Here is a 72089-nt window from a genome sequence, read left to right on the forward strand (position 1 = left end):
CTTCGTAACTTGAATGGATCAAAACTTCTGGCTATGGAGTCAACATTAAATAAATCGATTACAAAGGATTACTAATATCCATTTGTACGAATGCCGTATCCTCTTCGGATTCACGCTTGCACAGGTATTGAGAATTACGTAATTCCCAAAATGCAGCTCAACTCCACATAATGTCGGTTATTTATTCGATTGTCGCAATATAGACAACAATTAAAGCCTGTTGATTCTTGACTACAGCTCATTGATATGGAAAGCTTTCTCCGCCATGACTTAGACTAATGTCAATTAATATCCTCTCACAACGCGGCTATCCCTCACCACGATTTAATTCCTATATTATAAGACTTCTTAAATAATTTTGAATTCTAATTTTGAAGTACACACGTACTAAGCTATGAGCTTTAAAAATATATAATTCTATGCAAAACCTCCTGGTGTCAGTGTCCTTCGGCGGCAGCGACACCGACCGCAGCACTTGGTGTTGCGCAATCGTGCAAGCAGATGTTATCGATGACAGCACCAGCAAACAGCCTAAACAACAGTAACCACTATGCGAACAGCAGTAGTAGGTAACAACAACTCAGCAACAACAATAGCAACAACAGCAATAATGCAGTAATGGATAGCGGCTACAGCAATGGCAATTGCAATGGCAGGGCTGATACAGTAAAGAACGCAATGTCCCTGCTGCATTACAAATACTCCAATTTGTAGTTTGTGAAATTATGGCCAACACACGAACTTTTATTGCAATTGTTGCTGGAGCACTTATTTTAGTTGCAAATGCTGTTACTGCTGTTACTGCTGCTGCTATTGGTATAGCAAGCAACTGTTGCTTTAGCTGTTGCTGCCATTTATTTCACTTAATAAATAAAAACAAAATAAAAATGAAGTGCATGTAGAAGTAGAAGTGGAAGGAGAATTTGTTAGAAAATCTATTTAATTTCATTTTATTTGTTTTACTTGACTGAGCCCAGGTTGCATTAACTTCGTTGGGCTTGATTTGGTTTGGCGTGGCTTTATGCTTCAGGAAAATCAATTGTTTCCCATTATTTTTATTACAGTACAGTATTACAGATTGAGGAGGAGAAACAAATTTCAGCATTCGTTAGACAACAGGATTACTGCTCTGCAATTAGGTACTCTTTGCTTTGGCTTAAGTAATTCGTTTCTCATTGTTGGACTTGGGATTTCGCAAGTGTCAGCAAAACATTTGCTAGATTTGTATTTTGATTTGATAACAAATGATCTACAAAATGTTTCCTTCCATCAAATCCTCTACGAATATCTGTGTTGTATCTGTTTAGTTTAATGATTTTAATAAGCTCTTGAAATATTTTGCATTCGTTCCAGTACTGCGAATAAGTATTGCACTGAAAATGTACTATTATGCGAGTACTAATACTAGTAGAGTAAAGACTTTAAGTCTCGAAGTTGTTAGGAAAAATAAGTTTCTTATTTAAGTGCAACAAGTTTTACGTCATGTTACGATTACAGCATTTTTACTCGACTTAAGAGCTGCTGTTGTGAAAAGGACTGTCGCACGCACACGTTCTTCAGCGCTTCCGCAATTAAGCGAAATGTTTCCCAATCAAATTGAATTGCAGACAACTAAACCAGCGGTGTACGCAACAACAGCAACAACAACAATAGCAGCAGCAACAGCAACAGCAACAGAAATCAGCAACTAAACAATGTTACTGCACGTAATTAAATTGAAATAACTAACTCTGTATGGCAACAAGCGCGCACAGCCGAACAACATGCAACATTTCCATGTCACATAATATTTAAGAATTCCAGAATATTTTTTAAACGCTTTTAAGAATTTGCTTAAAGTGTAAATTAAAGCAATAAAATTAATATAAGTTGTGGTTGGTGCCACTCCATTTAAGATTTGCACACTATTTACACTTTTACATACTGCACCAAATATCCAGAACGATGTTGAATGTGTAATTGTTGCTAAGCACAGCTAGCAACATGTTGCTAACGTCTCCGACTAATTCTTACTTAAAGTGTATATATGTATATCAGATTCCATTTGAATGCAAATACAAATAAAAAAAAATGTGATGAAAACGAAAAAGGAATATATATATATATATATGCAGATATATGTATATATATATATATAGTATGTGTGTGTGTATGCATAAATCATAAAGAATGCAGTGCATAACTTTTCGTACGGAACATTTGTTTTTCTTCACTTTTGGCCACTGTCTGAAAAAGTGCACCTTGGAACACAATTGAAATATAGGTATGTGCTACAACAACGGCCGGCGCTGACAAAGGCGACGGCGAACGCGGCAACAACTTGTAATCGATATAGTCGTGACCGTAACCAACATGAAATGAAAGCAAATCTATTGAACGCTGAACATTGAGCGCTGAATAAAGAAAATTTTCATGCAAATTTTAATTTTCAAAACAATTTCGAAACGTACGTAAACAAAAAATTACTACAAAATCGAAGCGAAATTGGCATTCGTCGAGGTTATCGACACGCATTCCAGTGTGCGCGTCCAGTGCTCGCCATCAACGAACGTCGATATTTCTAGGGTTCATCTCAATGGAGGTGTCCTACATTGGCACTTGTTGTTAGAAAGTATTTTTCGCTCGCTGTCAGACGAAGTCGGTTTTTTCTGGCATGCTAATGCCTTGAATCGAATTAACATCAAAACCAATAAATAAATTGAACGAGAAAAAATAGAGGCGTGGAATTGCAACAAATAATGCAGACTCTGAATGGGACTCTGAAGACATCGAAAATACCTTACCGGTCAAAAATAGGCAGACATTACAAAAAAAAAAAATTAATGAAATCGTTCGAAAAATTTATTCATTAGACTTTTTATGTAAATTTTTGTGTGACAATTGAATTTTATTTGAGAAATGTTTCAAAGAAATGTTTTCGTACACAGAAATCATTTTAATTCACTTATTGATTAGATATTCAGGCTAAAACTTTCATTTCGTTGAAGTCTTTCATCTACTTCATTTGAATTAATGAAGCATTTAAATTTATAAGAGATATATTCTCATATACCAAATTTAATTCATAACATAACAAAATTCATAACTGCAGTTCTGTTTGTTCATTGGAGTATAGGAATCCACACAGAGAACTATACATTACTCATAATTCTCACTGCAGAAGTTGTGGGAAACCCATTAAACACTTTCTACATTGAGGTATTACTTTAACAGCTTATCAGCCTGTTCATCGGTAAAGACGAAAGACCTATTAAAAATCTTAATTTGACAGTATGGATTTAATGAATTTTCCATTTTTAGTGAATACAACTAATAAACTTCTTCCAAAATGTTGTCTTGGCAATTATCTTCCTCCAACGATCAACGAATATCACACGAATATTATTCACTCTTCAAAATCAGAGATTGTTCACTTCAACGAAGCCCACCGTGCGTGTCTGAAGTTTGCTGAATTCATTTTACGGATTGTTAACGGGAATGATTTATAAATTAGGTGTTAATTTAATTAATTTTGCGAACAAGATAGACAACAACCGCACCAATTACCGACTACTAACTGCTGACTGCAGATACTTTAACGCTTCAGTTACGCATGTCAATTCGTTTAGCAAAAAACGGAGAATGAAATATGAAATTAATATAAGATTGTTTATGACAACACAACAGCAACAACAGCAACAACAACAACAACAACAACTGCAATATTTACGTCAATTAATCAAAGTCATAAGGCGCTCACGCCGCTCAAAAGATAAATCAACAACAAAAAGATACATAACTGAACCGCACACGGAGCGCCGGCATAAGTGCGAAATTCGTCTTAAAAAAAAAAAGCGAACTCGAAAAAAACGCTAATGAAGACATTAACGCCTTTTAAGCACGCTTTAGGCAAGTTTTCTGTGCAAAAAGATATGCGTGCGTGTGTAGCAGCCCACCGGTGTGTGTAAATCGAGCATTTTATTGCGCATGCGTAACATGAGCCGCTCAATCATTCCAAGCATTTTTGTTTCCACTTTTTTTTTACTCTGTGTTGTCATTGTGGTATGCGTTCTTTGAGCGCCGCTGTGTCTTCTTCCATGCGTGAATCGCACCGGTATCACAAGTCGTCGCCTGAAGTTGGTCCGGTTATGCAAAGTACGCGTATCCATAACAGACAATTTTTTAAAAAATTATGCAAAAAGGTTCATATTTCATCGCTGCTGCAATTTTGTGATCAGAAAAGGAATATTTTAAGCTATTTTAATTTATGTTAACTGCAATTTAAACGTTCCTTAATAGTTTCGCCTCGAATTTGCACTTATAAATATTCAGCTAAGACGACTGGAGCGTACAAGCACTCATAATAATTCATAATTTTAATTGGCCTTTGCAAGGCTATTGAAAGGCTTTTATGTTAAGAAATGACAGCACTGCGCATTGTCGATATCCTGCTGGGTTTAATTGCTCATGATGTTAATATGCTACCAGTGGGAATCTATTAAAATTTATACTACATGTAACTTGCAATGCTCACCCAAAGCGATTTCTGGTCTCCAAAAGGAAGTAATAAATTTTTATATATGATAAATTTATTTGAAATCCTTCTGAGACAGAATTTTCGATCCCACATACTTTGTTTAACATTTTATTAACAATTCGGACTAGCACTAGCACTAAATACACTATCGATGCTCTTAAATGATAATTGACTAGACTATCGTAAAACAAAATGATTACCCAAACCCTATTATTATATATTATTATTACGCTATTATTTTATAAGATGACAGTTTGTAATGCAACTACGCATTTTTGCCCAAACGCAGATAGCGTCGGGTATCAGACATATTGACTCTGGCAGCATCTATTAAACTGTCACATACTCAATTGACAAAGCAACCAGACTAACACAAATAAGTACAACTCACCCTTCCAACAGCATTATCATTGGCGATAGTCAGTCAGCAAAGAAAGCCATCATGTGAAAGCGGTGATATTGAGGAATGTAAGATATATCGAGCCTCGCGGAAGAACATCACACTTCACAAAGTATCTCTTTGCTAGATGCACAGATATAGGAGCATTAAAAGAAACGAAATAGCAAAGACTTGAATTTATTTGGAGCATTGAAGAACTTACATTATGTTCCCAAATGACTTTTACGAACAATGTAAGGTACCTATAATCTACAAATTGCATTTACCATTGAGCTTCACCAAAATGCAGTTCATGTACTTATTAGAGTAAAAAACATATTAAATCTATCAATCAATTTCTATATCCTTCAATATGCTGAAGATTGTTATACACTCTCGTGACAGAGAGTATGAAAGTGGTGTTGTTGCATCTTCTCTAAAGATCAAATACATTAACAAGAAAAACACAGTGAAATCAATAGATTGTGTAATCATTGTGAAACAATGGGCAATATGTCAAGTATTGATTACAAGTGCCATCTCTTCCTAACCTAACCAAACTTGTTCTGCTTCCAGATCTATGTCCCCCAATAACTTATCATTGATGATCAAATTTTTGTAACATTCTTTTGGAGTGTTTACATTCGAAGGAAGGGAAACCGGGAAGAAAGAACTTTCAATACTATAAAAACTGATTGAATTAATTTATTATCCATGGATCGAATACCCACCATTCAGTAGATACATTTGATATAAACATAGCAGCAGGTTATGTTAAATTGATATTTTCTAGAAAAATTATAATGATGAATTAAAAAGATGCAAATAATGAATGATTTTTATGGTAATGAAAATATATTAAGCTCTGACTTGTGCTTAGTATAGGTAAGAATGAAGTATAAGTTATTTTAATTAGGATACACTTATTTGTGATGTGCACCAAAAAAGAAATAATATACAAGAGATTTAGTATTTATAATTAGTTTATATAATTCATCTCTTAAGTTTTAGTTTTTTACTGTAGAAACCCGTGAATCAGTTTTTTTTTCATTCACAGCAAATATTATATAACCGTATCTTCAGATATATGCTCTGAATTTCTTACATACTTCAATTTCACAATGTATTCAAGCTACTATAATATAAAGGACTATATGTTATTTATACATAATTGTGAGTAACATAACAAAAGCGCTATAAAACACATAATTACATGATTATAAAAACATTATTAAGTTTAGGATAAATTGATATTTGAGTAAAATGGCTTGTTAGTTAGTTAATTGTGGTGAAGGGAAGAAAGAGTCCTCCTCCATTAGCTAAAAAAAGCCGTTTTGAATCCATAAAAAATCGTAATACTGGGTGGTACAAAGAAGGTCAAGCTAGAACCAACCAGAGACATTTAGAAAGGCATGAATCTGGCTAAGGCTAATGCTAGAGATATCACCGAGTGTGTTGAAGAAGGTGGCTCCCAGAAAATTAAGCCTAATTCTGGCCAAACCTGGATATAGACACATCAGGTGTTCTGGTGTCCTTTCTTCGAAAGCTGGTAGACACGCATTATGGGAGATACTATAGGGTAGGCCAAGACTAGCTCCAAGCCGTCTTATAGATCCAATTTTTCCTCTACTTTTTTTTGTGCCTCTACATATACTAATATCTTAAAGAAGGTACCTATATTGAGAAAACCTATATTGAAGCTAGTTGAGCCAGTGCACTTGAGCACTTTTACTTTTTATTAACTCAAGGTATCTTCAAAACTCCTCTTTACACCTTGACTGGATTAATGTTTATCACTTCATCAGACTAAGTAATAATTGACCTTAGATCTGCATACCTTATTAGTGAGTTAGTTAGTTCCGTACAAATGTGATGTAATTGTACTTTAGCTGAAGTTGTCAAACTTATATAAAATATGTATATAATGTACTCTTCAATACAAAACCATATTGGCTTTGTGATCGATATTTATCGATATTTAATCGATACTTATAGCGCATATTAGAACTTAGGCTTTATAATTATTTTAAGTTTACTACAAATTTTTTCCATACAGCTCCACTTTCACTAGCTATTCACTCTAACAATGCACTTATTTTAATTAGAGCTTTCTAGTTTATAAAAATAAATTTACTAATAATCTATTCGTTGCTTTCTTACCTTTTAATGAGTGTAACTCATTGTGTCAGCACAATATATCGTGACAAATATTTCATCAATAGCGTAGAATTTGGGTAAATGGTAAATGGGTAAGTGTTCATCAATGTGTTGTTTCTGTTATTTCTTCTGCATACTAGCATAGTATTTTGAAATTTAACTTTAGTTATTATAATGTGACTAACTTCCTTTGAAATAAAACTTTCATATTTATTTAACATACTTCTTATTAATATCCAGAATGAAATGGCCACAAATTCAAGTATATAGTGTCTTTAAAATTGATTTTACTTAAGTTATTTTTATAATAAATAAAACATCGGGAACTTCTATAAAGAAACTTCCAAATATGTATTATTATTTATTTGTTTACATTATATATTATATAATAAATGTATTTTAGTTTAATACATTGGATAGTAAATGTTTGGAAAACATTTATTTACATCTCCAAAATAAACAAAAATATTATTTTTATCAATTATGCCATATCTGGTGAACTCATTTACTAATCTCAAAGCATATTTCCAATAATATTTGATAACTGTAAGAGAGTGGTTTCAACCGGTGCCCAAGAGATCGTTAAATGAGATGGGGTAAAAATAATCCGTAAATCAAATTTAACAGGTATGGATACATAGTTCATAGTTTGTCCACTGACACCTCACAAATTAGAAGATTTTTTTTTGTGGTCCACAAAAAAAATCCACATCTTTCAACTCCTTCACATTTATGTTTTTTAATAGATAAATTACTCTACGAAGTCAATTGATAAATAAAAATCACATGTAATTTATTTTACGTTAATTTTATTTACTTTATTTACTTAATCAGTACATTTCGGTATAAAAAGATTTAATTATTTTAATTATTATTATTTTATCATATATTATTATTAACTAAAGCTAATATAGTTTCGCATACATTTGAATATTAAATTACTTAACTAACTTAGAAGCACCCTACATTCGTCCGTTATTGCATTAGAGTATTCATTAATAAATTGCATTAGAACTAAGATATAATAGAGTAAGTAGGAGACTTGCAGTTTAAATAGCACAAATTAAGGTTTATATTATTAAATAAATAAGATATTTTAAATAAAATATAAATAAAAATAAAGTGTAGTTAATACCAAAAATTTATAAAAAATTTCTAAAATATTTTGATACAAAATTATTTAAGAAATTTGTTTGCTTATTTTTTAGCAATAAAATGAAATAAATGCATTTTAGATTAAATATTAAAATTAAATAAAATTGTTAATAAATAAGAAAAACTAAAGGACTTAGATTTGCACAGAGTGGCTTAAAAGATATTTATATCCTATTTTCAATTTATCGGATATATATATATTTTTCAAAAGCAATTTCTTTCATAATTAATTTTAAATTGATTTTTACTATATTGCTTATATAAATTTTTATTTTTATTTTTATTTTTATTATAAATTTATTAATTATAAATTTTTGAATTTGTCTTTAATTTTGATTAGCTTCTTTTTTGTGTATAGTTTAATGCTGCATTTTAATAAGTAATTTATTCACTTCTAAAATTATAACAATTTTTAGTTTATATGAATTATATTAAATTTTGGTGAAAATCACTTTTAAAAAGCAGCATTATAGAAAGATAATTTCTAAAATTTTTCGAAAATTATTTTCAAAAGTTCTGCTAAAATTTCATCAAAAAATTGAAGCATTTTAATTAAACTAAATTTTACTTATCTAAACTTAATTAAATTTCGTTTGCATATAAAAAGTAGTTAGTTGAAGTCTCTCATTAAAGGTTTTGTTATATGAAAATAGTTTTGTTTTGTTTTATTTTAATACAAATTTTGTATAAAAAATGTATTTACTAACTAAGCCTGCTTAATTGCTCTATTGTCTTCAATTTAGTTTCATTTTTTCCTTCGATTAAAAGTGTGTGTTTGCTTTCGATATTGAAATTCTAATTTTAGTATTGCTAACACCTAAGCTTTAAGCTTAACAGTTACGTTTTCAATTAAAAAAAATTCAATTTTACCATATAAAATCATATCAACCAAATGCTTTTTTTCTGCTACCACCGTGTATCTCTTTAAAACTGTTGTCCATAACGTCCTGTCATGCCGCTTTCGTACAGTTTTCCAAGTGTATCACTGGCAGTACCCACATGCGCCTGTCCATAGACCATTGCAGTTGGTGCGCCATAACTAACTGATGGAGCTGGTTCATGCTGATACAGATAACGTTCCTTCTTGTTGCGTTTTTGCACTGTCTTCCAAATAGCGATGACAGTCAGTTGTGCCAGCAAAAAGAGTGCACCCGCGATGACAAGTCCTACAAAGAAAAGTGTACAAGAGATGACAACATTTGTTTATTACGATCTACATTTTTTTCCTAACCCATTTGCTGCTCTAAAAAATCCACAGCACTGGAATATTTCTCATAATCATGGAAAAATGAGGTTATAAAGTTAAAATTGATCTTATCTCTAACGTATTTATAGTGTTTAATTTAATTGCAATTCAACAAAAAAATATTATTTGGGCATGTAAAAGTGGGACGCCCTTGAAGTATATCACTAAACAAACAGAAGACAATGAGAACAAAAGACTTAAGACACAAACAAACCTGTTCACTGAGAAAACACAATGAGGCGATGTTCTGCTACCAACCGAACAATGAAATTGCTGTAAAATTTGTAAGGTGAATGAATTGCATATTTGTGGCGCTACAATTGCTTTAGACATATAAAGTTAATGAAATGTTAGAAATCTTTACTGGTTAATTGCACTAACAAAAGGAAATAAATACCATCAATATGTAAACATAATAGACCGTCCTGACAACAGTGAGCCTATGTGCTGAGACTACAACACGCAAAGTCTAGATTCAAATCCTATCGAAGTTTGGTCTAAAAGGTTACTTAAAAATATTTTTTTAAAAAATAATGATATGCCATGTCTAACAGATCAAACAAGCACAAGTTGGAGTCCTATATATCGTTTACAGGAACGCCTGACTCCAATTGTTATCACTACAGACCAATAGGACTTGATATAGTTTTGCGCCACTGAGACTAACCAAACCTAAACTGAACATTATAATGATTTTTATGTATTGATAAAGCAGTTAGCAGCATTTTTACTATTTATTCAAATCTATTCTAGTACGCGCTCATCACATTTTCAAGTTGATTGAAATTTATATATAAGAAAATTGCAATTTTTATTGAATTTCCAGAATTCATGAAAATCATACTTTTCCAAATTATTAAAATTATATTTTTTACAAGAAGTAGCCTATATGCAACTGAAAACGGTATTCAATTACTTTCGCTACAAATAGTACTAAAATCCTTTACACATTTTCTGCCTTTGCATGACTTAATACAATATTTTTCTAATAAAAATAAGAAATAGAGAAGACATACCATTATTATTGCAATTTTCTTATTCCAAGGTATTCTACTAACAATTTATTTGTAAAAACTCTTATATATTTTATAGAACAAAACATATCTTACTACCATCATATATCATCATATATTGATTTTAAATCATGAAAGCGATTTCAGAACATTAAAAACAAAAACAAGCTTCATAAGTCAACACTTTACATATGTAACTGTCACGAAGACCGACTGAAATGCGCCGGCCTTAAGATTAACCTGCAACAAAACTGCATTTAACGCACTCCAAAAGCATTCATTGTTCGTTCAGTTTGGAATAATTGTGGTATGTCATTGATGACACGGTAACATGCGCCACAAACCATAACACCCAATTTTGTTAAAGTTTTGACTTGAAAAAAATATTTTGGAACATTCGAAAAAATCGAAAAAAAGCGAAAAAACTAGACGACAGAAGTGGAGAAAGTAGTTATGCTGCACTTGAAGCACTAAATTTTACTTTACTGATTATTTCTTGTAGGAAAGCTTATTGTGCGTGGCCTCGGCAGTGGAGCGACCAACAAGAATGTGTGTGTCCATTTGGGTGCCTTTACCAAATAGTAGAAAACACAGTTTTTGGTTTCATTTAAGTTGAAAGACCACAATATGTGGTCTATTGCAACGATGCAATGGTGCTTTGGTACTTTGGTGCTTTAGTGCTTTAGTGCTTTTGTGCACACATGCAGTGCATGTTGGACGCAATGAAATTGGACAAGTAAAAAACTGTTACAAATTTAATTTTCCTTGGCCCGCAGCCAGCAGCCATCAGATTGATAGATAATTCGAACGATCATGGAAAATGCAATAATTTGGATGTCTTCGCTTAGGTATGTTGAAACTATATTTAATGTTTCCTGCTGCACTTCCTAACGAAGTTTCGATTTCGTTACTGCTGCGGTTGCTATCCGAAGCAGTTGTGGTTGATTTTTGGTTTTAATTTTCCCTCCATTTCAATTAAATGCTTTTCTTTGTTTAGGAAAGTAAATATTTATATACTTTAATCTTCTCGTTAATATATTATTATTTCTCTAAGGCATTTAAAATATATTTTGGGCGCCTAACTGATTTCTGGGGCAAGTAATTAGTAAGCAATACTCTGTGTGCTAACAGAAAGTCTGTGTACTGCATTACTTCTGCTAGCAAGATTGTTTCTTTTATTGACTACTACAAATCTAATAACTTTCAACGGCACTTTATGCAAGTACGAGGATCAAATTATATAAATCCAATTAAAATAATTTGCCAACTTGCCACCTCATTTCTTTTAAGGTGTGTTTGCTGTGTTGTTGCATGCAAATTGCTCTAGAAATATTGTTTTACATTAAATCGCAACTGTAACAATTGACATGCAACAGGTGCTGCCAGTGTCATGCCTGATGTTGATTCTTGATGTTGATTCTGGATTTTGATGTTTATGTTGATGCTCATGTTGATGAAAGTGACGGCACTGGTGTTGAAAATGTTGGAACAAAATTAATTCGCATGACATTAACAATTCAAATTTTAGAATAGAACAGGAGGAAGGGAGCAGCAAACGTCAGCAACATTTGTTTTGTTCACGTTTGCACGACAAGAAAGCGTGCACACTTTACATATAAGCCATTAAATGCACTGTGGCATAGAACCGTACTGAACTACTGACCTGGTCGTGATCCGCTGCTGCCAGACTGTGCCGCTAAGAATAATTCGATTTGTACACAGTTCCACTACATGGCAAGAACAAATCAAATTTCAGGTACTTAATAATAGCAAATATTGTTTACGAGTTGATGAAACTTATAGTTGATAATGTTTCTGTTTGTGCCACATTTGGCAATATAATTGATACTTCGGTAGTAGTCAAGACTAGTGACATAAGGTCAGTTGCACAATGCTTATTAGTTAGATAATGAACCAAGTATAGCATACTGGCAACTAACTTCAATTAAGCACTTGCCAATTATATAATTGACTTTATCGGCAAAGATACCAGCCATCAAAAATCTAATAATTATGTTAGAAATTAGTCTCACGTGATCTTTGTGCTGTAACTAAGTATTTTAAGACCTGGAAACCTTAATTACACTGAAATTATTCAAGTTTGGTTATGCAAACAATATCATAACAAGATGTTATTCATTTACTAATCTATATAAATTAGAAAACAAAAGTTATTTCCTTCAACTAATCACACAATAATACATTAGAAAATAGGCTAACTTCTAGTTCCTTCATCGTTATTCAGTGTCCGATGTACTGACTCACTAGTTTGTGTCATTTTGGAATTAACTCCTTTAACTTTCAAGAACCAATTATATTATAAAATTTTCTAATATTTGCATAGCAATTAAATTTATTCGCCACTATCATTCACACCATAAGAATTATGATTTCTATGACCCTGTATTCATTTCTCAATTATTTATTATAATATTTATTTTATATATGCTACCAAATACTTCAAACTTACCATAACCATTCAGACAAGTAAGCGTTTCCTCATTGATTCCAGTGAATACCTTCTCGTGTCCATCAGCACCCAATGCATTAGCATCTTCCTGATTGAAACCAAATTTATCGGTTATTTGAATAGATTGCACCAATAAAATATTATCATCAGCCGCTTTGTGACTAACATCTCTCTTCTGACGCTTATCAGTGAAAGAACTAACCAAGAATTCAGCTGAAATTCAAAAAGAGTGTCAAAATAAAATAAACTTTAGAATCATTCATCACAGTAAGCAAATATAGCAAAACTTACCACCGTCACTGCCATTCAATATGGAACGTTTTCTACGTCCGAACGATTCCAATGACTTAAGCTCACCACTAACACCATCATCATTATCACAAATAACTGGTTCACAGTGTGGTATGCAAGGCGTGACCAGCGCGCGGAATTGCACCACTTCCGATGAGGGGAATTTGAAAGCATCGAATTGGGACAAAAGCACTTTAGGATTGTGCGACAATTTCTTAATAGCACCCATAATATATTGATCTGTGGGACAACCATTTGCATCTATCAAAGTAATTTCAGCGTTATCAGTACCATCCATAGCGACCAATTCACGTACGAAGATTTCATATGGACTATTTTGTTCGATGATTTCGAAACGTAAAGCCAGTGGATCACCAACTTCAGCAATGCGTTTCATGTCACTGCCATCGCGTGAGGTGATCTTCATAACCACATTTGGTGAATCAATGATGATTTCTTCGCTAAGTGAGGATTCAATTTCGCCAGTGACACCCAAATCGACGTCATTCGAAACAGTCTTGTTGGTTAGATCGTATTGGCAAGAAACGGCAAGACCCAAATCTGATGAAGTAACAATCATGTCGTGATGTTGTATGACAATGTCATTCATATAGCGGCCATAAGCACTTTGTCGAACATTGCATTCAAGATCATTGTAGCCCATGCGAAAATCAAATTCCAGCGAATTGTTGACATTTACGGAGCAAGATTTTGGCGCACCCTTGGCATAAACTTTACCGTCAAATAACTTAGATGTGCGTATTTTCGTAATCATTTCACCAGAGCGACATTCAATTGAAACATTATAGCAAGAAGAAAGTTCATAAGTGGCAGCTTCTGGTACATCCAAATAAGGGTCCAAAACATCGGTCAATGTAGCGCGACTATGATGTGAAAGACGGCAGACCATGTCACCAGTATCATTATAGTCATAAGAGTGACATCTGTAGATATATGTGGAAGAAAATAAGCATAATTTGTTTAGATGTGATGCTCCAAAAAAGTTCTGTGAAAGCTTTTGCTTTAATTAAAGAGTAATCCTACCTGTAAGGTGAGTTTAAGCACAAATCGCGACATTCATCAATGCTGTTAATATCCTGGTAAACAGAATCAACTGTCTTCAAAATTTTACCAGAAATGCGTTTGAATTCACACAGTTTACTAGGCTCTTCAGCACAATTGTTTTCCAAATAATCAGCACCGTCATATGGTTCCACATTGTTAGCACCAGTTAGTGTTATACGATCCATATCGGATAGCTCACAAAGACCCGAATGACGATAGAAGTTAGCAGATCTAAAGGTATAAGAGTCAGTAAAGTGAAGAGAAGAGTAGCAGCAAAGTAAAAGAGTAAGAAGTGTATGTGGAAAAATCCCAGGATAGCAATAGGAAGAAAGGAAGTTTTTGCAGAAGAAGAGAGTTAGAAGAGAGTTAGTTGTTCATATAAAAATGAGAGCAACCAATTGGCGAGAGGATTTAATATTTATTTGTAATAAGTCAATGTGTGCATAATTTTATTTTAATTTTTACTGTTGGCAACTCTATTACTCTGCATATTTCATCTTTTACCTTTTTGTAATTTTTTTAGTATTTCCTTGTTCGGAATTTTTGTACTTACCTGCATGTAAATTCCGTTTCACCTAGACACAGTTCCAAGCAATCACGACGTGAGTACACAGTTTGACTGGATTTGATGTGATCCACCAAACGATAACCTTGAACGCGATCAATACACCAAGCCTTTGAGCAAGGACGTACGCCCAAACAAGATTTCTGTGCGTAAATGGTAAAAACTGGAAATTGTGAACGCGAAAGTGAACCTGCGAATAAAAGTGAATAAAAAGATAATTAACACAAGGTTAAAAACTGCGTGAGATGCGCCAACTAACGCCTATTTGCGCTCACAAAATGTGTGACACTTGTTAACGGTATGTGGCGTAATCCGAAACCGGGTAGAAATGCGTCTACGCACACGCCCATTTCGTAAAAATTAACAGGCGTAAAGAAATTCATGCGCGCAAAATCGAATCACTTTTGCAATGATTCGAAAATTATGCGTTCGTTTACAGGCTGGTTTCAGTGTTTACAGAAGGAACCTGTTTCCCTACGCTGCTTAATAAAAAATAAATAATAATATTTCAACGTACAGAAGATAAAAAATAACAACAAATTTTCATACTAGGCCGCTGCAGACATATCTAGTTTAGCCTTAAGATTTTAACGGGCAACGACAAAGACTGCAAGCGCTTCAAGTGCTTCGAGAGCTTCGAGAGCTGCCTTGCAATATGTCGCTGGCATTAAAATATTATGCGTAAACGAGTAAGGTGTGTCTTCAATCTTTAACAGATTATACAATCGCTCCATTGCGGACTAACTCTTTTGCAAATCTTCGCTGCAGTTATATATTGCTCCAAGATATTTGGAGCAATCATATTTGATTGCTTTTGACGGTTTTGCATGTGTGCATTATTCGATGAGCTACATTAAGATGCTGAATGGCATTGCATTGCCAAGAATGGGGTCAAGTTTGCAGCTGGAATTTGATTAAGACAACGCATGTAATAAATTATTGAACTGATTAAACTTATTATGTCTAAACTTATTTAAATTTTGAATTTTTAAACTGATTTTAATTAAAATCTAATCAATTTTATTAGATTAAAAACAATTTTTAAAATGTTTAAAAAATCTATTAAAATAATTTGTTTAGATATAATTTATACAAATGGAACTGGAATATTAGATGGAAACTCCTTTTTATATAAAATGTATGAAAGTACAGGTGCCTATATCAACTACATTTTGTATATAGTATATCGAGAACACCTACACGTACACGTATAGTAAAGGTTGACTTGTTCTTTTCTACTTTAAATATATATACCTGCAATATATATAAAGTAGGGTACACTGCGCTGTTGTTTCTCTGAGTTTGTTTATAAAATTTCTAATATCTAATATTATTCCTAAAACAACTCTGTCAGCTTTACTGTAAATAATACTCGTATGTATCATAGCTGACTATACCGCCACTAACCGCTTTTAATAACCCCAATTCATTTTGAATTTATAGAAAGAATATTTGTTAACGTTATATTGAGCTTACCTGGCAATTCATCAGCTGTAGTTTTGAATAAGACACATAATCCAGTTTCATAATTAACTGCACTGCATGATTCGTTAATCTGACAAGCCTCCAGGCAATCGGTCAACATAAGCGTACCGGCTAATGTGTCAAGCAATTTTGATGGAGCTGATAGTACGTAACTGCAATTGCAAAGATGAAAAGATGAAAAGATTGGACATTAGAGAACATTAATAAAATTTTATAACGAAACTCATTATAAATTCAGAAAATTAATTTATTAAATAAAATATAAAAAAACACTGCAGTTGTTTTTATGCATTCCTCGCCATCGTAGGATGTCTCCCCAGTGATTGCCTGCTGGTTGCTAACTGATATGAATTGTTGTTGTCCGAATGAATAATTGCAAAAATAATATTCAGTGCGATTATCCGTATAGGATAGAAGTCAAACTAAGGCCCATGGAAAGAATTTTGTGCTGGTTGAGTTCCGTGTGTGCTTGCAGATGCATTTTAGTTTGTTATTTGTTTATTTATATTTTATCAATTTTTTAGTGGTTTGTAATTTTTTATTTACTTTTACTTGCATTGAGTAATGATGCGGGCTAAAGTCATGGCTTTCTAACAAATTTGGTTAGTGAATGTTAGGTAAATGCATACAAAATTTTTTTTTATTATTTCGAAGTGTACGAGTTTGATAAGCTAAAAAATTGAAAACGTTAATGAACAATGTTTGGCAGCAAACAAATATACTTTCGAACCAACATGTGTATAATATGAAAGCGATTTAAAGTTACACAGGAAAGTGAATATGGTATCTGCTGCCTGAATGCGGGAGAAATGCAAAGATAGAAGTTCAACAGCTTGTTGGAGAACCTTGAGCTTTGAACAAAAAATATAAAGTAAGTATTAATAATATACCAATGCAATGCTATTCCAATGCTAAGCATAATCAAAAACTTTAATGAAACATTTAGACCTGGTCCAGTATCAAAATTTAAGGACTTTAAAATATAAAATACCGCTATAGTATTTAAATTCACAACAGGACAAAAAAGTCCTAGTAGAAGAAAAAAAAAATTCTCCTAGTCCTAGTAACCAGACAGAAATGACACAGAAGTGATGTTTAAAAGAAGAGTATTACAGGATTATGCAAAATACTGAATATACTGTAAATAAAAGGAAGACCTCAAAGGACTTTTAAGCTGAAAAATACTGAAATACAAAAAGAAACTGCTTAGAACGTTTAGAAAAATAAACAAGCTGAATTAGTATATCTCATATATCTATACAACAACATCGCCCCGTTTTATAGAGTATCCCGAGTACCTCTTTCTGGCACTTCTGTTTTAGTACGTGTCTGAAGAATACATAAAGTAATATAAATGACTCACCACATTCTAATATATTATTATATACATTATATGATTATTATATTGTATGTAAAATATATTAAATAATTATCAGAATCTAATCGAGCATATAATTTATAGGTCACAAGTGTTTATTTTTTTATAGGCTAATTGGTCAAAACTTTTTTATTATTGTTGTTAAAAAGTTTTGACCAATTAGCCTATAAAGAAATAAACACTTATTAAAATTATTTGGTCACAAAATTATTAACATTTATAGGTCATTTCATAATCAGAATATATCAAGAAGTTATTTTGTGCGATACCACAAAGAGATTGAATTTCAAATATCTTCAGCAAATCTCAAACTATCTTGTGACGTGTTTATTCATAGTTCTATTATAGTACGACTTAAATGAGACTTATTTTTTATGATTTTTGATTCTTTACTTATAAATATTTGTTTTTCAAAATGAGTTATGGAGTTGCAGATAAAATAAGTTGCAATATTATATTTAAATAAAATGCTAAGAAGTTTAAATTTCAAATAAGCCTTACTTTCTTCTTAATGATAAAAATGGCAGTTCTCGTAGGTGTTCATTTGAATATTAAAAAATATATATTATCTGTCCTCTCTTTGTTTGCTAACAAAACAATAAGTAGAAAAAACTCTCTGTTGAAATCCTCTATATAAATATTCGCAATCTTGAAATTTCTTCAGAAAACCTCTGTGTAAACACTTTCAATGTTAACAGCATAAAATCATTGTATTTATCAAGAGAGAAGTATCAATAAAAGATAAAAACTTAATTAGTAAAATCTTGTCTATGAAATCGAAAACTGCTCATATATACCTAACATATGAGTCATAAAGTTTTATTTTTAGTGATTCGCTTTTATAACAGTAAACCGAAAGTGAAATATTTAACATATTTTTCGAATTTTTTTTACTATTTATCATTAGAATTCAGCAAATTCACTAATGGTCAAAAATAAAAACCATAAAATCGGAATTTAACGTTTCAAAACAAAGTTTAATGCTTTGGAACACCAAAGAAAGAAACTGACAAACGCTCAGAGCTGACAGAGCTGACAGAGCTGACAGAGATCTGCTGTAGTAGCAATATAATTTCGAATAATAAAAAGCAACAACTTCAGATACTTGATGTCTCTGCGTCAACAATACAAACGGTCGGTCCGCACAAAATGAATTAAAATGAGTTAAGATTTTTGCCGTTAGATACTTCTTTCATATGTGGAACTGTACAGTTAACAAATTAACATTTTTAATATTATTTAAATTATACTTCAAAAAAAAGCATAATATTTTAGGTTTTATGTGAGACATTAACGCAATTGAGATGGTAGTTTAATAGTTAAGCACAGTTTAGTCTTCGGACTTATCGCTTTTATATTTTAATAAAATATTCATACTTTATGATAGTCAAGTAATGTTGTTGATTAATAAATTTTAATACTTTAAAATTTCATTAAACATGTAAGATACACAACTACAAGACTTTCACATGAAGTCCGTTTATAGTTATTATGCAAGATAAAATGTTTGTGGTTTCAAATTCTACTGACTTCGAGACTTAACATCAATTAAATGATCTTTACTGTTTATAAAAGTGTAGATAGAGCTTTTTTCAAAGTTTGCAATTGCTTTATTCAAAAATTATTACCATTACAAACCATGCAGCCATCGACAAGTAATATCTGTCATCTATGTAGAATTGCCTACTTTTAAACTGAAGGAAACTTTTGCTTCTTCACTCAATAATAAACTAAATAAAATCTTAATTCTTTATTCAAATTATTGGTTCAATTTTGCTGACAATTATCATAACTCAAAAAACTTGTTTGTTTCAAAAATTATACTCTTGTTAATGCTTATCAATTTACAGTTTTGAAAAACTCCACTTACCCAGTAATAATTTCGAAACCAATCATATCGGGATCACAATCCTCCTCCACGACATTACCGGCAGTAGCTGCTTCGCTACCAGCTGCAACATTACTTGTGGAAGCAGGTTTCTCAGTTTTTGGTTCCATAGGCATTGAGGCAACTTGTGCTGGTGCTGGCGCTGGTGGTGGTGCTGCAGCTTCAACAGTTCCTGTACTTGTACCGGTTGCAGCTGAGCTCGTGTCGGAAAACGTGTGCATAGGTTTTGGCAATTCAGCATCATTTGTAGCTGTACCAGTTGGCAGAGGTGCCTCTTCAATGCTGACATCCTGATTGGCCGTGCTCGATGCTGGGGCTGCGGATGTAGTGCTGCTAACGCTACTCGCTTGCGGTGTTGGTGTTACATTTGTACGTGGAAAAGTTTTCGCTGGCTTAACTGGACGTTTTGTTTTACGTGCGGCAGTAGCGCTGCTCAGTAGCAAAAAGAGAACGAGATATAAAACGCATCGACGCAGAAACATTTTGTTGAAGTTAATAAACTCAATAGAGAGGATTCTGAAAAAAAGAAAACATTAAATTTAAAATGAATCGTGAAAAAATAAATATTGAGGTTAATATTATTATGTTGTAAAATATTTCGTCACTATTTATTTAAAAAAAATCTAAATTAAGTAGCAATAAAGTTTTATACATTGATACTTTTAATTAGGCTGCTTATGCTAATTCGAATATGCCAAATGCAATTTCGCTCCGGGCTGTTTAAAACTACACGAAATTATTAAGTTTTAGTTATATACTTGAAAGTTTTTATAATAAATTGTACGTCTCAATAGTAATAATGAAATGCGCTTATATTTGACCATTCATTCGCATTAACTGTATAACAGTATTAACGATGAAGTACTTAAACTAGCCGAACTCACCTAAACTTATTGCATTAGTTCGAAAACTAATGCATAAGTTCAGTTGCCAAGTAACTAAGCAACAAATGGCATTTGAAATTCAGGAAGTCTCTCAATATTCCAAAACTAGTCACAACATTTGACAGAGTCCATGCATTGTTTTCATGAAAATGTGAAAGAAGTGGTTTATAGTTGGGAGGTTAAGTACTAATTTTTAATTTCATAGAGATCCTCTATTCTTTTCATACCACATATATAGTGTTTGACAGCTTCGAACTTTACCATTGTAGTTGCATTACAATTCTCTTAAGACACTAAGTTCTACATAAAGATTTATTTATGTTGTGTTAAATAACAGAAAAATGTGTTAAAGCCCTCCCAGTCACAAATTTATTCTAAACTGCTTTGTGTTATATCTTTCTACAGATTTAATTACTAATTTAATAGGATTTTAATTGTTTTCTAACAATTAAATACCGCAATTGAAGCATTTGTCAGTACACATTCTACAATGCTGTAAGTGTTAAAGTCAATGCCAAGTGCGTGGCCCCACGAAAGATTTGCTCAGTACGATTATCTCACAGTTCGGTAGTCCAATGGTGTTGTAATCTTAAATCGATTGTTAGGTAAGGCAGATTTTAAACACAACAATAGATAAAATGCTATTTTAACCTTTACCTGAGAAAATTCACAACAATTTATTACAGTTACAGAGCTCGGCACTGCTGGTTTGCATTATGTTATTTCTTTTCTGGCTCTGTTTGCAACATTTTTGCTCTTCACATTAATTACAGCACTGCCCTGTGCAAATAATAACTTTACTTCCATATTTGCTTTTATTTGTTATTATTTAAATTTTATTGAAGTCTTAATTAACGAACAATAACATTTCCCACAAGTTATTACATCGGTTTTTGAAAATTATACTTAGTATTTTTAATAACAACTTAACATACGCACAGTTAGATAAAAGTAATTAACTCTTGCTGGATTTTAAATATAGACTGACTAGAATTAATTAAATTTTACTGTTGTTTAAACAGATGAAGTGCTGCTATTAATAGTTTTGATAGACTCCTTGAGCAACTTGCCTGCCCATAGATAACAAGATTACGATGACATGACTTATATAGATCAGTCGGCGAAAAACTGTTAATAAGCCACTTTAAATAATAACCAAATGTTAAAAAAAAACTTGTTGCTAAAGTACGAATTTCAGCTAACGAATATGCTTTCTTCAACTAAAAGAGCTTAAAAAATCGGTTCGTAAGGAAAACACCATTCAATCATTGATGGACACATGGGAAGGCGACTTAATTGCATGTTGTACATTCAGGCTTTAAGGCTTATTGTGATTTTCATGATAAGAAATACATAATATTGAAGTTTTTATTTATACCTGCTTATTATAAACATTTGCTTGAAGCTCTCAATGCATCATTATTAAAATTAAAAAAAAAATTAATTCTTCTTCATAAATACTAATAAATACAAATATTGTAAATGCTATGTATTAAACAAATTTCAATTTAAAATTCCTGAAGGACATTAGAAATTAGCAACCTCCTCAAAAAATAAATGACTTGAATTTATGTGGTCATGAGTATCGTGGGTTTTTGAAATAGTAGAACTGGTCATAGCAGCCTATATGAGAGTGCTTAATACATCATTTCCCCTTTCTTATAGTATTACATCAGAAAGTTAATTGGAATGGATAATCCTAACTCAATTAATTCAAAACAAAAATTGTGGTTTCTGAAGTAATGAAATCTTTAATTCATTTAAATCATATTCTTAATAATTTTAACTATATTCAATACAGCTATATTCAATGCAAGTATATTCAATACAGTCATAAAAAACAATGTTCATTTACTCTTGTATTTTTCTCATAAACCAACAGTTCACAACAGCTGTACTTATTTTCACAATAACTTTCATTGCTGATTGTTAATTTAAATAAATTTTTTTCAATTTAGTAAAAAATAATTATTATATTTGAAAAGAAAATCATATAATAATGTACATATTAGAAAAACATATGTTAACATTTACTAAACCAACAAATCTTAACCAATGCCGCCGTTGCCGCCGCTAACGTTGCTGCTCCACAGAGTCGCCAACTACCAGCAGCAGCTGCTGGCCAAGAGCTAATCCACTTAACATTTCCTTCGTTGCAAGTAATTAATTTGAATAAAAAACACATTTTTTATAGTTAATAAGCCTTTTAATAATATGCCTCCACGCTATTTCAAGGTAAGACTACAAATAGCCGCAAACGTTAGTTGCTAACTGTTTTGTGGTAAATGGTAAATAGTAAAGAGTAAATAGTAAATGGTAAGTAGTAAGTGGTAAGTGATGAGTGGTAAGTTGGTCGGTCGGTGGTTAAACCATTTTCCACGAATCGAACGAAGCAACTGTTGCACTGCAAATGCTTACCTGTTAACCCATAAAAGTAATGAAGCAATTATTGCTGTTGGAAATGCTACAATTTCGTTCAGCAATGCAAGTGCAGTTGGTGCAACAGTTTTAAGCTGAAATTAGTTTGCAGGGAAATGTTTGTACGAGTTTGTTGTGTCTATTTGCAGTCAATGAGAGCAGAGTAGAATTTTTATACTTTGTTTAGTTTGTTTAATTAGCGTGTAATTTTATAAACACAAACTTGTGAAATCTATTTGCATACAAAGATAAAGTAAAATTTATGGTTTCATTGTGTTGAGGTGCAAACAGGCAAACAGGCAGTTGCTTTCAAAATCTAATTAAAATGGGGTAAATAAGAATTTTTATGTAAATGTCTGTGTCATTTTATTTTAATGTTTATTAACCAATTTCATTCATATATACGCTCGTTTTAAAAATCATTAGAATTTTATTTATCTTTTTGTGAGATTTTGTGTATTGTGTGATTTTAATGTTAATGTAAGCATAAACATTTAATTGCCTACACGTGATGCTTATCAGCATCTGCTCTATCAGCACTATATATTAGTATGTTATATATAATATATTATTTTGGCTCATAATTGGCTTATAGGGACCTGTGATAACGTGTAATTAACTGCAACATTTAATTAAAATATTCTTTTCACATATATAATTGACGGCTTTGTACTGTAGTGCATTCAACTTTTGCTTGTTCTAAGGAAATAACCAAATGCTGCAAGCCATTTTGTTGCTTAAGTCTTTTGTTGCGCTGGGTGCTGCGTACTGGGCACTGGGTCTTGCAACTGAAGAATCACTTTATTATAATTACTTTAGTTTCTGTTCTTATAAAACAGTTTTGATTTGTGGTTAGTTTTGAGTTAATTCTCTTACAAGTCACACGCATGTTAGGTCATCCATGTATGCAATATCTTAGCTGTTTTATAATAAAATATAATTAATGCGTCAAAAGCTATGCAAGCGAGCACGCACGTTTTCAATTACGACTGCGTTACGCACAATTAACATGCAAGACTGTAAAAATATGCCTAGAAGTGCTTTTTTCATCTCCTCAAGAAGAATCAAGAACAAAACAGTGAGGAGCTGTAAGCATATCTGCGTTATGCTTTATATGTTAATTCAAGATTACCGCATGAAATATTAAATTGTTATGCGTCAGTTATTCAGTTGTGACCTAATACCGACAACAAACACTGCAAGCGGCAATTGCAATTTATGCAATTTAAATATTGCACATGCGCATGCGCATTCAGTTCCGATAGTTCAGCGTTTTTAATCAACATTTTATTGATTTGTATCTTTTAGTCTCTTTAGTATATGTTTGCACCAATTTATGTCAGTTTTCATTGCGCTTATGCAACTGATTGCACGGCTCAATAAAATTGCCTTGTGTTGCAGCGCCAATTTCAATTGTGCCAATTTCAGTGCCATGGTCAATGACATCAACTGACGCATACAAACCGAAATATATTAACACATACCGCGCTGAGCCATTGAGCCATTGAGCCACTGAGAGCGGTAAGACAGTCCGACGACGCTGACACAATGGCCATATGCGGCGATCTCATATCATAATTGCTTTTTTCATTGCCAACTAAACAATGACAAGTTATGCCTGCTTTTAAGGCTTATCGAGCATTTATTGCATTGATTTTATTTTATTACTGTTACTCGAAGGCAGGTTTTATGAGCCGCTATTGCTCTACGAATATCCACTTAAGTATCTCAGTTGGCTGGAAGTTGGAAGAAATAAAAATTGGTGCTGCTCTATTGAAGCTCGCAATTTATAAATTTAATTGTATTCCGTGCTATTATTTTGCTGCATTTTTTCCATTTTTGCATTTTTGCATTCCAGTATTTTTGTTGTTTTATTGTTATTTTATTTCGTGTTAAGAATGCGACTTTTTTTATTATTTTTCCTACTAAAAACTGTGTCGCAAATGATTAGTTATGGCAAAACGAGTTGCAGTGCAGTGCACCACAAACCGGTAAACAAATTATAATGGATGTTGCATTAAAGCATTTCTGCTGGAAGTTATTTAGGCTTTTATTTATCAGATGCAATGAGGTGTGCTAAAATAAAATTGAATTAAATTTAGCTTCAATGGGTAGAAGTTGAAAGTACGCTTCTAATATACTAGATAGAAAGATTTCTCAAGTATGTAGATGAACCAATAAATGTCAGTTAATGTCAGTTCATATTTGAAATAACATTGCTTAAGACAATGTTTGAGAGATATATGTTCCTTTTTCATCTACATGACAATGAAATCAAAGGAAACCTATTTCGATATTTATGAAGAATAACTAATAGTTTTGATAAGAAAAATGTACATGTATATTTTTTCCCCTCCTTTTTAATAAAACACTTTTTGTCTCTCTCCTACTAAATACCTTATATTCCAATCTTATGCATATTCCAGATGCAGGTTCATGTTATTGCTAAATCTTACAATAGCACTTAGTTTAACCCTGCATACCCTTTAGTGCAATACGACCCAGTTAAAAATGAAAAACTTTGCGTCATGAAAAAGAATTGTTTATTGGGTTTGCTTTTATAACATTATAAACGAGCAGAAAGTATATTTTTTCAATTCTTGCCTCGTTTTATCTGTCCAAACCAACAGATACGAGATATAACTTGCACAAAAGTTAAAAACATAATAATATATCGCATTTGAAATCAATAATTTTGATATAAAAATGCATAACTTTCACTTGAATGCACCAGTTCAGTAGTTTTAATTATTCCTTCGTAATAATTTATGTGATTTAAGTAATCATCAGTATCCTTTTATGATATGCATTCAAACTCAATAAAGGCTTAAAAGTTACTTTAATAATATAGTATTAGCAATCTGTTACGCTTTTCAGAGCAGGTGATTAACCCCTCTCTTCGCAAACATAAAACGGAATTGCAACTATTTGAGCTGCTTGAACATTAGCAACTGGCTCACTAGCTCCACTAGCCTCATATAAGCAGAGCACCTCAAATGACCACAATATGAGGCCTAATTTATCACTAATAGACATGCACTACATTTGTATCTACTTAAGTCGAACCGCTTAAAAAAACAAAAGAGCTAAACATAAACGAAGCGAAAAACATAAATTTGTGCAACTCTGAACTCAACGGTATCTGAACAAAATCTTTACTTTGATTTTCTGTTTGAGTTGTTGTTGTTGATTTGTTGTTCGTTGGTGATTTGTGGCACGAGATTTCAATTCGTAAACGGCGTAACGAAAGGCGGCTGATAGACGGATAAACACCAAACTGATGGCAGGTCTTTAAGGACACATTCATACACAACTACAAGCACTCATTATACTAAAATTGAAGACTTGCTATGCGGCATTTTGATATCAAGCCAAAGTGTTTAACACATTAACTGCAAACGCCTCCAAGCCCACCCAGCCAGTCAAGAAAATGCTTGACTAATACATATGAGCATCGATTTCTGATATAAACCAACATCTTATCAAATTTATTAAATAAAAATATATGTGAACGTGAACGTGAACGTTGATTCATAGCTTTATTAATATTATATTGAATGAGTTGATATTAATTGCTTAAGTTATTTGGAAAGTTGAGGATATATCTTCATATTTTTATGCAAATCTCACAAAGATATTATTTGCAAATCCAAATTCCAACTGTCTACCCGTGTGATTTTAATAAAAATTAAAATGGCTTGACATGTTTCACTAATATTTCCTGTCTTAATAGTTACTAACCCAGCTATGGAATTTAAGTGAAATTTTGACAATAAAATTGCGTGAAATTGACGCAACATCTGAATCTAAATTGAAGGTGTCAATATTGCCACCTTAGTTGCGATGAAGCAAAATATTATATACGGAAATTTGCAAGAAAGATGCCATCCATTTTTATCTTAATTACGGTCTAATATATTTTATTATTTGTAAATTTATATATTTTGCAGTCATTAAGACTATCATTACTCATAAGAAAAGATACTCGTGAAATCAGTGGCAAAAGAAAGTGGTCAGATTGGCAGCACAAACGTTGTTTCTACATTTTTGTGTGATACTTAACGTATTTCTAAAACTCAAAAGAAAATAATTTATAAATGAAAATTATATAAAATTTACACTTTTTGTTTAATTGTGCTGTTGTGGTATAATGATGATGACGTTTTATTCATCACACCATCTCAAAACATCATTTTCACAACAACAAAAACACCACATGATAGGCAAATTATCAAAGAAAATCTAGAAATAAACGAATTAGATACAAAAATGCCAGTTTTAAGCCAAAGTGCGAAAATGAAAGTCTATACTTTTCTCATCTTCATTAAAATTGTCTAAAATGTATGCGCAGTACGGCCCGAGTTTGTTTTTTGATACGCATATTCGTCTATTAGTATCTTGTGTTTTCTAAATGTAAGCCATTTATCATTAATCTCGCTTTAATTATGATTATTGTTTAAGTTAAGCCACACATACTGTCAGGCTTGGCTAAGGAAAAGTGTTTGCTTTACATTTCCTAGAAAACGAAACTATTTTCAATTTATCAATTCGAAGTTGAACTTGGAATTGGAAATGGAAATGGAGTTTGAGTCGGAGTCGGAGTCGGATTCGAAGTCGATATTGTTGTTGAAGTATGGCACAATATGTTTTTACAAATCACTTCATTCATTGATATTTCAACTGATAAATGTTTCTGTTTTTAGCTGCTTTAGGTTCACAGCTCCTGAGCTGGTACTATTTGTCTAATGTGGGAACTCTTGTTTCTCTATGATGAATTTGTAATGCGGGCATGTGAAAGTGAATTGGTGTTAAGACATGTGTTAGACTTTTCCAAACAAATCATAAATCATCTTATTGATTTCAATCACATGTTTCTCTTTCTATTTCAGGCTAGATTTGAACAAACTATTTTTCTAATGTCTTCGATTGTTTATACTAAAATAATGTGAATATATTCATTTATGCATATAATTAATGTTATAAAAGAGCTTTAAATCACAAGAAAAATAAATATTTTAACAATTATTGCCAAAGCGAATTTTAAAATTTAAACTATTTATCTTATATACTCTAAATTGGGTTGATTGATAAGACAGCTATTTTAGATAGCACGAAATAATTATTAATAATCGTCTTAGGAAATATATCAAGTTTTGTGATTAGTGTAGACACACTTGATATGTGAAAGGAAACAGGATAAGTTTCATTAAATATGATTAATTTATGATAGTTTAAAATCTATTGAGGCTATTTAACAACAAACAATAATACATTTTTATAAAAGTGAAAAAAATTTAAAAAAATTCTATTATAAATAACTTATAGTGACCCTATTTCTTATTTAAATTTCTAGTTCAAGAATTTTTGTTTTGTTTTTAATTTTCAAAGCAATGTACTTAAGTAACTTCAAATATATTAGTTTTATTTGCAATAATAAGCCATTAATATTAGTTGACTTTATGATTGAAGGCTCTTCAAAGTGCCATGGTACATCCGCACGGTCAAAAAATACATAAGGGACAGAGCTCTGAAGCTACATGCGAAAATCGATAGACTGGCCAACTTAGCACTATCTAATCTCAGAGTAATCACTAACTGCATGGGGCGGCACGCAGATCTTAGATCAATCATTGAATAATCACGAAGATTATCAGGAATATTCAAATTAGTCAGTGAGATGGGTGGGACTCTGCAGAATTCCCCCAGCTATCATAGAGTAAAAGTGCCCAGATGCACTAACTCGGAAAAGGCTTAACATAACATAACTTTTCTGTAACATATACGTTTCTAACTGACATGTGTGATTAAGCACTAATATTTTTTCGAACAATTCAAAACGACCCAATTGACATACTTCAATTTAAATTTATTAGACATATAGGATTCATATTATGAAACAATTCTGAAGCTCGTATAAGCAACATTTAGCCCGAAGAATCACTTAAAATTAACAATAATAACTATATTAGTTACCATCTCAATAACATAAGTCTGTCTCAAACGACGAAATGTTATGCCTGCCTAAAGTGAGGTGAGACTTCTAGTTCATTCTTTATGATTTTTCAGTTCGGATCTTTGGCAAAAGAAAATAACTGGGCCAAAAGTTCATTACTCTACCTGATACCTGAAAATCCGCAACCAATAATACAGTACCTTTCATGTGAGAGGCTGATTGGCACCTCTTCAGTTAAGGGTTAGTATATTAGCATTAATTATTAACTGTTATCAATAGGGTCGGTATTAATAGTGTTTATTTTTAAGAAGATATAATGTGTAAATGTATAATAGTAACCAAAACTTCCTCGCTCAGTTTGTAAGCTTTTTATCATATTTAAGTATGAGTCTAAACTCAATTCGGAACAAAAATATATACTTTAAGTGTCTCCCAAACTAATCGTGAAAACAAATTAAAGGTACGTAAGTTGGAAAAGTAAAAATAATATGTTTTTAATTAAATGTCACATTTCTCAAAACTCATGTCAAGAATTCTAATTTTCTAGAATTGCATTCCACTTTCTGTCTAGCAAATAAATTTCACTTTCAAGTTCTATATTTTTTAATTATTCAAGTTCTCTAAGTCAAATGTCGAAGAACATTAAATAAATTTTCACTTTTAATGCCCATCACGTTTAAATGACATTTCAAAAAAAAAGTATACACTTCCAAAAGTTAACGATACTTTTTTTTGGATTTTATTGCTAACGTTTTAAGAACATTTATGGCGAATAAAAACACTATCAGTGGTTTTTATGGCTTCAATCAGCCAGTACAGCTTTCCACTGAAAGTCACATACTAAGCTGGTTTCATTTTTACGGCAATTAGAAGTGGAAGCCGCACTTCGACTCGCGAAGAACCTTTGAGTGGTTGACAACGACAGAAGTGTGTTTGAGATACTAAAAACTGTGAAAAAAAGTATAGAACTTAGCATATAAACGCAGATAATTGTATGTTAAAAACATATTAAAGAGTGGAAAATGAGGTTTTTATAACATTGCGAATGAAGCCAATAAACAGATGGAATAAAAGAAATTATGTGCTAAGGAAAGTTATTGACGCTGACATTTTTTCTCCAGTCGTACTTTTATTTTTATGCTCAACGATTGACAAATTCTTTAATGATTTGACACTTTCCTTCACGTCTTCTTACCTGAAGGCATTTGAAGTGCTAATAACACAAAAATCTAATGAACCAAAAATCATTTGTCATTGGCAACATTATACGGATTAAGATGCTGTTAAAAGTGACAAATGCGTATAAAGTGATTCTAAGATACTTTTCAGTATATTATTTGGCTCTAAAATTTTTGAAATTAGTTCTTTATTAGAGAATCTGTATATTTAACAATTTGCTGAAGTTTGACCAAAATTAGCACGTGCCAATTGCTTGCAAAAAGTAACAATCAATAAGTTAGAACCTAAGCGTAATTTCCACAATCCTTTCACCAGATATCAGGTATCACAAATGTAGCATGAACACGTAATGTAAATAACATAAGTAACTGCATATATTGTCAGCTCTCCATGCTGATTTATGTATTATTTAAATGCACTTGACGTTGCTGTTAGTATATGATTAATCGAGCTCTGACTTCGCTGCACTGCCAACAACACACTAAGTGAAAAGCTATATCTTATACACTCGCGTTGCTGACACTGTAGCTGCAATCGTTGTTACTACCTTTACTGTTGTTGACCTTATCTATGAATATGACCGCTTTTTTATTTATTTTTCACATGCCTGTACAAGTAAGTAAACTTGAGCTAAGTTGGCTTGTTTGCTAAGTTAAATACACTTCAAAGTGAGCCAAACTAATGATGTGGGCAAAATTGGCACTACGATGTAAGAAGTTGTTGCAATTGCAAGAACAACAACATGGTAAAGCAAAATCTACCACATTAGATTACAATAATGTGTAAGATATAGGTTAATAGTGCTTGAAAAATCTTATTGCAGGCAGTCGTATGTTGCTCCTCTTCTACCACAAAGACGCTACAACTGCAAACTGCCTGTAACAGTCAACAGCCAACAGCCAACGCCTACTGTGTTTGTTGCCTAGGCTAGCAATTGTTGCAGTTTTTGCTGTTTTTGCTGTTACAATTCTAAACACTCTAAAATGACACTACATCATATCTTCAACAAGCAAAATCCATAAAAAGCAACTGTTCAAAACAAAATTGCACTGATATGAGCCAATGAATAATTATGCACACTTAAGTGGCATGCAACGAAGTCACTTGCTATAATTTCATATGAATGCTGAATTCTGAATTCTGAATGCTGATATGTTGCCTGCTGTTACTTAGTCGCTAGCAATATTTTCTTATACACTATCACCGAGAAGCTAGCAAACGTTGCTGCTTTTGCTGTAAACAAAAATTACAGTTAATTCTCAAGAGATATAAGCAGGTCGTCTGCCAACTCCTACGTATCTGCAGCGTGTAAATGTTGGCTTCGTTATATGATTTTTTGTGTCAGATTACGTAGTTGCATGGACTCCATCCACGGGTTTTCTATCTTTCTTTTACTGCACTTTAATACCTATTATTCAGTCATTTAAGCCTTTGTTATAATATGAGACTTGCGTAATTTTTTGCGACTACTAATGAAAAAGTTACTTATGTATTTTCAGCCAGTTTGAATGACTCTGTCAAGCTGGATGTGCTAATAAAAAATTTATGTAACACATATCTCAATCTAAACCATTTTAAAGGAATTTAAAATTTTTACAGTAATTCAAGCAGTCAGTCTATTTTATCTAAAGTTACTTCAACTGTTACTTTAATTCCTCAACTCAAGTAGTTATGGGATTCGCTACGTATTTAATATCAAGAATAAAAGAATATTTATAACCGCATTAAAATTATTGCAGAAAACTAAAGAACTAATTTATGAGTTATATTTGGGTCAGTTTTCTATTTGTTATAATAGCAGGAACTAATAGAAGTCATTCTAGAAGAGAAATCTAAAAAAACTTAGTCATCTAAAGCTTTTATTTGTGTTCGCTATAACTATAACTTTAATGAAATAGTAAACACATATATTGTTTAATTTTTTATAAATAAGCCATTTGCCAAGTATATCTTTGCAGTGCATATAAAAAACATTCTATACCTTTAATATAAATATTCTATAGGTCACATTCTACATGACAGCTTAACTGAAATATGTGTATTCGATATCAAATATCAATGTTTATATCAAATGAATTATGTACATAATATTATATTAAATATGATTTAAATTAAGAGATTAAAGTTTTGAAATCTTATTACTCTAATATTTTAATCCAGGCTTCAGCAAAATCTTCACTTAATTTTCTTCGAATTAAGAATTATACAAATTTCTTATATAGAGTATTTATATAAATGATTCCATAGTGCAAGAAATTAAAAAAATCGTTTGGGAAGAAATGTATTTTTAATATTTATCGAGTTACAGAGTATTTAAGAAATATTTTATAAGCACCTTATCTAAAACAGCTTACATTATGCACCTTTATATATCCTTTACATTAATACCTTAGATATTTTTGTCCTTAAATTTGTTCAAAGATCATTCAGAAAATTTATTAATAAAAGTTTCACAGTAAAATAACAAAAACTCCATAAAAATGTGCGTACATAAAATTCAAGTACGGCTTTGGGTCAGTTGGTTAAGGTGCGCTGACTCTGAGCTGTAAATTTGGCAGGGCCCGAGTTCAATTTCTGGTACTTGCTGTCTCAAAAGAATTATTTACAAATAAATTAATACAAGAACTATTTCCAAGACCACTGATGATGGGTATTTGGCAATACTCGAAACAACTGTATGGTCAGCCAAAAATTCAATTAATTAAAATAATATAAAGTGAATTTTTGTTGTTATAGTTCACTATTGTTCTAAAAACCTATTTATGAAAATTTGTTTGTTAAGTTTTATTAACAAATTAACAAATTGTTTATTGTAATTTTATGCACAAAATTAATAAACTTAATAAAAATATATTTTTCAATCGTTGATTAATATTTCTTACATAAAAAACCAAATATAAGGAACTGATTCGCATAAATTTAAAGTAGTTAAATATAATATATCCTTTCAATTACGCCAATTGACAATTATTACTAAAGCAGTCACTAAAATTTTAACTTGCAGACAGATATATCAGGCTCAACAACGAGCCCAACGCTACCTGTTGCTTTTGGTGTTTACTTCGACGGAAACAACAAATTTTTTGTTAAATTATTCAAACATAAATCCACAGGTTGCCAGCCACCAAATGCAGCATTCAAATTACTTCAAAAAGTGCTCACACCCACTGCTTTCAGTAATAAACGCTCGTAAATATAATGGTGCACTTGCCCATTCTGCCACTACCATGGGTAGTGGTATTGGCATAGGCATAGGCATTGGCATTGGCGGTGGCAATGGCAGTGGCTCTTCAGCGCAAACACAATGCTTGCAAAAGGTCGTAAATCAATGAAATATGCTGTAATCATACACTCGCCAACAGTTATGATTATGTAATAAATTTAAATGGTATCAGCGCTCCCATGTATGCGATTATTATAACTACTTAGATTCCAAATGCTATAAATATTTGCCAGTGATGATCGTAGAAGTATATGGTATAGTCCCACAAAACTATCACAAAAAGAGGAATGTGCCAACATAATCAGCATTGATTTGCGCAATCATTTGAGGAACCTACGAATTACTCTACGCCAAAGTAAATAATAATTCTTTTATATAATATTAGGAGGCGGAGAATATCCATCATAGCCATGTAAGGAAATTTGTGTGAGCATTACTATATTGATGATTACAGAACTTTCGATTCTTAGTTATTACTAACAACTTCTATAATTTTAGAAGCAGAAACTACCGTTTCTTAATAGTTGCAACAAGCATAACTTTAACATTTGAGACAGGGTTGTTATTTTATAATAAATATTAGAAATTAAGTTAAAGGGAAAAATGAGCTATAAACTGTAACAAGTAGAGACTTTGAGAAATTATGAAAAATCTTTCAGTTGGTTTGTATTATATAAAAATTCATATTAATTAAAAAACAAATATTGTTAAAACTTTGCTTAAAACAATAATTTTATACATTATTAGCTAAATTAAGTTTTAGCACTTAAACATCTTTTCTGAAGTTGAACTCAGTTGAAGCGATATAAGTGGATTTTTAGAATCACCATGAGAACTGATAGAAATCAAATCACAAAGTTACAACTTATTAAAGTTTTCGAAGAAAATGACATTTCTTATAATATAGTCTAAAATTTTCTAATATAAAAACTAGCGGAAGACAATTTTATCTATAATAAATAGTTTCGTGTTACAATAGTTATATCTAATAATGATAATTCGATTATGATTATGATAAGAGTTTGAAGGTCAGTTTAATGCTTCAGTCCTGTTGTAAAGTATTAGATAAAATATATTAAATATATTTAATATGGTATATTAAATGGATTAATGTTTTAGATAGATTAGATAGATAGTCATTTGATAATGGCTTGCAATTGTTGTTTCATTCGGAAACACTAACAGAAATATTTTTTTAGAAATATAACATATTTACTGAACACATTATTTGTTTACTTTAATACTTTACCATTAGATAAGAATAGGATAGATTTACAATGAAGATTTCGGGTCTTAGTAGAACAGAATTATGTGACATTAAAATATGTACTTTTGTGGCGTAAACTATGCGACGTCTTGTGTACTTTTGAGTATTAAGTGATAATCAAAATGTGTTTTATTAAGTAATTTTTAATTACAGATGAGGTCAAAAAATGTAAACAGATCATCCTTTCACTAATTCGAAAATCCGATAGATATCACAAAGAATATGACTAAAAGTCTTAGTCAATATATTTTTTGTTGAGACTTTCCATTATCCGACTACTGATCCTGATAATCAAAAGAACTGTTTTAGATAGTATTATTTTCTTCCGGACAGAGGTCTTCTTTTTTTTTTAATTCGATTACGTCATTTAAGATGCTCAATACTGCAACATATTAAGTGCATAATTGCACAAAAAATAATAGAAATTATTCTATTGAAGTGAATTGTCTTCTAATTAATTTTCAATTCAATTTTCAAGACTTTTCTTCTAATTGCTAATTAATGTTATTATATTTATTTAAATAAGTTGCGCTTTCATATTAGAAAACAATATATTCTCCATGTCAAATAAATTGCATGCAATAGAAGTAATTTTTTTACAAACATCTTGATGTGTACAAGGAAGTAAAAATGTTATTAATTTGCAGTAAATACTTAAAATGAAGACAGTATTTGCTAATTTAATTACCATCATTTATGTTGAAAATATATGAATATAAACGAAACCAGATATTTTCTCCGTTGGTGTTTGGATCAATGAAAGACTTGAACGTTTCTCTACACTCAAGAGTTATTAAATCGTAAATGTTTTTATACTCGAACGTTGCAATAATTATTAATTTAATAATTACTACATTTAGTATGTCACGGAACAAATATGGAAGAACATAAAATAATGGATATATGGATATTAAATACATTATAACTGATTTTATTTATTTTTTTTTTTCAAGCACAAACACATTAATGGTAGATTTAAATGTATATGGTTGACGAAGAGGATAAAAAATGATCAGCTAATAAATTGTGTTTCTATGAACTTTTAAGGTTTATATAATAAAAGACTATATTTGTTTGTTTGTTAAATGCAACATTTAATAACATTTTAGTTACTTTCAAAATTTAAAATTTACAGAATTTACAGAATTTAAGTAATACAAAGCAACTATACAGACAAGTTTACTACAGACAATAATATTTATATATGCAAAAGCAACAAATGTTAATAGTTAAGTTCATTTATATACTCGTATCAATAGTTTATGTGTTGAATTATGTCCTAAATTTAAGAATGACACTAGTAGTTCAAAAAGTATATACCGACAACTAAGCCAATAGATGACTTCAACCTCACTAATAACAGATATTTAGATGGATACAAAAAAGCTTTATGGGCAGCCTAAGAACTCACTTGACATAAAATTATATTTCTGCATTTGAAAACTTCCTTACTACCGCCTAGAATTCTTGATGTGAGACATAAAAATTTTACGTATTAATAAACAAAGCAAAGATTATTATTAGCTTAAATAATTAATCTTCGAAGAAGTAATATATTAAAGAATAAATAAGAACATTTCTCGCTTTCATAAATTTTAATCTCAACTATTTCATTGATATATTAACCTGTTTTCATTAATTGTTACTAAAATAAAGCTATTATATTTGCAAAATTTAACTTAATGTGATTTTAATATCTTTATATATTACAACTAACATAACATAATTTGTTTTTAACTACCTATAAATAATAATAATTTATTGACAATGAATTGTTGGAAAAATTATTTTATTGGTTTTTGAAATATATTTTAAAAACTAAAAGAAAATTTAAATATTGTGAAATGTACTACAGGGAAAGCAAAGTATTGTAGTAATAATATTTTATTCCTTTTACTGTTATATATTGAATTTATTTATTATTTAAAGTTGTTAGAAAATTGCAAAGAAATCTGAATACAGCAAAAGTCGCGATCATTTGCTGAATATTTGTATTGAATTTGGTGATCTTTTGAATAGTAAACAATGATATTTATTGCATATAACTAAAACTATATTACTCTTAATTTGTAAATCCACTTAATCTCTCATTAAAGTAATGCTCGAATAATAATAAGTATAATAAGTATATTTTATACAGGTTAATAGTCAAAAATAGTGCTTAAGTTTATTTAGTACCGCCCGAAGGCAGATATGAACATAAAGCATAAACAATCATTTGAGAGTTACTTTAAAGATGCTTCTCTTAAAGTCCGCCCAATATCTGCACAAACGTCCAATAATTTTTTTTGGATTTCTCTCTCTAATTAATGAAAATTCCAACAATATTTAAAGTAATAATAAAAATAATTGCTGCAATCACAGGCAGCAATTTGTTAAACTTCTAAATATTCGTATCAATTGCAAATTCTACAATTCAATTTTTATAGTATTTTTCAATTTCTAAAGGCTAAAATATTAAAAGACCATAAATATTTAACATTTTTTAACCTACAACCACAATTGAAATGCCTAACCAAAATTTGTACAGAATTAATGAATTAAACACTAAAAGCAGAATGTGCCGAATAATTCACGAACTACCGACATTGTGTTTTTAGCGCTAACCACTAACTAACCAATTTGTTAGGCGCAGTACTTAGCATAGTTGTTCCCAGAAAGAGCCCATCAAATCGCCAAGCTGCCAATATAGAGATTGTAAAATATAATTCTGTAAGAACATTAAAGTGTGCATAATTTCTACAGATATTCCTATAGCATTAGGCAATAATCCTGAGTGCAGTATTCCTGTGAACTAATAAATTTTGTTAAGTAATAAAAAGTAATAAAATTTTTGTTTATTTTTATATTAACTCTACTTTTGTTATTTTACTTTGAAGATTCAGGTTTGTATAACAGTAAAGAAATCACTTTCGGTTAACTAAAGTTACAGAAAATTATTCGTAATGACACTAAGATCTGTCTATTTTATTTGTGGCTTCAAATAATTTGCCAACCTTTTCTGTTATTTCATTAACGTATGTACCTATAAGTTCTCTACAATTTCTTAATACCTAAACAAAATGTTATAATATGTGGGTCGGTTGTAGTCTTATGTCTCAAAAGAATTTACTTTAGAAAAATATTAATTGATGTTTATACTTTGCTTAAAGCACCACAAAAGTTTATTACTATTTTTTAACCAAAAGATTCTAAGATTAATTTTAAGATGAAATTTTACAAATAAAGGTTAACCGTTCTTACATTCGCTTTACAGTTGTGTTAACGCCTTCAAAGTATACAATTTAAAATGTAAATAAATGTATTTCTAGTGCTGCGAAATGTTAATAACTTTTCCTCTCTGCTTAGCCACACATAAATGCCAAGGAAATTTTTGTGACAGAAGTTGCATAGTCTTTAAATGTGGACCTAGTTTGTTGCTTAAGTCTTTTGTGTGGGCAAGACAAAACTAACAAACTGTTGCGGGGCGCTATTAACAGACTATCTATGTGCATATTAAAGATTATTCCTATTTTTTTATAATACTTTCTTAAACAAATACTTTAATTATATTAATTAAACAGTTCGTGTCTATAATTATATGCACACCAAACACTAAGCAAATTCTAAAGATGCTTTGATTTATTGTAATTTGCAATATTGCTTTCACAATCTAAGCTACGTCACAAATATTGAGAATTTGCTATAATCTGCAAGCGATGACGGTGTTATCGTTGTATATTTACAAATAATAGTTAATGCATATTATTTAGCAAAATTCAAAGTGAAATTTGTTCGGTGAACGACTTGCAGAGGAAAATAAAGAATGAGTGCTATTTAAATAATAGCAGCACTACGAGATCATTTAAGCAAGTCTGATTTTTGTTTAATTCACAAAATAATAAATATTATTTTTAGTATATATTTAACAAGGTAAAAAACGTGATTTAAGACAGCAATATTATGCTACCAACACCGCAATACCGCTCACAACAATAGCAATTTGCCGCTATTGAAACAGCATAAAAATTTGTTGATGCATATCCTCGACCCAGTTTAGTAAAGTTAAATTTTTGTTAAGAATTACTAGACGTTGAACATTTTAAAATACTTATAAACATAAAATTTAGACAAAAATTTTAATTTTCACTTTGGCTTCCAGATTTAACTTAATTATTTTGTTAGCAAGTTATTCATTCAGACAAGGCCATTGCCATAATAACGACTTTCGCCTTTGGCAATAGTTTTGTTATTCCACAGTGAGATGTGAAGGAACTCAACCATCAAAAATTTGATATGAAAACTCCTTTAAGCTGCTTATGAGATTTAATTTATTTATTTATCAAATGTCAGCAAAACGTATTTAATAAATTTTGCCTAAACATTAACTAAGCACTTATCTTATCTGCAATTCATCTGTAATCAATTACAATCAGAAACCACTTTAACTTATTGTGTCTAGCATTACTTTCAATTATAAAAGAATTCAGAGCCTGTCTTACTGTCAGCTTATAATCAATCTGCTCAGATTGACACAAACTAGAAATTTCTCTACAGTATCTTTTCAACGATTTCTATGTCAATTTGTTTTGAAAAGTCTGATAGTTTTTTAATTAAAATATGAAATAATGCGATATTGGACTAATACAGATCACTCAATCATTGCAGTATTAGTATTATTCTCAGATCCACGGTTTTTCATATCAAAGCAATGATAAAGAGTATTTTGTCGACTTAACTAAAATACTTTGTGCTCATGTTACTTGTATGAGATATAAAAATAAGTTCTTCTTTAAAACTTTTTTCAAAAATGATGTTTAAGCACTATTTGAGAGATATTGTCATTTCACTTTCGGGTGAAACTCTATTCTAGGAGATTAAATATTCCACTTATTGTTCCTTAAAGGAGCTGCCAGCAAGCAAGGGATATTGTATTAAGCCAACGCATACGCGACTTAGGTTAAAAGTGCTAGAAACTTATAGTCTAGAAAATTTTTTTACAACTTCCAGAACCTCACTTAAGAAGCATCTTGTATAGAATACATATTATTTTTTACTTTACCTGTAAATATATTTTTATTGATGTAATCTAAAAAGTTTGGTTTCTAAAAAACCATAAGTAAAATGAGAAAAACTTTTGGTTTATGTATTTATTGAAGGCAACAAAAATCAATTAAAATTTATTAAATCAACAAAATTTATAGTTTATACGTCTTATCAGAAATTCAATAAAAATCAAGAAAGTTTATAAAAGCTACGCTCAATGAAATCACTTGATTGAACAATTGAATCGTCCTTATAACTATAACTGATAACCTTATAACTTCGTTCTCTTCTCACTAAGATAGAGCTGTGGTTGCAGATAGATCACCAGACAGATTATGCTAACCTCTACCCGAAAGAAGTCAAGTACCTCAAAATGTTTTCATTAAATCAAACAATCAGACTTTGAACCAACATATTTAGTTAGATTAGTCAATAGTATTAAAAAGTACAAATTCGCTTTGGAAACACTCTGCTTATAGATACAATGCACCATTGTTTCTTCCAGTACCAATGTAACCTGTGGTATCATCCGAATAACATGGCTCTGTCAGAGATGACAAAATACCATTTCCAATAATGTCCATAATACCCGTTGCTACAATATCCTGCTTTACTGGAAACGCAGAATTATTTTTCTCAGGTATTCAGGTATTAACGGTCTACTTTGTTTCTTATTGATAAAAAAAACTCTTATGTTCTTTGTATTGAAAATGTTAAATTTTAAGAATTATTCACAAATTTTGACTAGAAAACAATTTAATTAACCGTTTAATAATTGTACTTATTAAATCAAGTCAATTAGATCTATCCAGAGTCTTCTCACTTTATTGTGTAGTTCTGCTTTGTATGACGTTTCTAAGAGTTCTAATTTTGAAAGGAAAATTCAGAGAAAAACCAGAGGCAGGCTAAGATATTTAAATAAACCTCAAAGTGGCTTTATGTTCATCTGCAAAAGAAAGCCTTTGGCATTCCACAGCATATCTTTTGCTTGCAATGTAACTATGTAAAGTTACATAAATCATATTGTCAGGCAGAAGCTTTGGAGCTCCCCACAATATATTTAAAATCAATTTTGCCCGGCCATATAAGTTCAGGTTTAACGCTTCACCTTTAAGTGTTGGCGCATGTTAAACACGGAAAAATCGCATTAAAAGTCAGTTACCATAATTGAACTAGAAACTCTGAAGAAGTCTTTATACTAAATGCAAGAATAAAATCTTTGAGATACATGTGCACAAACGCAGCTTCGCTGAAAGTGGAGCAGCCATGTTTGCACCAGGAAGAAATTGTTACTGATAAAGAAGTTGGCTGCTGGTGCGTGCATTAGCTGCTGCCAACAACATTGTATAAGCAACAATAATTTATTGAACAAAATAATTATCACCCATTTTTGCAGCACTTATGTTTGCAACTAGTTGCATTTGTAATTTGAGGTGCAACATTTTTTTATTTGGATTAATACAAAATTTCTTCGGTTTTGGTCAAACAGTATCTTTCCTAACAACATTATTAGCAATCATAAGAAAGTCCAGTGTTCGCATATCACTGAATTGCATTTTAACTGCTGGCAATTATGCGGAGCCATACTATATGGTAAGTAGAGAGATTTGTTAATTGATTACATTTCAATGCGAGGAACAGAAGAAATGAAATAAAATATTACTAAATTTGTATGAAGATAGAAGGTTATATTGCGCTAAGTGGCCGAAAAAATCAATTTATCAAGCCACTTAAGCCTGACCGTGAGAAATTAGTTAAGTACTTTTAAATAAAAGAAAAATTAGGTTGTAATCTTAAAGTAATTAAGTAGCACTAAAGGAAAAAAGTCTTTTACTTTATTAATTACTAACATATTTAATGATTTTATAGTAAGAAATTGCATTTCCTAATAAAATGAACTGAGTTTTATTTATCAGAAAGTAAGGCGGGTCGAGACGTGGCTAAAGCACCGCGAGCCATTAACAAATGTAAAAATAAATGATAAATGAGTTTGCTAATAATAAATAAGAAGATATAAAATTTTATTCTCTATAAGTTTTGAAAGTGATACATATTTGTTATAGGATTGAATAGCTTCGTTTGAAGCCGTTCGCATTAATTGTTGGATTCAGACACCAATTTTCCTGCATCAAATTCTCATAAAAAGAATTTATTACATTAGAAAATTAATTGATTGGCATGTGGGCATACTTAAAGGAAAATTGAGAAACGATTTTACAGATTTTTGAAAAATTGTGATTATAAACTCTTAACAGGAAAATGAGTTCTACCATTCGCTAAATTACAGGTTAAGAAGTAAAAAGACTGAGCTACGGCTAACATCTGAAAATCAAAGAAAGGTCGACTAAAATGTTTGAAATTGATTAACTTAATTACATGATTTATTAATTGAAATCCAATAACCATAGCTGTGGGAAATATTATTTTCTATTTCTCGAGAAATATTATATTATTAGGAAACACCAAATTTAATGCTAAGAAAGAGCGACTAGAATGTTTTCATAAATACTGCTGCATTTAGTTTCTTCGTAATCAATTAAGTTACGAAATAAAGAAAACCTCTAAAGAGAAGCCTTATTTTAATTATAATCTTTGTCTTTAAGCAATATGAAATTGTAATTGATTTACAATTGCACATCTAGTACTATAACATACTTGAAAACTCTAGATAAAAGTCTGTTGTTCTTCGCAGTAACGATTTGTGCTGCACTAATAAACCAAAAATATAGGCTACTATATACAAATTTTTTACTTTAAGATCAATATAAATATAGAAAAAAAAACTTGTTATTCTAAGAAAATATTACTAATACGAAATTTTTCTACACTTTAAACTTAGATATTAAATTTTTTTTTTTACGTCGATATTAATATAGATATATTTTATTAATATTAATTTTGAAGAGTATCACTAATTTCTTAAATATATGATGAAATCCGTTTCCTTCGCTTGTTGGAATAATCTGTCATAATTGACCACATCTGTTAATATGCCGACTTTTTTTGAAGCCTAATTTTCATATCAATGTATATCAGTATTCCCATATTTACTCTTAAAAATTTTTATTCATCTCATTAAAGACCTGAAGCTGATATAATTTATATACCTGTAACTCTCCTCATGACACCTCAACATTGTTTATGTGTCAGTTCAAATACAATTGCAGACAGTAAACCGTTAAAAATGTCTACTCTAATACGTGTGCTGTTTGTAAATATTTTTCCAGAATATCAGATACCAACATTCCATCCACAAATCCACTGCAGCACCTTCAGATATAAAAGCGTACAGCAGCATGATGGCACGCAGTGGAAGCACGTGTGACGTGCATGGCAATTAGGCCTATTAAAAGGCGGTCAAATTGTATTTGGTATTTTGATGAGACCGTCTCGCTGTAATAAATATTCTAACGTCTTAAGACCTCCAACCAAACAAACCCTAAACGTGTACGGCTTTGCTAAGCTAGTACTTTTGGCAATAACAATAGTTTCCGATATATTTTATGATAGTTCACATGATTTAATTTAATTTGTGTCAATAGAATGACTTAGAAAACTTACCAATTTAGGAGGAAATTAATGTGTGTAAGCTGGAGTAGGTGGCGATTTGTAATCTCAATAAGCTGTAATGAAAGAAGTAACAAATGTTATTGATGAATTCAACTAATTTAAGGTATAATGAAATAGTATTAAATTAAAAGTATTTCAAATGGAATAGTTAGTAGTGCTTATAAATAAGTTTATTGAAATCAAAATCATTAATCTTACATATATTCTATCTTTCAACGTACTACAATTACTGAGAATATCGAATATAGTTTCTTTATTATTTTATGGCTGTGTTTACTTTATATTTTAAAGTATTTGGTTAAAGCTTGTCTAATATTGGACCTTTTCCGAGTTAATGCATCTGTGCACTTTTACTCTTTGATAGCTGGGGTGTTTCTGTAGGGTCCGACCCATCTCACTGACTAAATTGTGTATTTCTCATAAGCTTCGTGATTATTCAATGACTCGTCTAAGATCTTTGAAATTAGACAGTGCTAAGTAGAGTTGTTTGTACTTAAATGTAACCAAAAATTTCAAATACTTGTTTAACTGGAAATACATAGTTATGATTCTAGTATGATTAGTTAGTATAATATGTTATTATTTCAATACTATCAGCATGAATTGAAAATAAATAAGTCATGCACACTTCTTATAGTCTGAATCACATGACTTATATAGTTCATATCATCAAAAATTTAGCATTGAGTAGTTTAAGTAAATTAAATAAAGCAACTTATTATTGTTAATAAGCCGGTTACAACCTACGTTGTACTACAGTTCTCATCGTTATTCTGTAAAATTTTCACTTTTAATCAAAATTGATTAAAAAAGTGTATCTCAAACGGAATTTACTTGTAAGTAAAAGTTCATTACCAAAGAAATTTATATATTCGAGATTATTTATTGTGTACATGACAGAAATTTTAACAGAAGCACAAATCATTTTACAAATTCACGAGAATAATAAATACGCATTAATTTACATAAATTTGGCATAAAACTAACTTTCTTCTGTAAGAAAAAAAAACTACATAAAAATTTTAAATTATTCCACATGAAAATCAGTAGCGATTTGTTGCATCTGAGGAATGAGGAATGAGCAATGGACACTGGCCACTGGCCACTGACCACTGACCACCGAGTGATACCCTCGTTGGCCATGTCTGGCATAATTGAATATTAAAATTATTTATGCAAGGCGAAAGAGTGCAAAATGACAATAGTTAAATGGAATTTTTTTTTCTTTGAAATATATGAAATTGTTGTACATTTTAATTAACAAAAACGAAAGTTCACAACTTTTCCTTCAATTAGTAAAAACATGAAGAATGGAATATTAACCATCGCTAACTTTTAGTATTTACTTAAGAACTTTATTAGCATTAAAGACAGACAAATTGAAAACTGAAAACTGAAAATTGAAAATTTAAAATTGAAAATTAAAAACTGAAACAAATTAGAATTTTTCACAGCTGGCAGTAATAAACAAATTGTTTTATATGTGACAAAAACCTGTAGATATTGTAGCTTCTAACAAATACAGTTATTTAAACGATTTTAAAGCATAATCAACTTTTATGGTAAAAACTACTTTCGAATGATTCTTTAAATATTTTCCTTATATGGCTCAGTTTTATGGAAATTATGGCAAAAATAGTAGAAGTGAAAAACGGTTAAGAACTTTAAAAATGACTCAAGGTGTATTTGTGGTACCAGCTTGGTACTAGGTCAACTTTCGCTAACACCATACACCAAACACCAAACAGAAGACACCAAAACAGCACATAACCATTTCCAATTGGTTGCTGCCGAAGCCGAATGACAGCAGACAGACATGCCAACAGACATGGCAACAGACACTCAAGACAAGTCAAGTGGGACCTTATAATATTGTTTGCCACTTAAGTAACAATTTTTGCAAATTGTGACAAAAAAAATTAGCTACAAAACATCCAATAAAAAACAACAAAATAAGCTGAAAAATGTGCAACAACCCACAAAACAGCGGAACAAGTGACGATTGCACTAAATTTCATTGTAGAAATGTTGTGTTGTGGCCTAACGCTGGGTAAGTAAGTAACTCCAAGTGACTGCTGTAAATACAGCAAAAAAAAAAACAATATTAAAAATGTATAAAATATTAAGAAAAAAAGAATTTTTTTTTATAAACTAAAAAAAAAATACACACTACAATTGCTTCTGGCTGTTTCAGCCATTGTTACAGATTTTATCTAAAGCTTTCAGCAAAAATATCGTCTGAACTACAAACCTACCACGATCTGTGGAATTTATGCACAACGTTAGCGGAAAAACTGAAAGCTATCATCGCAGCATCAATGACACTTAACAAACATTACAATTTTTTTTTTTTTGTTTAGTTTTATGTAGTTTCTTAACGCAACTCTAAACTGCATTTACTTAAACTCATTTTGATGTCAGTTGTCACACTAAGCTCCGATCTGGCAGACACTTGAGATTAATACTCTATGGCTGACAGCTAAGCTACTGTGAATGTAGGTGAATCTGAACCATCATTGTTGTGGCAGCGAATGGCTTCCAAGGCAAGGTTTAGTGGGATGAGAATGGCGAATATGAGAAAAAGTGTTCAAAATAAAAGAAATTATCGTTTATGGTTAACAAAACCTTTTTTATGAAAATTCAATAATGTAGTTTTCAACCATATAGTTAATATGATTGTATAAAATTAATAACTAATAAATTTTTGGTAAATGTGTAGAGATAGTTTTAATAAAAAATTATTTAAAAAAATAGTACATTTGTACATAATTTTTCTGGGTTTAGTACTCAAAGTTAATGAATGGAACATATTTCATAAATGTAATCGTTTACGATACTCGTTGACCCGCTAAAAAACTTCCCTTTCCAGGATGAAGTACAAATATTAAATATTATTTATTTAATTGAAAATATTCAATATTTTATGAAGTATTACAAATATTAAATAAATATTTAAATATATTAAACTATTGCATTGGTATTGTTTAAAAATTAAGTTTAAAGCTATTTATAGTTTTAGGTCTTATTTGGATTGAGTTAAGAGCTTTTTTAAATTAAGCTTCAATTAATTAAATATAATTAAAAAGTAAACTAAGTCTTAAGGCCGAAATAAACTCAAGGATTTTATAGCGCAGGGAACTGCCATAGTTAGATTACATCAGTTCATTAATTTTTGCACAAATATTCATACAGTTTTAATATTATTTATTATTTTTTTATATCATATATATTGATTTTACACATTTGTTATACACATATGTAAAAGTTTTAAATGCATATGATTTAAAGTACACATTTTTAAATAGCATATCAAAAATATAACACCACATTTTCTTTGTTTCAGTGCAACTCGTACTTTAAAGTGCTTCGGAGAAGACGTTTTATTAGATATCTCTATTGAACTTTAGAATTTATTAGTTAACTTGTTACTCAAAGATAATGCTTTTCTATTAAATTGGTCGTTGTTTTCACACTTATAATTAAACCGCTATGTACTTGAGTAATTGCTTTTTCATCAAGTATTCTAAGTCCCTGATATTGGTAAACATTCAAAGGAACTCGTTCAGCTGTTCCAAGATATATAAACTCAAATGTTTCCCATTTAAGTTGAAAACTCATAGTATAATTTGCATATAAATGGAATGTAGTATGTAAACCATCTCTGTTACGAGCCTTTTATGAAGTATTAAAGTTTTTTATCTTAAAAGTTTAAACATTTCATGAAGTTATTTTCAGACTTAATGCATTGCAGATAAATATTCTATTTCAAGTTAATAGTTTTAAGAAAAAATTTAGATGTACATAAAATTTAGTATTTCATACTTTTAGATTTAACTTTGATGCTTGTTACCCTGTATTATAATATAAAAAAAATATATAAAAAAATAAGAAAATATCATAAATTAGTTTTCATTAAACAAAATTTTCTAAATATTTTATCAAGAATCACTTGATCATTTTCCCATTTAAGAAAAATACTTAAACTAACAACTGGCAACCTTTAGCCAATCCCAATATTAAAGTCAACTGCAATTAAGCCAAGATTTGAGTAATTCAACTTTAGCACAATATTAAACCAAGATCAAACATTTCGAAATATAATCATTCGAAATTGAAGACACCTTTTAAATTAGTTAGCATGATTTATCTCTGTTCATCTCTAAACAAAGCGGATTTCTCTTTTGGCTATTAAAGGCAATGAAATAAATAAGTATTGACACGGCAGCTATGCCAAAAGAAACTCAAACAATAGTCAAAATCGGAAAAAAAACACAAAGACAATTTTAAAAGTTCAATTTAATTACAATAATCCAATATCGTTTGGATAGCACATAGCAATAGAAGTCGTGACAATAACAGTAGTGCATCCCAAAACTGAAACGACAGCAGCTTAGATGCAAGTCCGATTTAAGCATATTTAACATTTAACACTACTGACAACTACTAACACAAATCGGCGGAAAGCGAAATTTTGAAAACAAAAGCTAACTATCTGCAGTGAAGTTACTAAACCACGTTTATGACATTTTCTTCTTTTTCTTCTTCTTTTGAGTAGGTGGCTTAGGAAAAAGTGCAAGTGGCATTACCCCCTAAACGATGCAAAAAATATAAGACTTTAAAACGAATAATGCGAGCAGATGGGGTTCACTTTAAAAGAATTTAAGTTCGCTTTTCTTTTATATTTTTTAATAAACACAACTTACTTTAGTAGTTTGCTGATATTAATTTACATAGAGCTTCACTTTATAGTCTGTATGCTTTTTGTTACAAAAATATGCAAGACTTCAAATATTGCTGAATGGAAGTATTCTCATAACACATAAATAAACGAGTATATGATTTGAAATTTCCTAAAGATTTCATTCACAGTTTTCGAAAGTTGTCTTAATTTTTAGGAAAATGTGAAGAAGCTACTAAAGTCCAATTAATTTCATTATCTAAATCAAGCAGCCTTAAATACATTGCCCCATAAAAAAATCTCATTGCTACGTTGCTGCTACTATAAAGCCTAACTGCTGCATAACATATTTGATGCACCTCACAACTGAAAACCTACTCAATCACACCGCACCACCCATTAAGCATTTGTGCTATTAAATGCATTTAAAATTTTTTATTATCTTTATTAAGCCACAAATTAAACAACATTCGAATTTTTGTTATTCAGTATATACAGCATTTTCAGTAGTTTCAATAGTTTCAATGGTTTCAGTATTTTCAGTGTTTTCAGTGTTTCCAACACTGAAGCGGCACAATTACCGCTTGCATACAAAGTAAGCTCAGCTCTGCCTGAAACTCTTCATTCAAGCGGCATATTAATGACGAGTAATTTCCACTTTAGTTTCTGTGCCACTCGGTATACTCGCATACCAGAACTCATCCATTTGGACTATTGTCGTTATAGATACTCGTAAAGAGTTTAGTATTACTATTCTTCTCTTTAATATTTTCTTTATTCTTTTTCTTCAAATATTTGCTTTATATTGGCTATACAATATACAATACTCTCCAAATTTCTGTGCCGGACTTTTATTTGCTTGCCCTCGATAGAAAGTGTTACAGTTCAATGTCTTTTTCCGTTCATTACTGACATGAGCACGTTTTGATCACCTTTTCGTGTTTAGACTTTGTTATGTTGACTTATGCAGATTTATTTCGACTTTTATTTGTTCCTATGAGATACGTACATCGCTCATGTTCATTGTTTCTTAAATGTTTATTAATTATATATTATGAAAACAAAATCAAGTTCAAAGTATATACATTTTACACATCAATAATTGGTACGAAGTGTGAGCAATGCATGTCTTCTCTTCCAAATCGATTTTATACAACATAGGTCAATATGTTTATAATGTTTGTACATCTATTAAGTTACGAGGTTATAATGAAAATATTGAAAAAAAACATTTAAATTGAAAGTTTGTTATTATAATCAAGTCTCTGAAACAAAAGAATAACTCATAATGGAGTACTTATTGACGAAGTTATTCACTTTTTATCTAAAGAGCGACATTTTGATAACACGCTCTAGAATATATTAAGTTTTCAAACCGAAGCGATTGTTAAAGAAAATCAGCAGTACATATATATACATAGATTTTCGTAAAAATCACTATTATATATATATAGCTACATAATTATGATTCGGTATGAACTTAAATATATTCTTTCGTTTTCCTCGCCTGTACTAATACCCGAATCGTGCGCATTACTGGTCATCACATACTCTAGAGTTGGAAAAAGAATAGTTTTGACTGAGAAAATATGTTTTAATTTTCGTATATTCATAAAAGCTATACTTAAGGAACCCATGCTTTCTTCAGTTCCTCTCCGGATCCAATACACTGGTATAAAAAACAACTTCCCCAAACAAACTGTCATTTGTTTAGAATAATGCGAAATTTTTTCTTTAATGTGTGGTGGCACTGCTCTCTGATCATTCTCAAATGGTCTGTATATTTTTATATGATTATTTTTTATTAACAATTTATTTTATTCATCTTTAACAATATATTTTTATTAATTATGTTAGTTCTAATATTATGTTTACAATGTTCGCGTTAAGATATATTATAGTTTCCACAACATTTTTACAGGCCGATTATAACGCCAATCTGAGTACATGCGCTGCACTTCTCCATTTTTAAGGCCGTCTATTTTTATGAACTCAATTAAATTCTTTTTTTTTTATATATAAAGTCGTTACTAAAACTTTTAATTTTCAAATTATTAAAAGCATTTCAGTTATTTAAATGCACGCAGCATTTAATTGCTACGGCTTTTAATGCATTTTTCTATGAAAAAATTAGAAATATAAAAATTTTAGTGAATGAAATGACTTAGCATTGTGTTCATAAAAAATTTAAAGATCTATTCCAAAAGTCTGCCATTTGGGCTATAAAAATTTACTTTAGCATGCTTGAAATATTCGCCTCTCGCCACTCGTATCTAGCCATTAGCTAATGTTCTATTCCGATATCAAACTCACTTTCTAGCAATTACCGTTGAAACATTAAAGAGATTTGCCCACAAAAATAAATGTTTATGACCAAAACTTAAACTAATGATAATGTATAAAAATTAAATGAAAAACAAGCGGACAGCCGGGCAGCCACTGGTGCTGTTAGGTTCGAAGATGTTCCAAACCCAAATTTCAAATGGCAACAACAACAGATGTGCATTTTCACGGCAATGGCTTCCACGTCGATGTAGAGAGCAGAACAGCAGGGTTAATCTGCGCCAGTAGAAAATCTCATTATGACAACGGAAAATTATAAATAATAATATTAGAAAATATCACAAAGACACAACGGAACGAGCGGCAATAAAGCAGAATTATTTTCAGTTTTTGTTTTCAGTTTGTGAATTAGGGAATAGGAAGCACACTTTTTATACAAAAACAAACAAAATAGTTTACTGGGTTAAATGACTTGACTGAGCTTCAATACGAACACAAAACCAAAATACCGAAAAATTTGGTGGCCAAGCATGTAGCCAACCAACAATGGTTCGTAAGCAACGCCTTTTTCATTAAAAGCTCTACAAAATCTGACAGATAAAAAATTTTAGCATAAAAACAGTTGTGTGGCACAAAAAGGAAATATAGACACACTTCCAACAATTATTGTTATTATTGTTTTTCTTCTTGGAGCAGAGCAGAACATTTACCATTGACCATTGTGTGGCTTTCAACGAAGATATCGGCTGCAATAATGACAAGCACTAGTCGGACATAGAGCAGCGTAAGCAGTTTTAGACCTGTACTACGGTTTTTGTCGTACCGCAAACCAAAGCAGTTTTGTTGTCAATGATATTGAAATGTTTTGGAATGGCAGTTTGTATGACATTTCATCAATGCAACCGGTTTATTTTTTGGCTTAATGCTATCGCGTTTTGTAGCAGCATAGTTTATTCTTGCCAGCCTGCAAGGATTTTCAGTTTTCTGCTGCTCTGCGGTTGCCAACTTCAGCTAAAATTACCAAGTCTTTAGTATTTTATTTCTCATTGCAATTACATAAAATCGCCGATCATCGACCATGCAATCTCTGTTCGAATCATTCTACACACAATTAATGCTAAAAAACATAAATGCGGAGTGCCATGCAACACGCGTGCGTCAAGTGTTGCAAATGGTCAATAATACCAGTTGACATAGTTTCGAGTTGCTTTCTACTATAGTTCCGAAGAGATTGTTCACAAAACGAGACATCAAAATACATTGTTTATAAAACCAACTTGCTGCGTATTTATTTTGACCACACTTTGATTATGTGCTTACTACTTACTACCTCAGAGATCATTCAAATTCAAAGCTGTCGAAATTTAATAGCAGCCCTGTTTTTATGTGAGAGGACAACTTTGCTTGTATACTTTTTCAAAAAAGATTGATCCCTTTAAAGAATAAGCTAATACTGTAAATATTCTTACGCTCATAAAGAATTATCCATAGCACTGTTCCGTAACAGAGGTACATCAGATAGAACTATGATTTAAGTAATCATGTGTATAATGACGGTGGATTGTTTTAATATAGAAAACTTAGAGCTAAAGTGGAGATGATTGCTCGTATCAAATTTTCTGCAGTGGTGAGTATCTTTCTTCACTTGAAGAATATGCCTATTAACTAATAAAATTGTGAAATCTGGGAAAGTGAAAATCCACAAGTAACTATCAAGTAGCAGATGTATAAATTGAAGATATAGATGTAATAGATATGTGCTTTCAATAGGACAGTGAAAAAGATAACAAAATATATCCTCTGTTGATAATGATATGAAAAGAACCCTTATGTCATGTAATGTCATATAAACATCCGAAGATGTTATAACCGGAAGTATTGTCAGACAACAAATCACTAAATATTATTACAAAAGCATTCAGTCCTGTAAGAAGTCCTGAAGAGACATGCATAAAATTGTATATCTTTATATTAATCGTGGCAATATCCAAATATTATGTTTATTACGTTTACTTTCGGGACTACAGGATAGAAAACATTATACAAGCTACTTATTTACATATTACTCGTAGTGCTTATTAGAAGTAAATCTAGAAATGATTACTTAAAGCACTTTTTTTTCAGGGTACGTTCGGTATGATATCATGTCACATCCTGTCCGTTTATTATATGTATTATATTACTAGCAAATACTAGCAAATACTTTTCCAAACCCAGTTTGCAATTTTATTAATGTCAGCATTTAAATGCTAAATGCCTTGTCAAATTCATATCTGCAGTCAGTTACTGTTGGTAACTTTAGCGAATCTCATTGAATTTCTTTGGTGGTTCCTCGACATTGCGGCGGCGTTGGGTGTCATATAAAATTATTCTTCCTCTTCAAATGTCAAAGTTTAAGCAAACAATGGTCGATATAAATAATGCTGCGCTGATGTTTTGGTTACTCCTTTTGTTAACTCCTTTATGTGGTAAAATCAAACAGAAAATAATTTCAGAAATACTAAAAAATGCTTACAATTTTCTCAACTTCATTTTGGTTAATAAATAGCAAATTTATTTTTATTTATTGCCAACAAGCAGCGAAAGTCTTTCCACTTTTTTGCCGAATTTTGTGTCATGCAGCTCTGAAGCGCACACCAAATTATTGAAATTCAATACAGAATTGCTTTGTTTTGGAGAAAATCTGAAAATCCATTCCGATACCACATTTGTTTTATTATTTTATATCTAAATCGTCTCTTGTTTTGGGGATGTGTGCAGCTCTTTTATTATCTTTTCCTATTGCAATGCCACCGTAGTGAGTTCATTGATATTCCAATATTTCTAGCTGTTTTGCCATTTTGGCGAGAAGAAAAAGTGAAAATGCCTTTGGCCAAGTAATTCCATTGGATTTTGTGCATTGCATTTCAAAAAGTTCACATGTTGCTCCTGCCCAACATGATATATTGATATATTGAAAGAAGGATAGAAGATGCACTTCAATATCACAATTCAATATTGTAACAGTTGGAAGTAAGAGTATGAAAGAGTACACAATTATTTAGAAGAAAGTGATAACATGTTAGCAATTTCATTTTTATGTAGAATATTTAAATAAATGCTTAAAAATAATAACTTTTTAAGTTTTTAATTTTGTTGCAAATTGTATCGAAATGGCAATTATGTTACTGCACTTACTTACTACGCTACGGCGTAACTTTCCTTTCTGCTCATTACGCATAAGTTTGAATTAAGAAATCGCTTTAAACACTTCTGAAATATTAAGTGAAATAAATTTCTTAGATAGCTAACCAGCCTTGATATCGAGCCTCTGTAATCACAACTTGAGGCACATCACAGCTACAGCAACAGCAAATGAAGCAGCAAAGTAAGCAGCAAAATGGCCTAATCAACTACTCAAGACAGCCAGTTTAGATGTCAATGCGAACAGCTAAACAACCAAAAGTGGTTAACTCAACCTGGCCACTTGTGAGTAATTGCAAGAAAACCAAATATACTAAGATTGCAACTGTTGCTATTGCTGCTGCTGCTGCTGCAGCTTCTACTGTGATTGCTGCAGCAATTGCTTTTGTTTTTGCGCCATTTGCGTTGTGCGAAGCAGATTTTCACGTCCGGCAAACATTATCAGACAAGATAGACTTAAGGCTGCGCTAAGTCAATGAAGATGAAAATTATTGCCGCGAACTTGTGTGACCTCAATGGAGCCTTAGATTACACGGCAAACTGCAACATGTTGCTGAGTTGTTTCTGTTTACAAACAATATAAATTAAATACTTGGCAATGAAAACTGTAATGTGATGACGTGAAAGCAAAATCTGTTGTGGAATAACAAGAAGAAATGTTGCAGTTTAGAAACTACAAAACTCTTTTCCTTTCTGTTATTTTTCTGTTCATGTGCAGCAAGATCTGCAAAATTTACTTTGTACTCTTTCGGACTCCTCCACATTGGTATTTTATTATTTGGTACTTGTTTTTTATATTAATTTTACTGCCAACAACATATCAAACAACTGCAATAAAAACATGCCAACGGATATGAAGAAATTTTCTTTATTTTTATCTGAAGGATTTTCTTTGCCATTTTCATTTTCTTTGGTATGTTGCAGGCATCAAAGCTGCTCATGTGGATCCGTGGTTATATTCTACTGCACTTCGTTTGTTTGTTGCTTGAAACGTCTAGTGATTTTTCTCTGTTTGCTGCTAGAAACAGCAACATTTCTCATTGTTGCATTTTTATCAGTTAACGTATGTAAAAGCATTTAAGCGGCAATTGAGTTGTGTTCAAGCAGCACTGTAAACATATGAATATTGTTATACCCCACTGCGCGTCTCCCAATAACTGCAGAGCGAAATAGTGAAGTTTTATAAGAAAAGAATTTCATATGCAAAATATTTTTTTCCATGTAACACAATTGATGATGCACCGAGGAAATTTTCTGCTTGGCGACAATTTTCGTTGACAATATTTTTGATTTATTCGCAATTTAAAGGACCTCAGAAACGTGATCAAACGTTTAACATATCGAACATTTGTCACAACACAAATAATAAACAATTCTTTTTTGTGTTGTAAATACCTTTTTCATGTATATGAACATTTCGATTTTTAGTTATTATTTCGAGCTATTAATATTGATACAGTATCATAAACTAGAGTTATCGTGCCTTTGCTTTCGAGGTGCTGTAGCATCTTCAACATTAGTGGCCGACTAGCAGGTAAGTAAAAATTTCACTTTTTGCTTCTTGCCTTGCATTTTTGTATCTGATTATTAAATGGCCACATCCTTTCTATAAGCCATCAAATGATTTTTTATTTCAATGTTTTTCTTGCTGACTAAAACAGAAAGTATCTAGCACAAACTATTGAACAACTAAGCAACCATAAACGACACAAAGTCTTTTCAAGCGCTCGCACTCATACCAGCACAACATCAGACATTTAAGTGCTATAAACTTGCACTAAATTGTGCGGTCATAAACGCGAAAAAAAATTATTACAAATGTTGCGTGCTGTGCTCCAACTTTTTCCTGTGTGACATTGGCTGTATATTTTATTTAGCTGACAATTCTCTCTAAAAACAAGTAGGAAAAAATTAAAAGGTAAAACCAATGGAAAAAAAAATTAAGTGGCAGTAATAAGAAAAAATATCATGTAACCCATGCAATTGATATGGTCATATTACAAAACAAAAAAAAACAAAACCAAAAAAATAAATTCATTTGACCTAAAAAAAATTGATATACGAAAAAACGCAAATGCAAAATAGTAGCTCAAATCTTTTTATCATCTCAAGCTCCTCTTAAACATAGCAATTTACGTTGGTGGCGTAGAACTAAACGTCTGCATACATTTAAAATGCATTCTGCTTACGATGTTTTCTTCTTCGAAACTATGCAACTAATGAACTTATGACTTCATTGTAAGCAGACAATGAAAATGCCAATGTCACCACTTTTTACCAACTTCATTGCTCCAGTTTTACAAATGAGCTCGCATACCAAACTAGGAGAAGTCAGTGAAATAAATAAATAAACGATATGAAAATATATATATGTAAACGCCTACTGAGATCAATTTTAGTACACAAATAAATTGAAATAAAAATATATGTGGTACTTCTATATTACCACTTTATTATTAATTAAGACACTTTTAAATATACATTTTTTTTAATATATGTATATTATTTTACAAGCATTTATTGTTTTAAAAGTAATTATGTGTTTTTCTCTTTTGCTTCTGAGAAGACGCGCTAAATGATAATGGACGCTAATCCATTATATTTAAATATATATTTTGCTTTTTACATCACGCCATATGGCGTTACGCTGGTTAAAGTGTTCGCCAAATATATAAACATTGTTTAACAAAATATATAATGCAACTTCCAATAAATCAATGGAAAAGCATATAATGGAACTAATCAACGTTATAAAATAAATCTAGAAACTTACAACTAACACTACACAATAGCTTTCCTAATTCTCAATATATTTAAATTTCAAATAACTGTAATTAAAAACTTACTAAGATACAAATCTTTCATAAAGTCTGTTTTCCCATAAAAGCTTGAACACTCTCTAACTTATAAATCGTATAAAATATACCATTAACTGTTCAAGTCCAAAGATCTCACACAGAAGAATACTCATAGAATACTCCGAGTGTTGATCCATCAATTACTTATCACTTGATTGCACACATATGGTTTTCTATTTAATTTATCGGATAAGTTAAGGCTTTACCCCGTTCGAATTAGAAACTCCTCTAGAATAGACTTTCCAGCTTTCATGCGAAGATTAAATATCTTCAGAAGATCTATTGTTGTTGCAGTACTCTACTGATGACAGCTTCTAATGTATTTTGAACTATTGATCTTAAATTCGAAATGCTACTGAAAATGATCCTTATCAAATCATTTTTTCAAATGTATTTTGCGACATTATTCTAAGCTTAAGTATATTTATATAAAGAAAAAACTTCAATAAGAAACTTAGTATGAGAACTATAGAAAGGTGATTAGAAATTATAATTGGTTTCTTCTCTCACTTATACCTTCTAGTAAGAAACAGTTAGTAGAAAGAACACATAAAAATGAAATTTTTAAATTAAATTTTGTTATAATAATGTTAGATTATATTTAATTAATTTATTTTAGTTATGCAACTTAAATTTGAAAGTACGATCGTTAAAAAAAAATATTCTTAGTTAACATAGATCTCTAGTTAATCTTAACATTTTTGATTAAACTAGCAAGAAATAAATTCGTTTTCAGTTTTCTTGAACCACGAAACTAATATGATTTTCCCCCTCTCTCCAAATTAGTCCGGAGAATTTAACGAGGTACTGTAATTACTAAATTAATAAGTAACTAATTAGATATATTAAATGTTATTGCAAAGAGTTTGCATTAAGACATATTTAATATGAAAGAAATCATTTTATTTGCTCCTTTTATTCTCATCTTAACATATGAAAATCAAAAAACATAAACTTTATGTGAACTTGGCATACAAAAGTTAAAAATTTTTTATTGCAGCTTCCCTATTACAAAACTTCCTAAAACTCACTTATTGCACAACTTCTGATATTAGCTCAAGTCTGGTATTTTTTTCATTGCTTCAAAATGAATTTATTTAAGAAAGTGTTGAGTAAGTTGAGGAAGTGCTATAAACTCGTTGATAAATTCACCTTTAATGAGTTTACTGAATGAATGAAAATAGTTGCGATAATTGTTCTTGAAGCAAAATAATTAACAAATCTTTTCCGGTTATAACTGAAACTCCAGAAATCGTTAGAAAGTTAAATTTGCATTAGAATACACGATTAACCCGCGATTGCAGCAGTTATCAATGTTTTCCAAGCACTTCAATAGTGTTCATTTGAGAAAAGCTCATTAGAAATTAAAACGAAATTAATTTCACTGTTATAGTCGTTTTTAATTTTCTAACTAATAAAAGCGCCAGTTATGCTTAATGTATTTCAGATACAATATCAACTCATTCAACTCATTATAGAATTCGTTAAGACAAAGCGAAGATCATTACCTTAGGAATGCTTGTATCAATTTATAAATGCTTGTCTTGAATAATCCATGAATTCCACAAATATTCACATATGTTCCTAATATTGTTTCCGAATCAATTATATTTCATATAAATAGAAATATATTTTAGATGAGGTTACTGTCCAGGAATTTTGCTACCTGTTTGCAATATTTTTTGTATTCACTCTTAAATTATATAAGAATTTAAATCTAAAATTTAAATCTAAAAATTGAAACCACTAAAACGTTTATGAGGACTGACAATTATCCAGTAAGTTCATAGTTAGTTCAAAGAAAATTTTAGCAAAGTATAAAGGCTTTAATGAAGACCAACTACTCCAGTGATTGTCCCCATTTAAAGGTATATATGAATATATTGTTGTAAAAACAGAGTTTTCCTCCTGAAATTATTAAATAAACCCCATTATTGAATCACCAACTAATTTTATCGACGATATTACCTATTTACAAAATAACTAAACCACCAGTTGGTCTAGTCCTAAAAGCCTTCCATGGAGTGCTGATTTTAGATTGAAGAAGAGAAAAAAAGCACACGAATGCCTATCAGGTGTGTACAAAGCTTTTACTAGAACGTATGAAAAGGATTTGTCATAAACTCTTGTTTAATGACAGCTTTGTGCAACCGCAGAACACTCAGAACTCTTACAAAATTGCTGACATACAAAGATTTTATAACAAATTGTGCTGAATTTTCAGTTGGTAATAGAGTACAGTGCTACCAACTTATAAAAACCATATGTGGCATTTTAATTTACACATGTTTTTAAGAGTTCAAATGCTAGATATCTTCTATACAAATAAGAGAATTTTAATAAATAATATTTTATTTTATTTAATCTATGCAAAGTCAAACAACGTAACTGTTTATACCTCCAAATTTTAGACAATATCTATGTATATAAATCTCTTAAATTTAAACATAACCGCTTAACAGTTGTTACTTAAGTGACCCAATTGCAGAGTTCACTCTATATAGGCCTGAGCGGTTTAGATGTTAAAAAGAATTTATTATCAAAGAGTTTTAAAATATTTACGATTGTGCTAATTTAATGTACAGTTTTTAAAAGTAACAGGCAAATTTACAGCTCTTTAACGATTTGCTATAAACATAATTTTACACAGCAACTTGTATTTGATTATATTGTTTAATAATCTAAACTTTTTGAATAATAGTTATCGTATATAATTCTTAATAAATAATTTAGTTCTATACATATTTTATTATATGTGCTACATAATTATTCTCTTTCTTGTTCTACATCAAACTTGTGGACTCGGAACCATCCATTCTATTTTCTTAGAATATTTTATGAAATAATGGTCAATTTCTTAATATTTATATTTGCCATCTATTTGTATATTAAGCACCTTTCGGAATCCACTGGAGTCAAGGTGGTTTGCAGGAACTTTAAAAAATTGAAGGTGTGCCAAATTAAACGTTAACAATTTTCCTCATGCCAGGTTCATAAACCTTCTTCTAATTTCAAGACAGCAGGCGACTAATTGTGCTCATTAGTTACTTACCAAAATACCAGAAGCTCAAAGTATAAAATTATAAAATTGGTTAAGTCAGAAATTAATAAAAACCAACAAATTTTCTAGCCAATCAATTTCGCTAATAAGCAAAAACGGAAGTGGTTAAGCAGCAATAAAAGAACACCAAAACTAAAGCAAATCATAAGCTAACGAAGCCTAAATGGCTAGATGCCATAAAACGAAACTCGTTGAAAAAATTCTGGTAAATGAAGCGAGCTTGGTTAGGATTACTTCCTTTGGTCAGTGGGCAAAAATTATTAATAGACAAAAACAAAAAGCCATCCATTGTCTTTGCACATAATTTTTCATTTGCTCATTGCGAGTTGTTGGAAATCATAAGATATAAATAATATTAAATAAATTTGAAAATTGTGGTAAGACAATTTGTGGGCTCAGTTCTCATCTCAGTACTAAAAAAAAAAAGAAAATATAAATTAGAATTTTTAGAAGGTCAGTCAAGAAGCGTGCACAGTTAGTTTACGTTACAAATTGCCAAGCACAAAAGGTTTTAGATACCTCTTCCTCTGAACTGCTTACCTTAAAAAAACAGTTAAACAAATAATCGACGAGAATAGAAGTCACTACGGTAGTTGATCCAGTTCAGCGGAACCCAGCGAATATCTGCGAAGACTTCGCAAATTGACTGAACGATTTGGTAACTTCGTTAGTGCAACAATTACAAAACAGTGAAACAGAACACAAACATCCGAAGATTTGTTTTGCTAACATTTATTTAAAGTACAACGAACAAAATGTAACGTAAATAATACTAAAAGCGTTGTTTAAAGTTAAGAAAATAAATAAATAATTGCTGGGATGAATTAAAGCAAATTAAATTTACCGCTTCGAACAATGAATGTATTCCAATGAAGACGAGAACATTTATTATATTTGGGAAGAAAACATTAATCAAAAAATGCGCACAACCTTATGGATTATAATGGATTATAAAGTCCAACAATATTCTATATATACTCGTACCTTCTAATCAATCATTTTAATATAATAATAATCATAATAATAATAGAAAATTATAATTAATTTTAAATAATTTTGAAAGAAAGTTACCATTATCTAATGTAATTAAAAAAATCGATTCCAATTATTTATAAAGTATAAATTAGTAAAAATCTATCTACTTATCACAGAACGACACTGATTTTAAGTAAGTCAAAAACTAACCACAACGCTGATTTTAAGTAAACCACAATTGCAAAACAGTCCAAATTTGAAGGAATTATAGATAACCAATCTTGTTATGGTATCCATTTTAGGTAAAATTATTCAAATTTTGAAAAATCTACATAGTTCGAGCTAACCGAATAATTGATTCAAATCCATATTCATATTCGAATAACAAATATTAGTAGTAATATAAACAAGACTTTTCGACATTTTATTTAGAATAAGTAGAGAATATAATGAAGTAATAGTTTCAGAACAGTAAATTTTATCTATGAAGATTTTCATTATATATTTTATTTAAAAGCGATATGGTTAAGTGATATTTGAAATACAATAACTATTAATTTTAACAAACACACATTTCTAATATATATAACCCTTGATTAGCTTGATTGGTCTCAACGTTCAAATAGCAAAGTTCTTTTTATATTTTCGCAATAAATTCTATAAAGTACCGATACGCTCTCTTATATCTTCATAGTTTCTATTAAACCGCACTCCATTTAATGTAAACTCTTTAATAAATGATGCTATTAGCTGATAACTTATAGACTAAAAAATACAGATTTGAGAATGGAAGGTTCGACAATACAATCACACATTTCTTTGATATGTACATCCAGAAAAGTGCAAAACTTTTCCTTGTTATTAACTTGAGTAATCATCAATTTCAATAAACATTGCATTGCTGTGTATCTCAACTTTATGTATTTTAGTTTCTGTGTAAAACTTTTAATTTGCTTTTATTAGAATAACAGTTGGTTTGTTATCAGAACTCATTAATTAGTTCAACTTTATTTGCCTTAAATAGAATTAACAGGCTACACATCTAGCCTATTTTGTCATACTTCGCAACTGACGAAGTGCCTTAAGGATTTTGTCTTTTCATCTGGTCTGTTAACATTTTCTGTGCTAATCATAACCGTTTTTCTCTACTCTGAACTAGGTATATACCATATATCCAAACCATGTACTCCATCCGGCTATTTGTCAGTCCGTCTCTTTGTCTGCATGATAAAAAAGCAAACAATTTCAATTACTAGTACGTGTCTAGAATCTGTTATGCAAATAGTCTGTGGAAATTAGAAATTGAGTACTCAAAGTCTGTGTGTTCGACTATGTAGCCTTAGTTAAACACAAGAGCACCAAGTAAATTTAATGTTGAATTTGCATTTGTTGTGTGCAGCAAAGATACGACAGTTATAACTCGCTGGCATACTCTGGCTCAGGCATAATTATTGTTATATTATGAACAATGAGGTTATAAAATAAATTAAGTCGGCACTGACAATCACTGAGCTCGATATGGTCTATTTGCTAGTCACATGCAAATCTTACATATTTATTAAAAATTTAGTTTATATTTTAAGCTAATAATAATACTAATGAGCTGCACTTCTACTGGAACTAAAATACACTTCGGCTATTTAGTCTGGATTGCTTACTTATAGTACACACATTATACACAGTTTATTAGCAATGACAGTTAGTAATTGTGCATTCTTGCACACTTAGGAGTTAGTGTCCAATTCAATTTAATGTCTGTATGCAGAGAGTGAAGCAATTTACATTAAAGTGCCATGACAGTGGCAAAGCCAGCCATGACCAGCGCACAAATCAAACTTAAATGGCAACAATTTTAAATGCTAATCTCAAAATTGCAACTGCGTTAAATATTATGTTGCTATGCGAACATTAGCAGCATTTGATATAATTAAGTAAGCGCACTGCAATTGCCATAGAAATTGCTGCTTCAGCAACTAGCCATGGCAACTGCATCAGGTTAACTGGCTTTTGAGTGAGCATTGTACAATTATAGTAAATTAAAATTCCATGCTCGCAAAAAGGTAATATGCAGCTATGGACAATAGACAAGAAGTACTTCAAGATGTAGCAGCACGCAGCTGTGAAAGACGAGAAGGTATTAGAGGACTCACAGCCCACCAATCAACAAATAAATGATTGACAACTTTTTTGCTACAGTCAATTTTGTTTTTACTAACTTCACCTAACAATTCTCTTTGGGTTAGATGCAACCTCAAAGTGAGCTTAAGCAATGGTCATTGTCATTGCCACTTCCTCACTGCAAAGTTTATGCATATCTTCGGGCTGTCTCGGTAGCAATGTATATGTCTGTCTGTCAACGGATGTGTGAGATTTTAATGTAGACTTACATTAACGCACAATATTTTGACAGATGTACAAAATCTACTGTTGCGAGTTGTTGCTGCTATTGTTGCTTCTGCCACTCGATGCTGTTGCAGCATCATGAAGGTAAAAACGTACTTAACACATAATCGCGATAAATACGTGTTAAATTGCAACAACGATTATGCAAAGAAAAGATTTTTTTGACGTAAAATATTTGAGATACTCGATTAACAATAGCTTAAGAGCTGTATTTATAGTTACTGCGTCATTTGCTTGACGCCGGTGGTCAATTTTAATTACTCGCTGTACTCAGTATCTAAATGGCGATAATAGAAAGTTTTAACTTACATGTGTTTTTCTTACTTGACTTAAATTTAATTGCATCACTTCATTTCTATTTACTTTTTTGATCTACTTTAATTGTAGTAAATGCTGTTGTGTATCTCTCGTATCAGTTAAGTGAAATTTTGGTAAAATGTAGTAAAAATTTAAATTTGATTTATACGCACAAACGTTATCTACAAAAGCCGTAATTCACTATTAGTAAAGCATTTGAACACGAACTTTAGATACTTTTGGCTTTTATGTGTGTTGAAGCGCAAATATTTGTTGTTTTTGATTTATATCTGTTAGTTGCATTTTAATTGCAGCTCCTGCTGTTCCGTGTTACTCCGCAAATTGGAACAATTTGTTCAATTGAAGAGAAAAAGGAAATTTAAAAAATGCTATAAATTTTGTGAAAACTTTTGCAAGAATAATAAATTTGTTTGAACAAATGCAATAAATATATAAATAAATTACAAAAATTTGTAAGCGAAAGTCGTTACTGTAAATGTAAATGTGATGACTCGTGAGTAACGAAGAATACACATATCTTAAGAGTATCTTAAAAGATATATATATATTGCAAACACAATTATGTTCACTAAACTCTCAATAAAATAAAGTCAAATTTTATGATTTTTATTAATTAACTTACATATAATATTTGTGCAATCAAATTAATAGTTTAATTTATATACCACTAGTTTTTATGTACATTTTTAACTTTATTGTAATGTTATAATTTAGTTCTTTATGACCGGCATGAAAATAGGTTAACAATTTATTAATATAATTATATGGTATATATCGTAATGAAAAAAATTAAGAAAAAAAAATTTAATTTTGAAATCAGCATCTATAGTAATTTTCTATTACATACTATTCATATAGAATCAAATTGAGAAGAGGATATAGTCAGACTAGTTTTGCTTTAGCAATGTATTTAGCAATTAGGGCTTTTTATATATTCTATTTCAAATAACGGCTAATAATATTCAATCTAATAATACTTATTTTATAAAAAATAAAAAAAAATTATAAAATAATTATAATAATTGATCAGTTTTGTAAGTAACTTTTAAGACTTTTCGGTTTTATGGTACATTAATGATTTAAAGATACTTTATTAATGTCTACATATTTCATATAATATGTTTTTCTTGACTATAGTTATAACTAAGCAGGTGTTGTGCACAGCCTCCACAATTTCACTGATTCGAGCACAAACATCATATTCTAATAAATAAATATCTAATGGCATTGCCACACTTTTTAACTTCTAAAGTGAATAATTCATATTTAAGCTGTACTTCCTTAACAGAAATGCAAAACGCCTGCAAGTTTGGTGAGAAGTTATCTTCTAAGCACTTGTGAATGTACATTCACTTTATCTCATTTATGTCACAAACTTTAAACGTTTGTTTTAGTATTAATTAAGACAGTTTTTTCTGTTTAATTAGAGAATTTGAAGAAAAAATGATCTTTGAATATGCTTTCCAATTTTGAAGAAATGCATTTCGTTAAGTTTCAGTCAAGCTTTTGTCTGTGAAGTATATATTTTTTAATTATATTTCTTTATTAATACAGTAATATTTTAAATCTTTCCAAAAATAAATAAACTAAAATTGTGTTAAAAGTTAAATGAGCGTGAAATTGTGTCTACGTTTTACCATAGATCATTCGACTTTTCTACGTTTTCGAAAATCTGTGTAAAAACAAATAATTAATATTTATTCGCTTTCACATTATTAAAAGTTTAAAAGTTTAAAAATTATTATTAACAAAAAGAATATTAGCTAAGTTAAAACTGTCATTAATATATAGGACATATTGTGAAGGAGGCCACTATAGTGCATCGATTGTAGTACTAATATTAATAAGAGTCGCCACTAAATTATATGTATCTGAAAGTATCTGGGTTTCACCCATGATATTGTTAATAGCTCTTGTTAATAGATGGAAATTGAATGTAATACATTCATGCCAATATATCTTGCATGTACCAATATATTAGATTGTATGAGGAATATGTACTCATTGGTTGACTCTTCGAAATTTTTAAAAGTTATTTTCATCTTCTTTTGATAATATATTACAAAATACTAAGCTATAATATAATATAATATAATATAATATAATATAATATAATATAATATAATATAATATAATATAATATAATATAAAATATAATATAATATAATATATATTATAATATAATATATATTATAATATAATATAGAATATAATATAATATACAATATAATATAATTTACAATATAATATACAATATAATATATAATATAATATAATATAATAAAATCTTATAATATAATATAAAATAATATATATTATATGGTATGGTATATTATATTATACCATATAAAAAAAGTAGTATAATATAAAAAGTGTTATAATATAATAATAATACGATGTCATACATAAAACAATATTTATAAAGTAATATAATATATAAAATAATATATATAAAGTAATAAAATATATATCATAATATAATGTAATACATAAAATAATGAAATGTAATGTATAATATATAAAATAATATAATATATTATATTATAAATATAATATATAAAATAATATATATAAAGTAATAAAATATATATCATAATATAATGTAATACATAAAATAATGAAATGTAATGTATAATATATAAAATAATATAATATATTATATTATAAATAATAATACTACATTTTATTATAAATATAATAATAATATAATATAATATAATATAATATAATATAATATAATATAATATAATATAATATAATATAATATAATATAATATAATATAATATAATATAATATAATATAAGTTAATCTCATTTCCTACTTTTTTAAATGCCATCTTTCGAGGTGGAATCCTTATGTAATTGAATTTTTTGGGAAGCAACATTGATTCTTGATCATTTTTGATCGTTGTTCCTAAGATGTGTTTAATTTTTTAATAAATTCTTTATTTGTAAATAAACTTAGTGCTGATGAACTTCTAATACGAGTATATCAATGAATTAGTAATCAAAATTTACACTTATTATGAGGTAAATTTATTTTAGAAATTGCATAGAAATTAATTTTTTAAACTATCAATTTAGACATATCCAAAGTTTAATTCAGTTTGTTTTCCTATAAAACCGTTTTTGTATATTTTTCAAGTATAATTTATTTCTCTTAGCCACCACTAAATACTTTTAAGGACTGTAGAACTCTTTTTTTTTGAACCACTGAAAGACTTGTACAGAACAGAGTTTGTTGCTTAAGTCTTTTGGGGCATTTCAATGCATAAAACCGCAGGAAAATTTGCAAATTTTGTTCAATCTAGTTTAATCCCATATTGATATATTTTACATAAAATTTAAATTATTTAATTTAATTAAACAAAACACTCACTTTTATTTAACAGCAATAATATGAATGCATGAAACAATTTAGTAGTTTTTATAGATTTTACTGCCAGTTTATCCTTATGCGTTCAATGTCACTTCAATTTCTTAAAATAAAATATTTATTCAGAATTTTTCGAAAAATGTTCTTTGAGATTTTTTTACAAAATACCGCGGAATTCCTTTGCTTTGCACTTGTTTTTCGAGCAAGAGTTGGAGAAGAGTTGGTATTTGAAAAGCACTTGAAACTCTTAGCCAATTTTCTTTAATCAAAATAGCGCGTTAACACTGATATTGTTTCTGCTTTAAGATTTTGAAATTTTTTAGAAATTTGTTCGATATTTATTTTTTATGTTGCGAGTATTATTTTTCTAAAAATATTGCACTTTGTATTTTTAAAGTTAATTTTCGCTTCCTCGTTTGCTTTATATTTGATATAAAAATTTTTTTAAATTTCTTTAAAATGTTTTTGAAGGACAGGAAAGCGAACTTGACCGTTGGAAGGTGACCGAATAACTAAACTATACTTCGAGCTAATAAGTAGTTATATAAGTTCGAAGGCTTTTCTTTTTTTCGGCTTTAATAAAGTTGCAGAAATTACAATTGTTTTTGTTGTTGTTGCTATCGCTAGTATTTGTATTGTTGTTGAATGCTGCGAGTGCTGCGAGTGCTGCTAATGCTGCTATAGATGCTCTGCTAAAAATGCTGATATTTCTGTTGATCCGCGCTATTCGTGCTATCGCCTTGGCAATGGCAATCGTTATGAATGCCACACTATCACCAATAGAATGAAAGCAGCGTCAGCAGCAACAACAAATAACAAACAGCAAACAACAAAAACCCAAAACCAACAACAGTTTTAACCATACCAAAGCTCTTGCCACCATTCATTTGCACTCAATTCTTTGGCTCGTTTTGTGCGCACTCATTTCCACAACAAAACCAAAACCAACCAAGAAAACAAAATCACTCAGCTTTGTTGGCTCGCAAAGCCAAAATAAAATACCAAACGCAGAGCAAAGAAATTTTATAAGCAAAGCAAAATATGCACAACGTAACCGGCAAATTTGTTAGAAGTTGTCTGCTTTTGCTTTTGTCTTTGCTATTTCTTTCTGTTTGTATTTCCTTTATTTCTTTTATTTTTGTTGTTGTTTGGTGCTTTAGGCAATTCCAGAATGCTTTCAAGTGTGTTTGATGTTATTTTGTTTTTAGGTTGTTTGATGTTGTTGTGTTGTTGCAGTTTATTGAAATGAGTGAAAACCATGTTATGTTAAGTGCCGCAGTCTTTAACATATTTTGATGTGCGTGTGTGGGGGAGCTCTGCAATAAGCAAGTGCAGCTGATTTTGTTTTTTAGTTGAAGGAAAACATTTTATTATGAAATCTGTTGCTAATGAGTGTATTTTTCAATTTCAATTATATGAAATTTTTTTTCATATTTTTGGTTGTAGTAAATATTATTTTGATTTTTAGTAAAAAGTTATATAAAACACATTTCAGATTTGAATAAGAAAAATATACAAGTTTAAGCATATATAGAATCACAGTGATTTTGCATACGGTTTAAAGAAACCTCTAGAGGATTTTTATGTCAATTCTATGATAAGCATGATAACCTAGATTGAATAACTGTCACTGTAGATTGAATAATCACTTATCGAGGTTAGGAATTCAATTCAACTCAGACTTTTGACAGTATCCGTCAGTGATGCACAAACAGAAGATACACCTAGGAGGGTATTTCATGGATCATATGCATCCAAGACCAGAAAAGATAGGTTCTATACTGTCTTTCATTAAAGAAATCGAACTTGAAGGAACACTCTTATCCAACTAAAGGGCACAATAGATCACTTAGGTCGCAATGCATGATCCCTTCTTTTCAATAATACTATAATATGATAAGCATTTAATAAAAATAATAGAATTTAATTTCGAACTTAACAGTATTGAATTGCTTTTGTTTTCAATAGTTCACTGATTAGTGCAATACAGTTCCTCACTTCATGCTAATGATTCGTTAATTTATTTCATTAAACATTATATATTTATACAAAAAATAATCGTAAATTAACGAAACAAACAAATTCTATAAAGAATAACCAACAGTTCTCAATTCAATTCTGAAAAATCACATAAAATATAAAATATGATAAACCTTTAATAACATTTAGATGCCAAAATGTTGTTTAAATGACTTTAACTTATATTTGCAGATAATTAAAATTTTTATATTGTGTTTTTTATATTTATGTTTATATTAATCAAAAATAAATATATCAGAAGTGCATTCAGCTCAGCTGGATTTTAATTTTATTTTACCTCATATATCATTTGAGTACATTATGATGAGAAACCTTCACGTTTCTTTTTTTTTGTTTTGATTATGCAATATAAATCGATCTTAAGGTTCAAATTTATTATTTAAAAATAAAAAGGATTAAAAGTAAATTTTATTTTTATTATTATTATTCTATTATATATACGACAAAGTCTTCAAAGCTTTTTTATTCTTAATTGAATAAGATTTGAGAAATTCTTAAATATCGTAATTATAATAAAAAGAATATTAAACCCCTTAAAATATAAAACAATAAAAATGCAAATAAAATAATTGAGCACAAATCTAAACATGAAAGCAATTATTTGTTGTGGAAGTTGCTGTAAATCACAAAAAAAATGCGATAGTCATTTATCTTTACAGCAGCCAATGTAGCAAATACACAGAAGCAATTAAAGCAAAGTCAAGGCTCACAGAAACATCGTGGCTTGCGTTCTGAGCCACAATGCCGTGGACTTAATTGAGACAATTGAGTGAGTCTTCAAAACTAGAGAGTTTGTTGTTGAAAACTAGAAAGCTGGAGAAAGCTTGCACTTGTTGGTGTGTTGTTGAAAATGCATTTCTCTTTCGAGTCGAGATTTTGTTAAAACGCGCAAGTAAATGAGCGCTTGAGTGAGAGCACAGCTACAGTAAGTAACGCTCAAAAGAAAGTAACGCTCAAAATAAGAGCAGCACGTATTTTATGAGCAAATAATAAACAATAAAGTAACACCTGTGTGTGGTGTGCGCGGTATGTACGGTATATCCCACGATTCTCGAACTTATTAAATTGTTTATGGTTTTTTGTAGTTTTGTAGGCACACATTTCAATAGATGCACCAATTTTCTATTTAGAATTGAAGCACGGAAGTGGTTAGGAACCAAATTTGAAAAATGACATTTTGATGTACAAGTATCGGCGGCTTTTCTTTCGGTTGAGCATATCGGCGACGCTGGCAACTGCTGCAGTGGCATGTGTACACTTTTTTGGTTGTTCTAATAATATTTTGACAGGCAATTATATTGGAGTATCGATTTGGTTAAGAAGTTCTGCTGCAAGTTGTTCAGCCTTAGAATAATTACAATTATAGGTTAAGTGCATCGTTCCCGAAAAGGTGTGAAAATTTAGTAATAAAGCGGAAAATTTCAATTATAAACATATGAAGGTTATCGGTACGTGTACATTTTTTTTCGTTAGATCTGATCAAAGAATTGAAGTAGCAATCACTTTGTTCAAAAATATATTGACTGTCAAGTACAATAAAGTGATAAGTTTGTAGTTGACTGCAGATTTTTACTGTTTAATATGCAGTTTACGCAGTAAATAATATATACAATATTTCAATAGAAATAAAATATTTATTTGAGAAAAAGTTTTATTCAAACAGTTTAAAAACTTTTATACCAATTATTGTCATCCCTACAAAATTTTAAAATATGATCCTGATGAGGTCTACATACAAGTTATGGTAGAAATTAAATAAAATGTCATGGGAAGTTTTCAACAACTAAAAGAAGAACTTTCAAACACCTTTTCGCATTTTGATTTGAATATTAAATTAAATGAGTAAATATTATTATTTTAATACCAAGAATTAAAAGTAAAAGTAAGTTCAGAAGTTGATAATATATAAGAAAAGTTACTTATAGAAATCTACTATATCTACTATGTATACTACATATAGAGAATTGAATATATTTTTTTTTAAAAAATTTAAAATTTATTTAAACCGATAACTTAAAGCTGTAAGCATGATATTGTTTCTTTATTATCTACTGAAGATTGATTCTTTTGAAAAAGAACTATTTAAAAACTTATTAAAGTTATTTAAAGTAAATCAAAAAACATAAATATTAAACTGGATTTTACTTCATGAGTTAAGATGCCAAACAAGACGAAGAAAACATTTTTGAACATCAAAATAAATTTATTTTAATTATTATTTAATAACAGTTCATATAATTTAATTTTGCAAATTTGTTACTTCCGCTGAAAAGATTAAAAAAAGTTTAAAAAATTAAAAACAAGTGTTGAGATTTATTAGTTTTGCAAAAAGTATGAGAAAAACAGATTTGCTTAATTCAATCCAACTTTTTCAATCATATATAAAAACAATCATCGTAGTTAAAATCGTTTAATAACAATTTTAAAAAATAAATTAGAACTTATTTGTTTTTTTCTTAACTTTATACATTACTAGGTCAAATATCATCTGCAATTTTATGTTATAAAATGGAACTAAAATGATATTACGCCATTGAAATGAGAAAGTTTTGAGTTTTATACAAAAATGCGATAATTTAGCTAAATGCCTTTCATTTCTATTTGACTGAAAAGCATATCAGTTTTATAATTACACAATCAACAACATTGCCATTGCCATCGCACTGCAATGCTTGCAGTTACAATGCAACACCAGCAATACGAACTGCAACTAACAGCAACGAACAGTAGACTTAAGCAACAAACTTGACAAATCAAGTTCGTCGTCGCGACTTAACATAATTTTTTGTAACAATTTCCATTCAACAGATTTGTTTCGTTTCTTGAAATAGTGATGCTGCGTCTTCAGCTTGTTCATTTCTTCAAGTGGAGCTTTTTCGTTTTGTTTGTTATTGCTATTACATACATCAATAACTATAGTATATTATTTGATATTTATCACACTTCCAATTACAAGTATTTCAGATTTTTTTCCCGAGCCTATTTCATTTTGTGAAAATACAGCATTTGTATCTGATAAAATTATTATTAAATTCTCTTTATTATCTTTATGCGTATGAAGTTTTTGAAGTTAAGGAAGTAACTTCGATTGTTGGTGTTTCATTTTTATTTTTTTTTGTATCGATAGCTCTCATTTATAGATATAAATGTGTATGTATTTCGGTTAAAAAATATAATATATCAAAAAAATTGAACTAGCGTGAGATTCTAATGCTTTTAGTACTCCTGAATTTTGCTAGCACGAATCTTCAGCAGTTTCATGCGTTGCTAATCTGGGTTTGATTGTTTTGAGTTCTTTCCGAGAAGTTATTTTTTGCACACTGCTTACTTAAGGTTTGTACTTCTGAATTTATAATTGCATAATTGCTCAGTACAAATAAGATTCTTATGAAATTAATATAATTTGAAATTGTTGTTATCAGTTGTCAGTTATCTCTCGCCAAAATGTTTTTCAACACTTTTGTGCTAAGTTATGAAATTAGAAAATTGTTCTGCAATTGTTTAAACGATTTTGCAATCTTATAAGGAGGTTGAATGAACCTTAACTTGCGGAATTCGGTAATTTTTTAATTATATAATTTTAAAAATAATACACGTATATTGTTTGCAAACTAAATTCGATTTTGACAATTTTGAAAGCAAATTCTTCAATTTCAGCAAATTTAAATACTTTTGGTACAAAGATTAGAAGATTATTTCATATATACATAAGCTTCCTGTTTCCTTAAGCATGTGTTGTACATTGTAAATGCTTCAAGATATTTTTATCTTAACACATATAATGAGA

At 30.2% G+C, this 72089-nt stretch overlaps 1 protein-coding gene across 1 annotated transcript; it reads right to left on the bottom strand.

Annotated features, from left to right (window-relative positions):
* Positions 1-8910: 8910 nt before the first annotated feature.
* Positions 8911-43174, bottom strand: LOC119680987. Its single transcript, XM_038094040.1, has 8 exons — positions 43119-43174; positions 19591-20124; positions 16334-16494; positions 14846-15047; positions 14272-14523; positions 13228-14171; positions 12937-13149; positions 8911-9373 (listed from the first exon to the last, which is right to left on the bottom strand). Exons 2-8 carry the CDS (start codon positions 20088-20090, stop codon positions 9132-9134), a joined length of 2514 nt encoding a protein of 837 aa, XP_037949968.1. The 5' UTR covers positions 20091-20124; positions 43119-43174; the 3' UTR covers positions 8911-9131.
* Between the last annotated feature and the right edge of the window lie 28915 nt (positions 43175-72089).

The sequence above is a fragment of the Teleopsis dalmanni genome, chromosome 2 (genome assembly GCF_002237135.1).
Source record: "Teleopsis dalmanni isolate 2A chromosome 2, ASM223713v2, whole genome shotgun sequence".
Taxonomy (NCBI): domain Eukaryota; kingdom Metazoa; phylum Arthropoda; class Insecta; order Diptera; family Diopsidae; genus Teleopsis; species Teleopsis dalmanni.

Coding starts and splice junctions, on each gene's coding strand:
- LOC119680987 (XM_038094040.1), bottom strand. CDS start 20,090: ATGTTTCTGCGTCGATGCGTTTTATATCTCGTTCTCTTTTTGCTACTG. Junction 14,524..14,845: donor GAAACGGAATTTACATGCAG/GTAAGTACAAAA, acceptor TTATACCTTTAG/ATCTGCTAACTTCTATCGTC. Junction 13,150..13,227: donor ATTGAATGGCAGTGACGGTG/GTAAGTTTTGCT, acceptor TTTGAATTTCAG/CTGAATTCTTGGTTAGTTCT.